This window comes from Lycium barbarum, chromosome 12, assembly GCF_019175385.1.
Source record: "Lycium barbarum isolate Lr01 chromosome 12, ASM1917538v2, whole genome shotgun sequence".
Classification (NCBI taxonomy): domain Eukaryota; kingdom Viridiplantae; phylum Streptophyta; class Magnoliopsida; order Solanales; family Solanaceae; genus Lycium; species Lycium barbarum.
The window spans coordinates 59631058-59703146 of record NC_083348.1 but is presented as its reverse complement, the minus strand read 5'-3'; the positions used below and the strand labels follow the sequence as shown (position 1 = coordinate 59703146).

At 38.1% G+C, this 72089-nt stretch overlaps 2 protein-coding genes and 2 long non-coding RNA genes across 4 annotated transcripts; 1 reads left to right on the top strand and 3 right to left on the bottom strand.

The window, feature by feature from the left end:
• Positions 1–13637: 13637 nt before the first annotated feature.
• Positions 13638–15247, bottom strand: LOC132624293 (uncharacterized). Its single transcript, XM_060339097.1, has 2 exons — positions 14866–15247; positions 13638–13846 (listed from the first exon to the last, which is right to left on the bottom strand). Exons 1-2 carry the CDS (start codon positions 15245–15247, stop codon positions 13638–13640), a joined length of 591 nt encoding a protein of 196 aa, XP_060195080.1.
• Positions 15248–36530: 21283 nt separating this feature from the next.
• Positions 36531–39450, bottom strand: LOC132621196 (uncharacterized). The gene is made up of 3 exons (XR_009575451.1): positions 39093–39450; positions 38135–38185; positions 36531–36774 (listed from the first exon to the last, which is right to left on the bottom strand). It is a non-coding gene; the product is annotated as an uncharacterized LOC132621196 (long non-coding RNA).
• A 12492-nt stretch (positions 39451–51942) lies between these two features.
• On the top strand, positions 51943–53515 carry LOC132623529 (uncharacterized). Its single transcript, XR_009576273.1, has 2 exons — positions 51943–52902; positions 53099–53515. It is a non-coding gene; the product is annotated as an uncharacterized LOC132623529 (long non-coding RNA).
• Positions 53516–66785: 13270 nt separating this feature from the next.
• On the bottom strand, positions 66786–67508 carry LOC132624292 (uncharacterized). The gene has a single exon (XM_060339096.1). It carries the CDS (start codon positions 67506–67508, stop codon positions 66786–66788), a length of 723 nt encoding a protein of 240 aa, XP_060195079.1.
• Between the last annotated feature and the right edge of the window lie 4581 nt (positions 67509–72089).

Below are 72089 nucleotides of genomic sequence, written 5' to 3'. Positions count from 1 at the left end.
ATAGAATGCATTAAAGGACACTTCACCTGCAAAATCAAAAGCATAGTTAGTTAAAAAATCTGTCAGTGTGTTCCCCTCCCTAAATATATGTTGGATTAGCACATTGCCAGTGCTCATTCTCTTCCTGATCTTCTCCACTTCCACAATGGTAGTGTAACACGTCGTACCTTTAAACTAGGCTATGATTCATGATTTGGGACTTAGAATATCAGACGAAAGTGTTGAAAATTGAAAGTGAATTTCGACGGTCAAGGTGCGGGCCGTACTTACAAGTACGAGCCGAACTTTTAAGCCGCACTTGGCATGGAAAAAATGGAGTTTCTGGAAATTGGCCATCAAAGTACGGGCAAAATGTACGAGACGCACTTCCATCCCATACTTCGCAGTGATTTTAATCCAGCTATTGGAATACTTTAAAGTAAGCCCATTCCAATCATTCCAAGTCAAATTCTAACATGTATTCATGTAATCTAAACAAGAAAACCATTGTTCTTAACCTAAGGTTTTCAAGAAAATCCAATTAGAGGGATTCAAGATTTAAGCTTTGAGATTTTTCTTCAAAATTCATATTTTTGTTACAAGTTTTGAGCATACCAGATATGCAGGGCTTCTATCCACGTGTGGGAACATCTTTGTTCTTCCCCATACCACGTTCTTCATGATTATGCAAGAGTTCACCAAAACTAGGGTTCTTAGATAAGTTCATGATAAACCCTAAGTCTATGCACCATGATATACCCATGTACCACGATATACTATGTTAGATTACTAGCTCGTTATTGTATTCCTAATCTTCCATTTTGATTATTGGGAATCTGTTCGTAATCCATGAAGACTGATAAGTAGCATTTCATGGGTTCCTACATGCAAGATATTAAATATTATGCTTACTTCCATGAATATCCTACATGTCTACACGTTTTTATGCAAATAAATTATGTAATCTTTATCCATGTTATAATACAAAATATCCATATTATAATACAATTCATGTTTTTATTTTATTTTATGAAATTCATGGCTTCTCAGCCAACTATATCATGTTCATTTTTTTGGGAGTTGCACAGATTACCGAGAAGGTTTTATGCTTGAAACTACGTATGCCAATATAGGATAAGGATCGCTCTGCCCAGTAGGATGATTCCTTCATATATTCCCATTGCGGGATTTGGATCCATTCATGTCATGTTAATTTCTTGTACCCCGACAAGGTACAAGATGGCTTAGCTGATCCGGCAGAGATCAGACGCCACATACTAACGTGGTGGTTTCATGTCGATTACATTAATGCTCTCCCACATATACTTTTCTCATGTTTTATATATATACATATACATATACATATATATATATATATATATATATATATATATATATATATATATATATATATATATATATATATATATATATATATATATATATATATATATATATATATATATATGTATGTATGTATGTATATATGTATGTATGTATGTATGTATGTATTTAATTTCATGCTCATGATCAAGTTTCAGTTTCAGTTCTGTTATTCCATGTGCCATGCTTATTTCATTTAGTTGCTTTACATACCAGTACATTCAATGTGCTGATGTTGTTATCCTTATTTATTGTCATGTCACATTTATCAAGTTAAGGTATGCTAGGTGCCTTATCCCAGCAAGTATGTTTTACAATTCAGATTCATGATAGAGGTTCCATAGACCAGTCAGTCAGTTATGTCAACACTCAAAGTTGTGTAACCATCTTTGGCTCAATTTATGATATTTCTGCATTCGTGTTTTATACAAGTATTTTATTAAATATATTATGATTTCTCATGTTCTATTAAGGTTCATCATGTTTAATGTTATATTTCGCACATGTATATGCCGCATGTTGATTCACCAATAGTTCACTCGATCACATGCAATCAGGCATCGAGTGTCGTGTTACGCCCAGGCCATGGTTCAGGGCATGACAAAGCTTGGTGTTAGAGCACTAGGTTCAAGTGTCTGAAGGAGTCTATGAAACCGTGTCTAGTAGGGTCACTTTTACATGTGTGAGAGCCCCACACATATAAATAGTTGACCACCAAAACATTCAGGATTGTCACACTTCTTTCATACTCTAGATCGTGCAGTTAGAGCAGTATTTTCAGAAATTCTTCTAACTCATGCGAATTACGTATTTCAAAAATGACTCCGAAAAGAAAGTACAGCAAGAGGAATACAACTCCTAATCAGAGGGCTACCGCTGATGCAGCTCAAGAAGAAACCATTTAGACTCAGACAGCTGCTACAGGCGCAGCAACCCCAACCGCTCCTACAGCTACACCTCTGAATGCTTCAGACATGGATGTTAGAGGAGCTATTCAGTTGCTCACTCATATCGTTGCTAACCAGGCGCAACGACAGGAAATGACTCTTAGCTCAGGTGCTAGTGGTGGGCCAACCAGTTCTAGAACCCAAGAGTTTCTTCGCATGAAGCCTCCAGTGTTCACGGGGTCTAAGAATGTCACGACCCAATTTCACTAAGTCGTGCGGGCACCTACCTTTCCCACCTCGATAGGCGAACTCTTAGCTCAATATTCATAAATAATAGAAAATAGCGGAAGAAGTAAAATAGTGAAAGTCTCACAATTATAATATAAATAAGAAAATGCGGAAGTAAATAAAATTCACCCTAGTATCTGGTCTGGTCATACAAGAGCATCTAACTAAATACTACAAGTCTGAATCCTAAGTATACATCAATAGTCTCAAAAATATGTCTTAGAACGAAAATAAAGACATAGTAGATAGAGGAGTCTTCGGATAGCGAACGTCCATATGCTCACCCTGTAAGACTCGAATCAGCAAATCCTTGAAACAGTCAACCACGAGGAGTAGAAATCGATCTCTCCTAATACTCTGCATTCATAAAAGAATGCAGCAAGTTCAGGTTAGTACAAACAACAATTACTGGTAGGTATCATAGACCGACTAAGTTTAGCTAATATATATCAGGTCAATACAGTAAGATAAATAGGTAATCAATCAAGGTATAAGTCAAACACAAGCTAGAAATTAAGTACACGTCATCACCAAGGTTATAACATCTAAACTCAATTGTGTCAAGTCTCAAATACTCAGTCCGAATCTTTATATCACAAGCATATCACAAGAATATCACAACAGAAGCCAAGTGCAATGCAATGAAATAATTTATGAAATGTATATACAATGCAATGTTGTGTACACATGTACTATAAACAGAAATATCGACGTCTCGGTAGCACAACTTGCCTAGAGACGACCAGTCCACCCTTCACGCCTACCGACCACCCCGTATCACACAGCATAGAATGGTCGCGTAATTAGTACCTCCCAACTATTTCAAAAACAACATAGGCCACATCATCACCCCCTGTCAAATGTCAAGATGAGTGTTTAATGTATGATTCAAGTATGCAGATGACAACAACAAGATCACTTATCTACACTCATTCCGCTCCGGTACATAACCTCGGATCATGGACTCTCAGCTCTCTTTCATGCTCTCCGGCAAAGACCTCGAAAGCTAGACTCTCTCATTTATCATCATCAGGACCATAACCATGCAATATCAATGTATCATGGAAATGAGTATGAATACGATGCAATGCAATATCAACAACCAATTCAATCCCAAATAGTACCACACAGGGCACACAAGTAATATCATGAAAAGGCTACACAATAAGCCATATAGAACACTATCCCCGTATCAAACATCAACAAGATACTACAATATCATGAAAAGGCTACACAAGCCATATAGAACACTATCCGTGTATCAAACATTAACAAGTAAGGTACCATAATATCATGAACAAGATATGTCAATAGTCTTCAATATCTACTATCACCACGTGGTATCAAGTCAACAATAATAGAACAAATCAAGTCACAACACAACAGGGTGGCTAGCCCTAATCACACAATAGGGCCCAACCTAAGACAATATCCAACCCAACTTTATACCCGAGAGGTTACATGCTTTCTCCGACAATATCGTCTAAATATATGTTTCGCTAAATGAAGTCTCACCATAGGATAAACCGTAACCTACCTGGAAGGTCGAACATTAATATCACCAACAATCACACCTTAGCCTTTCCTTTCCTTTGAGCCTCGAGATCAAGAGAGTCTATTCATATTCGAAATCTAGATTAAAAATCACGAATATCTATATGTATATTGCTATAATTTAAATTGGGTCAAAACCAACCTAGAATTTGGGGAAATGAGGCCCACAAGGGCAAAACGGGAAATTTGTGGGTAAATTATCTAATTAAACACTAGGTGATCAAAACCCATCAACTAATTGCTAAATTTAATTAAGGATTCATCCAATTTCGAAATCCAAGAAAAATCCCCAATTTTGGGTATAAACCTTAACTCTTAAATTCAAGAATTCATCACTAATAATGGAAAGTATATAATTAACAACTTTAGATACATCATAATACAGCATAAACACAATCAATTTCATCATTTAAAGCAACTTAGGCAGTCTAACCAATTTTATGAACTTCTTAAGAAAGACCCATTAAACCCTCTTTCATGAAAACCTCCAATTTGCTACTTTAGAAATCGTGGATTAAAGCTTAAACCAAGGGAATGAATCAAAGGAAAATACTTAGATTACGGTTTAGACCTTACCCCATGGAAAAAAATTGAAGAACATCCTTAATTTCTCCCAAAACCAAGCTTTCAAAATGAGAGAAACCCCAAACAACATTAATAGCAAAAATGTCCAACTGTTCCGCCTTGTTTCTGGTGTCAAACGATCCCAAAATTCGCTTTTAATCCCTCCAATGGATTCCTTGTGAGATTTCACTCAAGTTAGGCTTTTGAATCACTCCATTTGACCTTATAATGAATGAGATATGGTGATTTCAATATTTGAAAGAATGCAGATTTTTAAATACGAATTCAGTGCCAATTTCATAATTAATTAGAAAAATCTGTCAACCCAATTCTTAGTAAATTGACCATAATTCCCTCATACGATGTCGAAACTTGACGATTTCAGTTGCTGTGGTTTCCAAATTATGATATGGATATAATGGTTTCGTCGAAATACGAATCAAAGGCCGTTTGCTCAATATGGTACCCTTTATGCTCAAATCGACGTCGAAAACGAAAACAATCACCATATAATCCAAACTTATCCAAAACTCATTGGAATCTAACCAAACTTTGTAGACGTGTCCAAAATTATCATACAAACTTATTGAAACTTTCAAAACATCGACACGGGATCATCTTGACCCGATATTGACCGTGGCCAACTCCAATTCTAACTTAATCAGTTTCTCAACTAATGACCCAAATCACACTCGAACCCTTCGGGAATCAAACCAATGACACCACTAAGTCATAAATCACCCTCCAAACCTAATGGAATTGTCGAAACTCGATTACGACACGTTTACCCAAAAGTCAACTTTGAGTCAAATGATTTTCGCTTTAAGGCCAAATTTTCTATAAGTCATTCCAAAATCCAAAACGATGCCTAGGGAGTTGTGCCACTGGTCCCTGCGGGTCAAAATAGTACTAACAAGGCTCGAGAACTAGTCAACGAGGGAAAAAATGGTAAAAATACAATAACGACCAAACAGGTCGTTACAAAGAAGGAGGAGGATCCGCAGAATTACATTGATGGGCTGCATAAGGTGTTTCGTGTTATGCATTCCACGAAAACAGAGGCAGCAGGGTTTGGATCCTATCAGCTGCAGGATGTGGCTCACATTTGGTATGAGACTTGGGAATAGTCCCCAGCGGAGAATGCACTTCCCGCCACTTGGGATGAATTTGTAGATGCTTTCATTGACCACTTCATGCCAATTGAGGTTAGGGAAGCAAAAGCTATGAAGTTCGAGAGGTTAAGGTAGAATAACATGATTGTTCAGGAATATTATCTCAAATTTGTGTCGTTTTCCAGACATGCTCCCCACATGGTTCCCGATATGAGAGCCATTGTTAGAAGGTTTGTGCTCGGGCTTAAACCGGAATTGCACAGGGATGCTAATATAGCTACTCAAAATGACAAGATAACTATCTCCAAGTTATAAATGCAGGTTAATGAGGAAAAACTGAAGGAAGAAGAAACACTACATAAAAAGAAGGATAGGGAATTTAGCAACAGGGCCAAGTCTTCTAGTAACTTTAATCAGGGTGGAGGCAGATAGTTCTTTAAGAATAGGTCAGCAGTACCTGCTCCAGCTGCAGCCAATGCCCCAGATGCACAGTCTAGGAATGATCAGAAGAAATAGAATTTCAGACCAGCAGATTCCTACTCTCAGTTTAGTGTGGGTTAGCAAGCCTATACTAACCCGGTTTGCAGCAAGTGTGGTAAGAGACACCCCGATGAGTGTCATATGGGTATGGATGTATGCTATAGCTGTGGCCAGAGGGGCCATATTCAGCGAAATTGTCCGTCTGCTATGCAAGGTACTGGAGGTAATGTGGCTCAGTCCATAAATTCAGCAGCTCCTCGTAACAATCAGTCTCAGTAGGGGCGTGGAACAGCAAAGTCCGGCAATACGGGCGATGGTGAGAACCGTTTGTATGCACTGGTAGGTCGTTAAGATGCAGAGGCCCGTTGAGATGTGGTCACAAGTACGCTAACCATCTTCACTTATGATGTTTATGCTCTCATGGATCTCAAGTCTACCCTATCATATGTAACCCCTTTTATTGCTAAGAAATTTGTGATAGAACCTAAAACGTTGCATGAACCCTTTGAAGTATCCACTCCAGTTGAAGAATTAGTTATAGCTAGATGCATTTATAGGGGTTGCCGAGTTATGGTCTATCACCACTATACTATAGCAGACTTAGTAGAACTAGAGATAGTAGACTTTGATGTAATCATAGGCATGGATTGGCTTGAATCATGTAATGCTTTAGTGGGTTGTAGAACCAAAATAGTAAGTTTCAATTTTCCTGACGGACTTATTGAGTGGATGGGTAATTCGGCAGTACTAAGGGGTAGGTTTATCTCTTATCTTAGAGCCAGAAAGATGATTATCAAGGGATGCATTTACCACCTAGTTCGAGTTAAGGATACAGATGCCCAGACTTCAGCTCTTCAATCAGTACCAGTTGTCAGTGAGTTCCCAGAAGTCTTCCCAGATGATCTACTCGAGGTTCTTCCGATAGGAAAATTGAATTTGGAATTGATCTAATTCCCGACTCCAAGCCAATATCTATTCCGCCATATAGAATGGCTCCAGTAGAGTTGAAAGAACTAAAAGTTCAATTGAAAGATCTTCTTGACAAGGGATTTATAGACCAGGTGTCTCGCCTTGGGGCGCACCGGTCTTGTTTGTTCAAAAGAAAGATGGTTCTCTACGCATGTGTATTGACTGCTGCCAGTTGAATAAAGTCACCATTAAGAACAAGTATCCTCTCCCCAGAATCGATGATTTATTTGACCAACTTCAGGGTGCCCAGTGTGATTCCAAAATTGACCTCAAATCAAGCTACCATCAGTTAAAGGTTAAGGAAGTTGATATTTCGAAAAACCCTTTCAGAACCCATTATGGTCATTTTGAATTTCTTGTCATGTCGTTCTGGTTGACGAATACACCAGCAGTTTTCATGGATCTTATGAATAGGGGTTTTAAGCTTTATCAAGATTTATTCATCATTGTATTTATTGATGGTATTTTGGTATATTACCGTAGTGAGGCTGACCTTGCAGAGCATTTCATAATAGTATTGCAGACACTTAAGGATCGAGAGCTTTATGCAAAATTCTCAAGTGCGGTTTTGGCTAAAGTCAGTGGAATTCTTAGGCCATGTTATTTTAGGCGAAGGCGTTAAAGTTGATTTTCAGAATATTGACCCTATTAAGAATTGGCCCACACCCACCTTAGCACCAGATATCAGAAGTTTTTTGGGTCTGGCAGGCTATTACAGATGTTTTGTAAAGGGGTTTTCCTCTATTTCTGCTCCATTGATTAAGTTGACTCAGAAAAAAGTTAAGTTTCAGTGGTCTGATGCATGCGTACAGAGTTTCGAAGAGTTGAAGAAGAGACTGATTTCTGCTCCAGTTTTGACGGTACTAGAAGGAACTGAGGGGTTCGTAGTATGTTGTGATGCTTCAGGAATTGGCCTCGGATGTGTTCTAATGCAGCATGGTAAAGTTGTGGCATATACATCTAGACAGCTTAAGGCTCATGAGAAGAATTATCTGACTCACGATATAGAATTGGCAGCCGTGGTTTTTCCACCTAAGATATGGCGTCACTACTTGTATAGAGTGCATGTGGATATTTTCACCGATCATAAAAGTCTGCAGTATATTTTCAAGCAAAGAGAGTTAAATCTTAGGAAAAGAAGATGGCTCAAATTGCTTAAGGATTATGATGTAGACATCCTTTATCATCCAGGGAAGGCAAGTGTTGTGGCCGATGCTCTTAGTGGGCATTCCATGGGAAGTTTAGTTCACATTGATACAAATAAGAGAGTTATGATCGAGGAAATTCACCATTTGGCCAGTCTTGGATTTAGACTTTTGGACTTCGAGGAGAGCTGTGTGGTTCTTCAGAATAGAGCTCTTTCCTCCTTAGTCGTTGAAGTTAAGGAGAAATAGTATAAGGATCCCTACTTGTTGCAGCTAAAAAGAGGGGATTCAAAAGCATAAGATGATATCTTTTGAACAAGGAGGAGATGATGGTACCTTGAGGTACCGAGGCAGATTATGTGTTCCAGATGTAGATGAGCTGGAAGAGTGAATTATGTCGGAAGCTCACAATTCAAGATATTCCATTCATCCAGGTTCCACTAAGAAGTACCATGATCTTAAAAATACTTATTGGCGGAATTATAAGAAGAATAATGTAGCATATTTTGTGGCTGAGTGTTCGAATTGCCAGCAAATAAAAGCCGAACACTAGAGACCTAGTGGCTTGGCACAAAATATTGATATTCCTGTAAGGAAATGGGAGATGATAAATATGGATTTCATAGAAGGTCTACCTCATTCATCCCGTAGACATGACTCTATTTGGGTGATCATTGAATGACTTACTAAGTTGGCAAACTTTTTGCCAGTCAAGACCACAGATATTTTACTAAGTTGTATATCAATAAAATTGTCAGGTTGCATGGAACCCCAGTGTCTATCATTTCAAATTGTGGTGCTCAGTTCACAGCGAGCTTCTGAAGATATTTTTAGAAAGGATTGGGCACGAAGGTGAATCTCAGTACATCTTTTCATCCTCAAACAGATGGTCAGGTAGAACATACTATTCAGACTCTTGAGGATATGTTGAGGGCATGTGTCCTTGATTTTAAAGATAATTGGGATGACCATTAAGTGTTCTTATAATAACAATTATCATGCTAACCTCATGGGACCGTTCGAAGCTCTTTATGGGCGAAGATGTAGGACACCTTGTTGCTCCCAAACACACACGCAAGTATACGCAGTCGTACAAGTAATATAGACTTTTAAGTCAAGATATCGATCCCACAGAGACTTAGATTCTACTGTTAAACTAATTCAAATTCAAATAAAACAATTTAAGAAAGTGAAAATCAAAGTGTTGGTTGTAACTAAACTAAAACTGAAAAGTAAACAATTTGTGATGGGTGTTTTTGTGACTGAGTGTATTTTGAAAGACTGTAAGATTTATAAGATGAGGGGAAGTTCTAGGGTCATGGCTTTCGACAATCCAGTTGATCTTCTGACAATTCTACCGACCTTACTTCCTGGGTTACTAGTTGACGGGTTAATTATAACTTTATGAGTATCTTCCGAGTTGCTCACACGCCTGTAGATCCTACTATAACGCCTATATCCCTATGGTCGCCAGAGGTAAAAAGAATGCATTTACTTCTCCGTATTCAACTAAGAAACGCTAAAGGGCATATTCCTATCTTCATTAGCGAGACGATTATATCGAACAAGCCCTATTTATTCTTATGACTCATGAAAATTTCCTATCCCTAGCTCAATTCACACGCCACAGATAGTGTTAAACTATTGGCCAGATAATCAAACAATTAAGATCAAGAATAAATAAGTAACCCGAAATATGAAAAGTTAATTGATAGAAATTGTCGCCAAACTAACTATCATGTCTTTCGCCACAACACTAGAATTAAGGAGTTTAGCTACTCATGATTCTCAATGAACAACAAGAATTCATGAATAATCTTGAATTGAAAATATGAAAATAAAATAAAATCTAGAGAGAAAGTAATATGCCGGCTTACTAGTATTGGAATAATCCCAGCACGTCATTAATATCGAACAAAACATATATTTATAGTTTAGGGTTGTTAACCAAATAAAAGGGTCCTAATCCTAACTAAATCGGACAAAACTGGGCATTCCCGCTTGGCCATGCGTCGCGGGTCCAACGCGGGGTCTTCAGTGATTTTCGCCCCAATTTGTGCTAAGCCCACAACGCGGGCGTGACACGAATTGTCAAAGTTCTGCAGCTTGGTTTGTTCGTCATGGACCCGCAACACGGGCCTAACACCTGAGTGTCACTCCATATTGCATCCGTGACGCGAGGCTGGCACAATTGCTCTCAATCTTTCCAGAAATTATCCTAAGTGTCGCAAGCTTCTCTCATTCACCCGTGCACACAAGATCACCTCCAGAATCAACCAAAACTGCTTGGTTCCCGTCGTTTGTCTTCATCGTACCTAGACACATGAAATATTTCGACATAAGCTCAAATACAACGATTTCATCATAGATTAAGCATAAAAGTCATAAGAATGAGATGTAAAATGACACGAAACATAGATATTTGTGCCCAATATCACCACCCCTTACTTAGACTTTGCTCACCCTTGAGCAGCCACAAACCAACACCAAACTACACTTCTCACTTAACTCATTCAAATAGGTCTGCAACGGGATTCAGTTAGTATGGCTATCTCTAAAGAAAGATTTTAAAACCCAAAAAAATAGGCCAAGTTACGAAAGCCATGCCAAAGATTTGAAACCTCATTTTTAGCAACAATGACCATCTTCCTTAAAAGCACTTCATTTGTAAAACCAATTGACCCAACGACACCACTTTAAAGCATGTAAACATGCTTATGATCAAGAAATCAACACTTCACCTCTCTATTGCTAATTATGTGCCCTCACCAAAAGGAAGGAGTCCATATCTCTCAAGATTCACATATGTTTAAATCAATGGACTTGAAATCAATAATTACACTCACTCTCACAAAGAATATCATATGCAAAGTACGACGTTCCATAGGCTTTCCCGTAGTGTAACCACTCCACTAATATAAGTAAGACGAGCCTAGAATCAAGTAGGACTTCGAGGGTTGTAATGTAGGCTAAGAGACGGGTAGGAATTATTTGGATAGTAGTGACTAAACTCCCTAAGCACTTTAATACATATACTCCTATCATTGTTGCACAATTTCTTCAGTAGCCCTTATTCAATACCAACCAACCTTTAAATTTCTCCCAAGTCACCCAATTTTTTTCTTTGTTTAAGCACCACTCTTTTAAAAGTTACACAAGTTAAATGGGAAAAATTTTCGCTACATGTTTTTCATTTTTATTTCTTGTCTTTTTTCAGATTTTTTTTTTTCAATTTCCAACCAACAAGTGAATTAGTTCTTTCCATTCGGTGCTCCCATAGTCTTCCTAGATTACAATTACCAACCACTTCCTCTCTTTCATTCACATCCCCAACTTCCATTATATAAGTAAATGATTAAAGTGCTCATAGAGTCTTTAGATAAAAAATCAAGTTTTATAGAACGAAGGGGTAGAGGCTAATCACTGCTATCAGCGAAAAGGCTAAAGGCTTAAAGAGGTTACCTAGGGTGCTATTTACAAGTTGGTAGGATAACTTTTTAGGCTTTTTAGTGACTAATGAAACAAACGCCTCTATCATTTTCTAGGCTCAACCGAACATCATTTCGCTTCGCGAACACACAGGGCAAGTTCTAGATGTCAATACCAAGCATGGATGCAAATGCAAAACCTTACACACACATAGCACACAATCAATGCAAGAGGGATCCGATTGTCCCTCGAATCAAACAGCAATAGAAATCACAATGCCAAGTGGGTCATAACGAGTCAAACAAAACCAATTTGCAAGTGCTTTCAAGCAAGGTAACACAATATCAAGGCATGCTTTCACAATTTTTTTAAGATCACTCATATACCAATACTTCACCTAACCCGTGCACCTAGAATTTGAATACACCTATCCTAAGGACTAATTTCCCCTTAAGCAGGTTGTCATCAACCCGTCATCAGGAAAAACGCTTTCTATAACTAAGAAATAAAAACAAAAAGAAAACAGAAATCCTAACGGATGACTCATGCCACTACCGAGGGCCTAATAAAAAAAACAAAATCTTTTTTTAAAGTAATCCTAATTAAAAATAAAGACTAAACTAAAATTAGATCCTAAAAAAAAACCCTAAGGCATAAGCATCCTCTATCTCGCGACGTACTCCCACCCCATACTTACTTGCATGCACTGCCCTCAAAGCATATGAAAAGATAAAAATAAAAGTAAGGCGAGAGATACTCCCTGGGTCCCACTAGGTCCTAATCATCCTCATCAAAGTCATCAGCCTCGCCATCCTCAAGCTCAGCTTCAATCTCAATATCTTCTTCATTCTCTTCCTCTGCCATATGCGACTTCACCTCTTCACTAGCGGTGATGTCGGCCTCCTTCAAGTCCATCGAATTCACATCCTCATCAGCCGGCAGTCTGGACTCCTCACCCACAAGAGCCCGAGAGTATGGAGTGTGAGAGACCTCAGCAAATGCACCAGAGAAATTCACATCAAATTTTTCGCCCGCATAAATTGCCATCTTGTATCGTTGGGCTAACGAAGTGCTCTGGCCCGCTCTTTCTTCAGTCGGGGTCAGCTGTTATTTCATACTGAGCTCCGGTGCTTTGACATTCGAAATGTCAAGTATCTCCTCTGGTGCTCCTACGACCCTGTCATGTGGCCTATGCAAGTTCTCATCTAGGGGAAGTATGTATGACCTGAGGGTATTTCTAAAACTCAGTCTCGGAGGTACACTCTTACGAACCTTTTTCATCTCTTGCATCATCAAGTGCCCTATGTTGACGGGTTGTCCCGTCATTAAAAAGAAAACAATGCACACTTTTTTTTTTGCACTTCAGAATAGTGCTCCAACGACAAGATGCTGTAGTTTAAGTGACACAGACACACTCTGGCTTCTTAGAAAAAATTGCTCATCCTTAAGAATTTGTGGCGCCTATACTTGCATGCATAACAGGCCCATGAAGCTCTCAAATCTGGGCCACACAATGTCTCTCGGATGGCCTTGTAGTCAGGCCATCTGCTGAACTTCTCCAATGGCTCAGTGGGATAATCCGAGACCCCAAGATGTGCACACAATGTCGTCGCCGAGATCGGCACCCCCTCTCCCCTCAAGTAAACACTCTTCGGCCATGTACCGTCTTGAGGAAATCGGATGTTAGCATAGAATTCCAATACCAGATCAATGTTTCACGTCCCTGGTGAGTCAAAGACTTTTACCCACCGCATCTCCACAATCTTATTTTAGACATTTCGGAATCTACATTCCAGAGTGGATGGGTTTATGGCCCGCTCGTGCATGTACCCGAGTGTGGGTTTGAATTAAGAATACCAATCCTCAGCATGCCCAAGTAGATCCGGCTGAGGTCTCCCAGGTGGAGGACGAGGAATAGGTGCACTGGGTTGCTTGCCCCCCGAAGTGGATTTCATGAATTTCTTTGTTGTTGAGGGTTTAGCTCTAGCCCTCTTCGTGCCCTGAGAGGTGGAGGTCGCAGCCGACTTTCCTTTACCCTTGGTGTTAGCCATTTTGCCTGTAAAACAAACACTACCAAACAATGAATCCAATTTCAAAGACCAAGGAGTCGTAAAACGACCCCATACTTACTTCAAACTATATTACAAAAAAGGAAAACAAAGAAATTAACTAAATTAGACTAGAATCAAAAGAAAACAAAAATCAATAAGCTAACTAGTTCATGTTTTAGGACTTTGGGTTGGTGGTTCATGATTTTTCTCAACCCAACTCATAATTAGTGAAGCACAATTGATATCCAAGGGTTCGTACAACTATTTGATGTCATATTTCTACTAAAGACTTCACAATTCCACATAAAAATTCATTCGAGCATTTTTATGAACAGCTTGCGGGCATAGAATCATCCCTTTTATTTTTAAGCAACAATGGTGGGGCGGGTCTATCCTTTAAAAAAAAATTGAACCGCCTTATTAGCGTTGAGACCACGTCGCGGGTCCAATGCAGACTATTTAGTTTTTCAACAAAAATCTTTGCAGGCGTCACACCCGCGTCGCCTGTTCAATGCACAAAAAACAGTTGCAGTAAAATGTTGATCAAGTATTGGCCCCGCGTCGCGGGTCCAATGCGCAAAATCTAGTTGCAGGAACTTGAAGTGCAGACGTTAGTCTTGTGTCGCGGGTCCAACTCATACATCACACCTGGATCATTTTTTGATAATTTTGTGGTCTTCCTCCTTCCCTCGTCCTGCAACATGAACAAACGTGACCTATATGTACAAAAACGTTGGGTTGTCTCCCAGCCAGTACAAAAACGTTGTATTTTTCTTTTTCTTTATGCTACTTTTACAAACACAGTGTGCCTCCCAAGAAGTGCTTAATTTAACGCAGCACGACGTAGGCTTTACTCAAGCCTCTTCTAGATCCACTGAGGTCTTCTCTGGATTTATGACCTCTCCAAACTAGTGCTTGATCCTCTACCCATTTAGCAAGAATGTCCACTCTGCATTCAGCGGTTTCAGCTCAACCGCTCCATGTGCGGTTACCCGAACAACTTCAAACGGACCAGACCACTTACTTTTTAACTTCCCTCCTAAAATCTTCAGCCTAGCGTTATACAACAATACTAACTGCCTAGGCTTAAAGTCACGAGGTTGGATGCACTTGTCGTGAATTCTCTTAGTTCGCTCCTTGTACATTTTCGCGTTCTCATAGACATGATAGCGAAATTCCTTCAACTCGTGCAGCTGCAATAGTCTCTTTTCTCTAGTTTGAACCATGTCTAAATTCAGCTTCTTTATCGCCCCATATGCTGTATGCTCGAACTTAACCAGTAGATGACATGCCTTACCAAAGACGAGTTTGTAGGAAGATGTGCCAATCGGAGTTTTGTAGGCTATTCTGTATGCCCACAGAGCATCATCGAGCTTCAGCAACCAATATTTCCTACCCACTCTCATAGGGTCTTCTCCAAAATCCTCTTAGTTTCTTTATTCGATACCATCACTTGACCACTTGTTTGAGGATGATAAGCAGTCGCTATCTTGTGTTTCACTCTATCCTTGAGCAATAATTTACCAAAGAGCCGATTGCAAAAGTGTGTACCTTGATCGCTGATGATGGCTCGAGGGGTTCCAAACCTTGTAAAAATGTTCTTCTTCAGAAATATTACCACCACACTAGCATCATTTACGGGAAGTGCAATAGCACCCACTTCAAGACATAGTCTACAACAACCAGTATGTACCTATTCCCCTTGGACGGTATGAAGGGACCCATGAAGTCGATACCCCACACATCAAATAGTTCGATCTCTAAGATGCCCTTCAAAGGAATTTCATGACGCTTGGAGATATTTTCGATCCTTTGGCAGTTATCACAGGCTCGTACAAATTCATGAGCATCTTTGAGCAAAGTGGGCCAATAGAACCCGGATTGAAGTACCTTCGTAGCTGTTCTGTCACCAGCGTGATGTCCCTCATAGGGTGATGAGTGACACTTCTCAAGAATCGCAGGGACCTCTTTCTCTGGAATACACCTTCTTATCAGCTAATTTGTGCCAACCCTGTAGAGACAGGGCTCATCCCATACATAGAAACGGCTATCATGCAAAATTACCTTCTTCTTCTCGTGATTAGCACCAGGGTGGTAAATCTCACGTACTATAAAGTTCACCGTGTCTGCATACCATGGCACCTCAGCTGATTGAAGAGCAAAAGGTTATTCATCAGGAAAAGTATCCTTAATCACCACTGCTTCATCTACATGTCCCTGATCTTCCAATATCGATAGATAATTTGCTACTTGAATTTCTATGCCCTTCTGGTCAAGAATCTCAATGCCAAACACTTGCACCAGCAACACCCAACGAATAAGCCTCGGGTTTACGTCCTTCTTCATAAACAAATAATGAACTGCAGTGTGATCAGTACATACAATCACCTTAGTGCCCACAAGATATGATCGAAATTTGTTAAAGGCGTATATAACCGCTAATAACTCCTTCTCTGTGACAGTATAGTTCATCTGGGCTACATCAAGTGTGTTGCTGGCATAATAAATAGGATGAAAAATCTTGTCTCTTTTCTGACCAAGGATAGTTCCTACAGCAAAATCACTTGCATCACACACCAAAATAAACGACAGAGACCAATCGGGTGCGATGATAATAGGAGCAGACACTAACCTCTTTTTCAACTCATCAAAAGTCATCAGATAGGCTTCATTAAACACATACTTCACATCTTTCTCTAACAGCTTGTACATTGGATTAGCAACTTTAGAGAAGTCTTTGATGAACTGTCGATAGAAGCCCGCATGTTCAAGAAAACTGCGCGCTCCCCGAACGGAAACGGGTGGTGGAAATTTTCAATTGCTTCAATTTTCACCTTGTCAACTTCTATGCCCTTGCTTGGCACCTTGTGCCCAAGAACAATGGCTTCGCGAACCATGAAATGACATTTTTCCCAGTTAAGTACCAAGTTCGTTTCTTCACAACGAGCTAATACGGCATCAAGATGGTTCAAGCAGTCATCAAAAGAATCCCCAAAAATAGAGAAGTCATCCATAAATATCTCTACATTGTTTTCCACCATATCGGTGAAAATAGCCATCATGCATCACTGGAAAGTACCCGGAGCATTGTACAAACCAAAAGGCATCCTTCGGAATGCAAACGTACCATATGAACATGTGTATGTGGTCTTCTCTTGATCCTCAGGTGCAATCATGATCTGGTTGTATCCTGAATAGCCATCCAGAAAGCAATAATAATCATGCCCAGCAAATCTATCGAGTATCTGATCCATAAAGGCTAAAGAAAAGTGATCTTTTCTGGTGGCGTTGTTCAACTTGCAATAGTCAATGCATATTCTCCAACCAGTAACAGTTCGTTGAGGTACCAATTCATTCTTCTCGTTCTCTACCACAGTCATGCCCCCTTTTTAGGGACACATTGTACAGGACTTACCAATTTGCTGTCAGAGATGGGATAAATAATGCAGCTGTCAAGTCACTTGATTACCTCTTTCTTCACCACCTCCTTCATGATCGGGTTTAGTCGTCTCTGGCACTCAACACTAGGCTTGCTGTTTTCCTCTAATAATATTTTCTGCATGCAAAATGAACTACTAATACCTCGAATATCAGCTATCGACCACCCAAGGGCTCAGATTCGATCTCTTAGCACTCGTAATACACGTTCAACCTGCATATCAGTCAAATAAGCAGAGAGGATTACAGGCAATGTGTCTCCACTACCCAAGAAAGCGTAGCGAAGATGAGGGGGTAATGGCTTCAACTCAAGAACTGGAGCCTCTTCAATAGATGGTTTCGGCTTCTTCCATGACTCTGGACTTTCTAGCTCCTCAAATGATGTGTTTTCTCGTAGAAAAGCACATGAAGTGTAAAGGATGCTAAGACACTCCTTGACTTCTGCATTAATCATCAAGTCTTCCCCAAACACCAAATCTGTCTCCAAAGGATCTTGCAAAGCTAGAAAGTGATCTAACTCTTTATTAGTGAGCTCGGGCTCCGCCACGGTAATCATTTTCAACTCCTCATAATGGGCTGGAAACTGGGTAGCTTTAAACACATCGAAAGTCGCTTCTTGTCCATCAATTGTCATGGACATCTTCCCCTCTCTCACTGGGTTCACAGCATCAAAAGTAGCCAAGAATCCTCTCCCTATGATGAGAGGAACACTCTTATCTGCCTCGTAATCCAGTATCATAAAATCAACCAGTAGAATAAACGGGCCTACCTTCACAAGAACATCCTCAATAATACCATCAGGATAAGCAACAGATCGATCAACCAACTGCAACGTAATAGTTGTTGGCATGGGCTCACCCAAGCCTAACGTTTGGAACACAGAAGTGGGCATCAGATTAATACTAGCACCCAAGTCACACAATGCCAGCCCAACTTCCGTGTTGCCAATAGTAATCGAAATCGTGAAGCTGCCTGGATCTTTCAACTTTGGAGGAATTTTACTCCTCACTCTAGCACTCCTCAATAAGTGCAATAGTCTCAAACTCTGTCCAACGCCTTTTGTTCACAACCACATCTTTGATATACTTAGTATATTTTGGAACTTCTTGCTAAAGCTCCACCAAAGGTATGTTGATGTGTACCTGTTTTAAGAGTTCAAGAAATTTCTTGCATGCCGAATCTGCTTTCTATTTCTGAAGTCGCTGTGGAAAGGGAGGGGGTGGCTGAACCACTTCCTCAACTGGTTGCTCTGCGACTTTCTTCTTGGCTCAGCTCGCTTAGCGGGGATAAGTTCTGCTTCTGCTATGTTTTTCTTTTTCGGAGGCACTTCTTTAAGTTCTTTGTCATTCCTCAAGGTGACTGCCTTGCAATCCTTTGGATTCTCTCAGTATCACTAGGAAGAGCACCCGATTGTCTGACATTCTGCATAAGAGCCATCTGCCCATCTGACGCTCAAGATCGTGAATAGATTTCTACATCTCACTCTGAACTTTCTGATTCTGCTGCTGCGTTACTTGTGTTTGAGCTATGAGCTGCTTCATCATCTCTTCCAAATTACTAGCTGGTTGAGCCTAAGGTTGCTGATAATTGCTTGTCTTGTCGAAGTCCTGCTTCCCAAATGTAGTATTGTAATTATTTCCATAATAGTTCCTCCAATTTCCAATACCACGGTTTTGCTACCCCACAAAATAGACAGACCCTGGATTCAATGGGCAATTGCTATAATCATGAGGCTTATCACAACTTACACATGTTGCCTGCTGAATATGTTGAACTGGTTGGATCTGTTGAGCTTGAGAAAACACCCTCAATATCATATTAGTAAGAGTACTTATATCAGCCCGAATAGCTGCAACATCAACAACTTGAAAAACCCCAGCAACTTTCGGTGGTAACCCCCGACTAGTTTCGTGATACTCATGATGCCTTTCGAATATCATCTCAAGGAGAGCTTCCATCTTTTTATATGTTTTGTTTAAGATCTGCCCTTGGGGTGAAGCATTCAATAAGGCCCTTGATTCATGATTAAGTCCTTCTACAAAATAGTTTCCAATGATCTCCTTTGGTTGCATGTGATGTGGGCAATCTCGCAAATAACCCTTATACCTTTCCCAAGCATGTGGCAGAGCTTCAGAATCTCTCCGAGTGAAGTTAGCAATTCTTCCTTGCAGCTCCTTTGTTTTCTTGGGTAAGAAAAGCCTGTCGATGAACTTTATTCGATAATACCTCCTAAGAAATGATAGAACTTGTAGGCAGATTCGTCAACCATTCCCTCGCTTCACCAATCAAGGAGAACGGAAATAAGGACAGCTTTACATAATCATCGGGAACATCTCTATATTCGAAATTCTCGCTCAACTCCACAAACTGCATCAAGTGCTTATGCGAGTTTTCGCTACACTTACCCATATACTGGCACGTATGCTGCACCATCCGTATTGTTCCTTTTTTCAGATCAACATTTCCAGTAATATTAGGCCTAACTATAGCCTTAGCAATAGTTTCCAGACTAGGTCTAGCATAACTTGACAGAAGAATTCGTTGTTTTTGTGCCCTTGCAGCCGCTGTTGCACCCTGTTCGTCCCCGTTTTTGTTTCTATCCCTTTCTGCCGCTTCGAGAGCAAGTCTTGCTGCTTCATCAGCCATTTTTCTCTTTCTGTGTAAAGTTCTTTCGATTTCGGGATCAAGATCAACTAACGGCTTTCTTGAACCTCTACGCTTGGCATAAACCAAAGAAACCTGAAGTGACACTAGTAGACCAACGAAAAAAAAGTAAAGACTTGAATAGAAAAAATAAAACCAAAATTAGAAAAACATTAAATTATTCGAAGTCCCCGGCAACAGCGTCAAAAACTTGTTGCTCCCAAACGTACACGCAAGTATACACGGTCATACAAGTAATATAGACTTTTAAGTCCAGATATCGATCCCACAGAGACTTAGATTCTACGGTTAAACTAATTCAAATTCGAATAAAACTATTCAAGAAAGTGAAAATTAAAGTGTTTGTTATAACTAATCTAAAACTGAAAAGTAAACAATTTGTGATGGGTGTTTTTGTGACTAAAAATATTTTGACAAAGACTATAAGATTTATCAGATGAGGGAAAGTTCTAAGGTCATGGCTTTCGACAATCCAAATGATCTTCTGACAATTCTACCGATCTTATTTCCTGGGTTACTAGTTGACGAGTTAATTATAACTTTATGAGTATCCTTCGAGTTGCTCACAAGTCTGTAGATGCTACTATAATGCCTATATTCCTATGGTCGCCAGAGGTAACAAGAACGCATTTACTTCTCCGTATTCAACTAAGCAAGGCTAAAGGGTATATTCCTATCCTCATTAGCGAAACGATTATATCGAACAAGCCCTATTTATTCTTATTACTCATGCAAATTCCCTATCCCTAGTTCAATTCACACGCCACAAATAGTGTTAAACTATTGACCAGATAATCAAACAATTAAGATAAAAAATAAATAAGCAACCCAAAATATGAAAATTTAATTGATAGAAATTGTCGCCAAAACAACTAATGTCTTTCGCCACAACCCTAGAATTAAGGAGTTCATCTACTCATGATTCTCAATGAACAACAAAAATTCATGAATAATCTAGGGTTGAAAAGATGAAAATAAAATAAAATCTAGAGAGAAAGTAATATGACAGCTTACAAGTCTTGGAATAATCCCAGCACGTCATTAATAACGAACAAAACATCTATTTATAGTTTAGGGTTGTTAACCAAATAAAAGGGTCCTAATCCTAATTAAAATCGGAAAAAACTGGGCATTCCCGCGTTGGCCACGCATCGCGGGTCCAACGCGGGGTCTTCTGTGATTTTAGCCTCAATTTGTACTGACCTCGCGACGCAGGCGCGACACGAATTGTCAAAGTTCTGCAGCTTGGTTTTTCTGTCATGGACCCGCAACGCGGGGTTGGCACATTTGCTCTCAATTCTTCCAGAAATTCTCCTAAGTGTCGCAAGCTTCTCTCGTTCACTTGTGCACACAAGATCACCTCCATAATCAACCAAAACTGCTCGGTTTCCCATCGTTTGTCTTCATCGTATCTAGACACATGAAATATAGCGACATAAGCTCAAATACGATGATTTCATCATAGATTAAGATATAAAAGTCATAAGAATGGGATGTAAAATGACACGAAACGTAGATATTTGTGCCAAATAACACTTATTGGTTAGTTTGAAGTGGGTGAAGTAGAATTGCTGGGACTAGATTTAGTCTACCAGGCTATGGAGAAAGTCGAGTTAATTTAGGAGCGTTTGAAAACGGCTAAGAGCCTCCAAAAGTCTTACACCGATGTAAGGCAAAGAGACTTAGAGTTCTAAGTTGATGATTGGGTGTTCCTTAAAGTTTCACCTATGAAGGGTGTTATGAGATTTGGCAAGAAGGAAAGCTCAATCCCCGATATATTGGACCTTATAGGATCCTGCGAAGGGTTGGTCAAATAGCTTACGAGTTTGAATTACCACAAGAATTTGCTGCTGTTCATCCAGCATTCCATGTGTCAATGTTGAGGATGTGTGTGAGAGACCTGTCGTTGGTTATTCCTACTGATACTATAACGATTAAGGATGGCTTGACTTATGAAGATATCCCTATAGCCATTCTTGATCGTTAGGTTTGCAAGTTGAGAACTAAGAAAGTAGCCTCACTAAAGGTCCTATGGAGGAGTCAAAAAGTTGAATAGGCTACATGGGAAGCCGAAGAGGACATGAAATCCAGATATCCCCATTTATTTCAAAAGCAAGCTGAGAACGTTCAAGGTAACCATCCATAGTCATGTCATGTCTCATGTACCTAGAGCTCATGTTCCATGTCTCAGTATTCAAGTTTTCATGTAACCATGTCATGTTAATTCAGTCTCCATGTTTCATGTCCTGTTTCCTTCATGTTTATGTATTCAAGCCATGTCCAGCCATATTCCTAACCATGACCCATTATCCGAGGACGAATGATCCCAAGGGGTAGATATTGTAACACCTAGTACTTTTAATATCAGACGAAAGTGTTGAAAATTGAAATTGGATTTCGACGGTCAAGGTGCGGGCCGTACTTCCAAGTACGGGCTGTACTTTTAAGCCGCACTTGGCATGGAAAAAAATGGAGTTTCTGGAAATTGGCCATCAAAGTACGGGCAAAATGTGCAGGCCGTACCTTGAAGTGAGGGATGCACTTCCATCCCGTACTTCGCAGTGATTTTATCCCAGCTACTAGAATTTGCATTTCTAGGTACGGGCCATACTTCAAAGTACGGGACGTACTTCGCGCCCGTACATCTTCCGCTTCAATGAATAGTATAAATTCGATACTTCAATTTTATTTCTCACTTTTCACATTCTCAAGCCCTAGCACGAAGTTCTTCTCTCCCAGCCTTCAAGATACTCTAAGGTAAGCCCATGCCAATCATCCATATCAAATTCTAACATGTATTCATGTAATCTAAATAAGAAAACCATTGTTCTTAACCTGGGGTTTTCAAAAAACCCAATTAAAGGGATTTAAGATTTAAGCTTTGGGATTCTTCTTCAAAATTCAGATTTGTATTATAAGTTTGGAGCATACCAGGTATGTAGGGCTTCTATCCAGGTGCGGGGACATCTTTGTTCTTTCCCACACCACATTTTTCCATGATTATATAAGAGTTCACAAAAAGAGTTCACAAAAACTAGGGTTTTTAGATAAATTCATGATAAACCCTAAATCCATGTACCATGATATACTATGTTAGATTACTAGTTTGTTATTGATAAGATTTAACCTATGAAACTCTAAAAACTTAAAGAACAAGAAAATGGAAAATAGGAATGGGGAAGATTAAGAATGGAAGAAAGGTAGATGAATGGAAGGTAGATGGATAAATACTAGACCCAATTGATAAGAAATCTATAGGCAAACTTAGGTATTTGAAACCCAAACCCTCCTAATGGGATTTCAATCAATTAACCTTAGCAATTTGGAATTCAAGAAATTACCCAATTTTGGAAGACCACAAATGAGCAACTCAATATGATTCCAATGGAAATAAACAATTCACTTTGCAACTAAGAATCACACTTAGAATTATGCAACCAAACAAACAATATTATGATTAATAACCTAACAAACTATTACTCTCAAGTTCTTCAAAATTCAAGCTAAGGATGAAAATAAGACAAGTTTTCTATTTATAGTCTAGGGCTTTACACCAAAGGCCCAAAAGTGGCACTTTGCAAAATTACCCCAAACATGGGTCTTCATTCATCCAATGGTCATAACTTGCAAACGTGGCCTCTAATTCATCAAGGTCATAAATGCAGCCGGGCACTGGTAAGCCCGAAAGATATCGCTAAAAACTCATAGTGGCCATATCTCGTACGAAAGGTTGTCTTCGGAATATCATCCGCCCTGATCTTCAACTGGTGATAGCCGGAATGCAAATGAATCTTCGAAAACACCAAAGCACCCTGAAGTTGGTCAAACAGATCATCAATACGAGGCATAAGGCAATTGTTTCGAATAGTGACCTTATTCAACTGGCAGTAATCAATACACATCCTCATAGTCCCATCTTTCTTCTTCACGAATAACAGTGGAGCACCCAAGGGGAGACGCTCGGTCTAATGAACCCCTTGCTCAATAGATCCTGCAATTGTTCTTAAGCTCCCTCAACTCGGCAGGTGCCATCCTATATAGTGGAATAGAAATGGGACAGTGCCCGGGTCCACGTCGATACAGACATTAATGTCACGATCGGGTGACATACTTGGAAAATCCGACGGAAATACCTCCGCGAACTCGCTCACAATAGGGATAGACTCAAGGGGTGGAGATGGACCAATCATATCACGAACATGCGCCAAATACACTAAATATCCCTTACTTACTAACTTCTTCGCCTGAAGGAAGGAAATGATCTTCTTTAGAGCGGGACTAGGAGTACCCCTCCACTCAAGCCTAGGAATGCCCGGCATGGCTAAAGGGACTATCTTGGCATGACAGTCCAAGATCGCATGATAAGGAGAAAGCCAAGACATACCCAGTATAATATCAAAGTCCACCATATCTAGAATTATCAAATCTACCTACGTGTCGTACCCCATAAAAGTAACCAAAAAAGACCAGTAGACTCGATCAACAGCAATAGAATCTCCGATCGGAGTTAACACATGAATAGGTATATCTATGCTATCACAATGCAAATTCCAACCAACGATATGAATTGCAGATACATACGAATAAGTGGATCCAGGATCAAATATCACAGATGCTGCTCTATGAAGGATAGAAATGGCACCTGAGATCACAGCATCTGAGGCCTCTACCTCGAGCGTACCAGGAAATGAGTAACAATGGGCTCCAATACGCCCAATTTGGGATCCCCTTCTCGCACTCTGCGTACCACCTCTGGCTGGCTGGGACCCACCTCTAGAACCATGGGAATTACCGCGGCCTGATTGAGCATCGCCTCTCTGAGAAGTCCCTCCTCGACCACTGGATAATACAGGAGTCCTCGGCAGCAGATAATCCCGCCCAGGTAGGGGACATCTCTTGGCAAAATGCCGAACCTCTCCATAAGAGAAACAAGTAAGAGGAGTCGAGTGCTGAAAAATGGAAGCTGAAGACCCAGATGAAGCGACCCTGTCCATTGGTCTGGAGAACGAACTCTCAGGAGCTCTTTGCCTAGGTGGCTCACTGGAGGAAGCTGGTAATGCTGAATTTACGGGACGACTGGAATAGGGCTGAGGTGCCCTCGAAAACTAATCCGTTCCCTCGTACCAGAACCCCCAAAACTACCGGTCGGACGTGGCCTCTTGTCACCACCACTTAAAGCACGGGTCTTAGCGCCCTGAACCATAGAAGCATGCTCAATAATGGACTGGAAAGAAGCCCTCATAGACTCCATCTGAAGACAAGGAATCTGTAGAGAGCCCACTAGTCCTCCAACAAAGCACCTGATCCTATTAGCCTCGGTAGGGATCAACGGAGTAGAGTAACAGGACAAATAGAGGAAACGAGTTACATAGGACTCCAAGGACATGCCCTTCTGCTTAAGGTATCAAAACTGCTCTCTATGAGCCTCTCTCAAAGATCGGGACACATAATTCTCAAGGAAGGCCCAGTAGAACTGAGTCCAAGCCAAAGAAGGAGAACCCTCTGGTCTGCACGTCACGAAATACCTCCACCACGTCTTCATCACCGCAAAACTGGTAGGACACATAATTAATGCTGTGGGTCTCCACACTCCCCATACGATGCAGAAACTCATCCATATCAAGAATAAACTCATAGGCATCCTCAGACGAAGTACCAGAGAACCTCGATGGCTCTAACTTCCTGAATCTCCCCATAAGGTCCTGATCAGCTGTTATATCCCGCATTTTTGAACGTCGAATTATTTGTAGGCTGAGGTGGGGCCCATACGTCAAGATTTTTTTTGGAACATGTGACAAGTTATATGAATCACATATGTAAAGTTAAATACAACTCAAGAAGGACCCTTGGGCCAAATCAAAGTGGAAGTCCTCCAAACGAATATTTTTAAGAAAACGTTTTCGAGTGACCTGACTTTGGGGGGCAAAAACGGTATTATAAGTTTGGAATTTGGAAAAATACCAAGAAATAGAAGTTGTAGATAATTGAATTAGGGTTCCCAGGTGACGTCGGTACAAGGATATATGGACGTTTTAAGGTCGAAAGGTCAGTGGGCTAGGCCCAACTCGGGACCAACCGGGTTGGCCCAAAAAAAAATGAAGAGAAAAATCAGGCCCAAGTGAGGAGGTGGCCGGCCATGGTCCTTAATAAAGGTCCCAAGCCCATTTAAATTAGTCATGTGATAAATGTATAAAAGACCATTTAGTCAACACTTATCACTTAGAAGCTTCAAGACAAGTTGACAAAGGAGAAAACAAGAGAAAGAAGAGCAAAAATAAGAAGGCCATACGACTATGACCATGGGATTTTAGCTCCTTAAAATCTTCCTCCAAAAATTATTTTCTTGTGGTATTCCCACTAATTCAAGGGTCCTTTACAACTTGGTGTAGTTATCTTGGAAGAAAGGGCACTTGTTTCATCAAGTTGACAACTTGTTCAAGTAAAGAAGATTGTAGAAAAAGATTTCAGACGAAACGGGAATTGAGTTTGAACGAGCGTAAGAAGTGAAAAAGGTATGTAAAGCTATCCCTTTTATTCTTTTGGCATTTCCTAGATATACTAGGTTGAGATTTGAGCCTCGGGGGTTATTCTGTCCATAGAAATCCGAGTCTGATTTTGGGTACTATTCATTCAGTGCAATTGAACTATAATCCTTATGTTTTGCTGGGAAACTGTTCAAACATCCATAACTTGCACAAATATGATAGAATCGCTTTGAAACTTTCATGGATGACTCCATAGAGTCTAATGTTCGTGATTTATGTCCGCCACCTCGACTTGACCCGAGGTGGGCCCATTACCCCCGAGATTTCCTTCGTTTGTCTGATTTGATCTAATTTCGTATGATATAAAAAAGGAAACTTTTGCCTATGAACCTAAGGTTCCGTTTGATTTGTTCCATAAGTTATTTGAGAGTTCCTTAAATGTGAACGAAACCGACTTTTCAGAAAAAGACTTATGAAGTATATTATCGAAAGTTTGTAAATTTAAAAGGCTTATATCTTTTGTATGCTACTTCCGACAGACTCGATACTTACTTTGGACCTTCTGATCTCAAATATATGTATACGTACTTATTTGTCGAGTCTGGGAATTTAATTATGTATATGCATATGATTTCCTCACTACTCTGCTCGTGCCTGCTATTATGACATCGTTCGCCGGTTCCCGGGCTAGTTTTGTGATCGTGCGCACTATGATATATTCGGCCGTATGCTGTGTTACGGTTCCCGAGACCTCGCCATAGGGCCGGGTACCGTTTATGGAGTTATGCTGTGATATGGCTTATGATATGATTTGATGATGTGATATGTTATGTTCGGAGATGTACGGAGATTTGAAACCTTCTGGAGTTATGCTGTGTGTGGCACCAGTGTCGGAGTGGTGACCACGTTCCTGAGCCTTATGCATGATTTTTACTTGCATGATATATATATATATATATATACATATGCTTCAGCACAGACTCTGATGTATTGATTCGGTAATGTTTCTCTGTACCTTTTTATGTCAGTTATGGTTTGTATTTCTGTACTCTATGCTTTACATACTCAGTACATCTTTCGTACTGACCCCCTTTCTTCGAGGGGCTGCGTTTCATGCCCGCAGGTACAGAGGTTCGTGATCTGCCAGTGTAGGCCACACATTCTGCTACTACAAAGTGCTCCATTTTGACTCGGAGCCCACACTTTGGTATATGCCCTTTTTGTCATACATATGCTTCTGTATATTTGCCTATTGGGGGTACGGCGGGGCCCTGTCCCGTCATTTGATTCTGATATGGTTTGTAGAGGCCTGTAGTCATATATGTGAGTCATGGGTCATGTGTGTGTTTGTTTGGGTATGACCTGCGTCTTAGTGCGGTTCCGTTTGCTATTATGGCCAAAACGGCCCATTTGTCTGTATACGTGTATGTATCTGGCGATGTACATTCCGCCAATATATCAGATTTGGATACGGCCAGAATGGCCTGTATATTTGTATATGAGCATATATTCGGCGATGCATATACCGCCGCTTCTTTTGGTTCTGATATGATATTTTGTACGCGCAATCGCGCAAGATAATATTTGTTTTTAACTCTGTTTAAAATGACGAATATGGAATCTGAGTTAAGTTATAATATGATGATTTGGTTTGTATGTCAGTTTGGGTGTCCAAGATATATGTAGATAGATAGTAGTAAAAAGTGCGGAAGACAGTAAATACCCCCAGGGTCTAGTTTGAATAAGACTTCCAGAATAATACAATCTGGAAATACTAATACATAATATCTATGTCTCTGGAATAAAAGTAAGACATATAATAGGAAAGTCTTCAAGGTCAGCGGACCCCATGCTCACCCTGAAAACTAGAGTGAAAGCGGAAAAGTCGATCAGCCACGGGTCAGAGAAGTAGATCCGACCTGGACTCTGCATTCATAAAAGAATGCAGCAAGTGCAGGTCAGTATGAACAACAGTACTGGAAGGCATCATCGGCCAACTAAGCATAGTTAACACAATTCAGATAATAAAGCATATAAGCAAATAAACCAACCAAGCATGAGACAATATAATTGCAACCGAATATCCGTCATCACATATGTAAGAAATCTAACCCAAATAGGTCAAGTCTGAGTATATCCGATCCAATTCAATCATCACAATCCACTCAAGTCATGATGCAATGCAGTGTAATAATGATATGAATTAGAGGCCATGCCCTGCAAATAAGGTGTTGCATGTACTCTGGATGAAAATATCGACATCTCGGTAGCACAACCCAGCGTGACTCGCGAAGTGTAAGTGCCACCCGTTCCGGATCTTTGCCCAACAGACAGACGGAACCCTGGTTAATTGCTCACAGGCAGAGTCTCACTGCACCACCCTGGGGGACTCGCGGAGTCCATACACTAACAATGATTCTGGAATATCATCGAATCGACCATGCAATAATGATGCCGGAATAGATCATCGGTCATCGTCCATCTCACAATCACTCAAGTAAAAGAGTCTATCAAATATCAGCTTCACACAATCAACGATTCCGGAATTGAACCTCGGACATCGGCCTTCTTACAATCACTCGAGTAAAAGAGCTAATCAAAATATCAGTTTCATATAATCAACGATTCTGGAATGGATCTTCGGACATCAGCCTTTTCACAATCACTCAAGTAAAGAGTTTATCAAAATATCAGTTTCGCTCAATCAACGATACTGAATCATCATCGGGTATCGGCCATGCATCATGAATATAAGAGAATGCGTGCAATGTATATGTAAATCGATCAAGTTCAATATCACAAGTACTATAACGAGGCACTCCAACAACGTATCACATCACAATACCAACAGTGGGTATGCCAACATATATCAATAACTCAAGTACCAACAGTGGATACGCTAACAATATATCCAAGTACAACTACCAACAACGGGTATGTCAATTCTATTCGAATCATGACGACAAAATAGAATTCGACATCTATCAACTACACATGGCATCAAGCCAACACAATGGAACAATCAAGGCACACATAACTGAGTGGCTAGTCCCAACACACATCAAGGCCCAACCTAAGGCAATATTCATCTCAACTTTATGTTCGAAGATTCGCATGCTGTCTCCGACATTATAATCTAAATATGTGATTCACTATACGAAGTCTCACTAAAGGTAAACTATAACCTACCTGGATGGTCGAAACGCAACACCAACAACTCACTCATTTGCCTTGCCCTTCCGCTGAAGCTCAGAACCAAAGTAGTCTAAGCATAATCGAATTCTATATCAGAAATCATGAAGATTGATACTAATCTTGCTACTATTTCAATTAGGTCAATTTTAACCCTAGAAATTGAGGAAACGGGCACACAAGAGCAAAACGGGAATTCGAGGGCAAAATACCAAATTAAGTACTAGGCAATCATAACCCAACCATTAATTTTTTATTTAGCTCAATATTAGCCTAAATTCTGATTTCATGCAAAACCCCCAAATTGGGTATAAACCCTATGTTTTCAATTCCAAAATTCAATGTTAAAAGTGGAAGATCTATGAATAACGAGCCTAGATTAGTCAATATCTAACAAAAACATCACCAATTTATTCATTAATAATCCTAGGAACAATGTTTTCCCAACCCTCTTTCAACTCTTACCACCATGGGTTTATTAAGGGAAAAGGAGGAATCTAACATGATTATGGTTTCAAGGAAGAATGAAGAAATGAGTAGCAATTACTTCCAAGATTTTCTCCAAATATCCTTAAGAGCAGTTTCTTCAACCTCAAATATCAAAATGGGGTAAAATGAGGGTGTAGGACTTTTTACCACTTCATTAATATTATTAACTGCCCGTCACCCACTGTAGCGGTACTGGGACCGCCCCAGCGACTACCTGGCCACTTCAGCGGTCAAGCTTACATGGCTCGGACCGCTTCAGCAGCAGGGCTACCGTCCCAGCGGTGCCGCCGGTGCGGTGCTGATGCCACCAAAACAGGCACCAAATACCAGAAACTTAGCCCAAAATCTCCTTTCTATCCGATTTTTTGACTAATTCCCGAGGCCATTTGCTCGCATACCAGACACATAGTCCCACATAAAAACATGCTACAAACACGCCTGTGGCCTCGAAATTCCCAACGAATGTCTCGTTGACCGAGTCAACCCTTGGTGGCTTAATTCCAATTTCCCATCCCAAGTCTCGAAATGCATCCAAGTGCATTGGGAACCGAACCAAACACACACACAAGTTGAACGACCATCCGGACCTCTCGGAATCGATGGAATTCCTAAAAAGGTTCGCTTGCCCAAACGTCAACTTTGGGTCAATCATTTTTCACTTTAAACCTATATTTTCACAAAAGTTGCCCGAATCCAGTCTAGACACCTCGGGAAGCATGTCAACGGTCCCCTAGGGTCAAAGATGAGCTAATCAATGCTAGAGAACCGATGAAAACACCGAGGAGACTATAACGACCAAATGGGTCGTTACATAAATTGTACGCAATGAATGCTTGTACCAAAAGCTATATAAATTGTACACTTTAACCAACTATTTTTTTATCCCACGTGGACATATGTCATAGTACTGAATATTTATTCTCTTTTCATGTATACACGTATACACTTCAATTTTAATTTTCCGACACATTTATTTCCTCCGTGCACTTTTATTTGTTCACTTTTGATTTTTCATGTTCTTGCTGAATATTTTTCTTTTCCAATATATATAATTGTCCAGAGGGACAAACACAACAATAAAAAATTGTACAAAAAGCTATCTGAGGTTACACTAAATTTGGACTTATTTAAATTGTACTTGGTTTCTTTCCCTTTTTTTTCCAGTTGTGGGTCCATTTCATTTAACAAGTATTACTACTCCCTCCGTCCCAAGATTATCATCCTTTTCTTTTTAGTCTGCCCCAAAAAGATTGACAACTTTCTATATTTAAAAACAATGTAACTTTACGAGATGATTTACAGCCGCACAAATATCTAAAGCTTGTTTTGGACCACACATTTCAAAAGTATTCATTTATTTCTTAAACTCCGTGTCTAGTCAAACTTAGATACTTAAATTAAGACAAAGGGACTATATGCCAAATGAAGGAAATGAAAGGATTGAGACACCGTAGACACGTGGGAACTTAAAAAGTAAACACACAAAAGGTAAAATTAATGTTAAACTTCTGAATTGTACACATATTAGTCCCTGCTTAGAGTACAATTTCATGTGCTTTCTATAATATAGTAATAAAATGAAGTGTAGAACAGTAAAAGTAAAGAAATATGATAACGTAAAAGTGGAATACACGTGTACAGAGAATAGGTGGTAAACCAAGTACCACCTCCGTCCCAAAAAGATTGTCTTAGTTTCACGTTCTTGCTCAATATTTATTCTCTTCTCATGTATAGACGTATGCAGTTCAATTTTAATTCTTCTACACAAATTTATTTCTTCCATGCATTTTTACTTGTTCACTTTTGACTTTTTACGTTCTTTAAGAATTAATAAATCCCACGTCGATATATGTCATAGTACTGAATATTTATTCTCTTCTCATGTATACACGTATGCACTTCAATTTTAATTCTCCGACACATATTTATTTCCTCCGTGCACTTTTACTTGTTCACTTTTGACTTTTTACGTTCTTGCTGAATACTTATTCTCTTCTCATGTGTACACTTCAATTTTAATTCTCCGACACATATTTATTTCCTTTATGCACTTTTATTTGTTCACTTTTGACTTTTCACGTTATTTAATAATTAATAAATGAAGTACTCCCTCCATCCCATATTACTTGGCCACATGAATTGACTTTTCACGTTCTTTAAGAATTAATAAATGAAGTACACCCTTCGTCCAATATTACTTGGCCACATTACTATACTTGACTTTTCACATTCTTTAAGAATTAATAAATGAAGTACTCCCTTCATTCCATATTACTTGGCCACATTACTAAAAATATATGCCTATTTTTCTATTCTATATTTTTCTTCTTCTTATATATAAACGCTCAAGGTGGACGAACATAACAACAATAAGTTATAACAAAAGCAACTGAAATTGTACTCTAAGCAGAGACTAACATGTGTACATTTCAGAAGTTGAACATTAATTCTACCTCTTGTGTGTTTACTTTTTAAGTCCTCACAGGTCCGCAGTGTCTTAATTGTCCTTTCATTTCTTTCATTTGGCATGTACTCCCTCTGTCTCAATTTAAGTGTATACATTTGACTAGACATAGAGTTTAAGAAATAAATATAGACTTTCAAATCTTATGGTTCTAAATTAAATATGTATATAATATAATAAAGTATTCTTTGAATCTTGTAATTATAAACTTGACATATAAGATATTTGAATTGTCAACTTACTAAATGTAAAAAGAGGGACATAACCAAAATAAGACATTTTTATTTTATTTTTTAAGAACAAAAGCTCAAGTGGACGAGCACAGTAACAATAAGTTGTACAAAAAGCAACTGAAACTGAAATTGTACTCTACGCCATGACTAACATGTGTACATTTCAGAAGTTTAACATTAATACTACATTTTGTGTGTTTACTTTTTAAGTCCCCACGTGTCCGCAGTGTCTCAATTGTCCTTTCATTTCCTTCATTTGGCATATACTCCCTCTGTCTCAATTTAGGTGTCTATGTTTAGCTAGATTCGGAGTTTAAGAAATAAAGATAAACTATCTTGTGGTTCTAAATTAAAAATGTGTATAATATAATAAAATATTTTTTAAATTTTGTGATTATAAACTTGACTTATAGAAAATTTGTTCAATGATTAAAGTTGAGATTGGCTAACTGTTTCCTTTTTGGACATGACCTTACTTTTGGTAAAGTAAAAAAATTATTTGAAAAAACTTAGAGGAGACCCCCCATTTAGAGAAAATTAAGAGCCACTTTCTATGGAGGAGACACTAGTCCACTCAGAATTACTTTTATATTTAAGGGTCTTGGAATTCACATATACTAAGATGAAAAAAAAAACATTTTATTTTACTGTTCTAGTTATTTATTAATCTCCAATCCCCCAAAGATTCACCAATCACTACCATCTTTTTCCTTTTACCTTTCCATGACTACACTTACCTTCTGTTAAAAAATGGCTTTGAGGTATATTTTTGTTCAATGTTAAAGTTGGAAGTCTTGCTTTAAGATAACCTACTTGTTCTCGTTAGTGCGTTTCGCAACCGATGGTGTTTCAACTCGTAAATGGGGGTTTGTTTTGTAAAATAGATAACAATATCTTAATTTGAACTTGAAAAAAAGTTAAGTTGAATACTAGTTTGAATGTATATTTTAGTTGCTGTTTAATTCGTCGTGGTCGATTAGGCATATATTTAAATGGTAATTGGAAGAATCTTATTTAAAGTTAAATTTGAATAAGTATTTATCATTTTGAATATAATTTCATGACATGTATTTTGATTTTAATTTATGACTCTTATGATTAAAGTGTTTGATCCGTTCTAAATTTTTATTATTAATGTAAAAATAGGCCGATAATAATAGCAAAATCCCGGATTAAAAAAGGTTACTGAATTCCCCCCATTGCACACATCTTTTTTACTTGTCCTTTTAATTTTCTTTTCCTCACAAGAATAACGAGAGATAATTACTGCAAGTGAGAATGCCCCAAAAGATAAATAGCAAGTAGTGTTATTTAAATTCATTAAACTAACAATTAGGGACAGACATTTTTTACTTTCAAAATCAAATTGCATGGTTGGGAATCTTGCATTAACATTCTTTGTTCCTGCATTGGAATTTGTGTTTTAATAAAAACGGATTTTGACTTTTCACGTTGTTTCTGAATATTTATTATCTTCTCATGTATACACGTATTTAGTTCAATTTTAATTCTCCTACAAAAATTTATTTCCTTCGTGCACTTTTACTTGTTCACTTTTGACTTTTCAAGTTCTTTAAGAATTAATAAATCCCACGTCGATATATGTCATAGTACTGAATATTTATTCTCTTCTTATGTATACACGTATGCACTTCAATTTTAATTCTCCGACACATATTTATTTTGTCCGGACACTTTTACTTTTTCACTTTTCACGTTCTTCCTGAATACTTATTCTCTTCTCATGTATACATCAGGGGTGTACATGGACCGGGTTGGTTTGGTTTTTTTAAACACCAAACCAAACCAATTGCATCGGGTTTTTTAATTTATACACCAAATCAAACCAATAAAATTCGGGTTTTTCAACTTCGGATTTTCTCGGGTTTTTTTTTGGAATAGTCTTGATACAAAATATATAATTTTTACTTCAAATATTTCTTTAGTCCTAGTAAGATACAACTATATAATTAAGGTGTTTCATAAGAAAATAACACAAAATGCGAGAAGAGTGATGACATTGTAATAAAATATTCAACAAAAGATAATAAAATCGGTTAAAATAAATATTGCTAATTAATAAGCCATAAAAAAAATGACCATAATCTAAAAATACTAAGTCATGCTAAAATAAGTACGGCTAATAAGTATTAATTACAATGACAAGAAAAAAAACTTAAGTTATGTACTTTCACTCTCTAAACCAATTATACAAAACTAAAGAATAGATATCCAACATTATTTTCATTCCTAGTGGTAAATTGAATTTCTTTTGTTAGTATTAGTGTTGAGTTGGTTTTGGTGGACTTTATATGAGTTACTAACATCCATAAGATATAAAACTTATTGACATTCAAAATTCTAAGTTCAAGCTTGAATAATATGATAATAGATAAAAAAACTACGAAAAACTTAAGAAATATTTACAAATTACATTACAAATAAATATTTTTATGTATAAAATATTTTAAAAATTGAATACATGTAATGTCGGGTTGGTTTGGTTCGGTTTGACTTTTTTTAGCTAAAACCAAACCAAACCAATTATAATCGGGTTTTTTTTTTCAACACCAAACCAAATCAAACCAAACCACTAATCGAGTTTTTTTCTCAGTTTATCGGTTTAGTGCGGTTTGTCGGTTTACTTTGTACACCCCTATATACATGTATGTACTTCAATTTTAATTTTTCGACACATATTTATTTCTTCCGTGCACTTTTACTTGTTCACTTTTGACTTTTCACGTTATTTAAGAATTAATAAATGAAGTAATCTCTCCGTCCCATATTACTTGACCACATTACTTGACTTTTCACGTTCTTTAAGAATTAATAAGTGAAGTACTCCCTTCGTCCAATATTACTTGGCCACATTACTATACTTGACTTTTCACGTTCTTTAAGAATTAATAAATGAAGTACTCCCTTCGTCCCATATTACTTGGTCACATTAATAAAAATATATGTCTATTTTTCTATTCTATATTTTTCTTCTTCTTATATATAAACGCCCAAGGTGGATGAACACAACAACAATAAGTTGTACCAAAAGCAACTAAAATTGTACTCTAAGCAAGGACTAGCATGTGTACATTTAAGAAGTTGAGCATTAGTTCTACCTCTTGTGTGTTTACTTTTTAAGTCCCCACAGGTCTGCAGTGTCTTAATTGTCCTTTCATTTCCTTCATTTGGCATTGTTACACCCCGTATCTTAGAACTAAGGTTAGATTTGTATCATTAGAGTTTTAGCGGAAAAACTGAAGGTTTGAGCGTTTTACAAAAATGGTTAATAGGCCTACTTCGGGCAGCCATAATTCCTTGATTAGTTAGGAATTTGGGAAAGTACCCTTAATGAAAGTTGTAGTACGTAGAAATACCTTTCTAACGATATAAGGACCAGGCCAATCAGAGATCGGAGCAAGCAGATATGATCGTCTCAAGATGGCTAATAGTAAGACGCTTAAAATTCTATAGAATCGGCTAAGTTTTCAATACGTCTGCCTTCCAGTCTAATTTCGTGAAAATCCATTAATAATTTGAGAAAACTTAAAACGTGAAAGTTGTATGTAACGACCCAACTCCGTAGGCCCCGACTAGTGTCCGTGCTGGACACCCAAACGTACCCAATAACCCAGACTAGCATATCAGCAGAATATTTTTAAATGTAAAAGTCAATTGGCGTTAGTAATCATCATAAATGAACCGACATAGTACATGGGAGCCGATAAGGCTGTCACATATCATATCATCCCAAAACATATACAAAACCCACACAAGTATGTCTACAGACCTCTACAGATTATAACAGAATCATAAGACGGGACAGGGCCCCGTCATACCCCTGAATAGCATACATATATACAATAGCAGCAGAATGTACCAACATATAGGCTCTGGACAAAAGAGCACTCCCGAAATAGCAGAATAGATGTCCTAGGCAGGCGGGTCAGCAAATCTGTCGTCTGTACCTACGCGGCATGAAAACGCAGCCCCCGAAGGAAGGGGGTCAGTACGAAATATGTACTGAGTATGTAAAGCACGGAACGTAGTAAACAAAGTCATAATCGAAGCAGAAGATACAGAAAATGAACTGAATATCCAGATTAGCAAAATGCTGATCATATAGCATAAATAGTATTCGCTGAAAACATATGTCATACCTGGTCCCATTACGGAACAAGATCATAACCGAAACAGAACTTACAGAGAAGTGAGTGTACATTCGAAGTATCAAATGCATATTTTTAAAACATGAGGAGTGTGTACAGAAACATATACCATATCATATCCGACCCCTGCCAAGGGACTCGGCAAACAGAACGTGGCCACCCCCCGACGCTGGTGCCACCACACATAAGGAGCAGAATAGGGGATAACCCCGTAACATAACATATCATATCATATGAGATGGCCATATCAGATCATATCATATCAGAATGTGTGTACATGGCACAGCATACTCCACAACCCATGTACCTATATACCTTCCCCCTCACATCGAGGCACGGCGAACAATACAGTGGAATACGCTTGACAACATATCCTGGCCCGGGCTCAGTGGGGGAAACATTGAGGCATCCACGAATGGAGTAGTGAGGAACTAAATGCAATAAAAATACCATATATTTTCAGAGACTCAATGAGGCATATCGGATGACAAATCAAACCAATGAAATCGGACAGAGTCATAGTAAGTGTATGTCGTATGTCATAATGAGTTACGGAAGAATAATCCTTCAGGGATCATTTTCATATTCCAAAATAGTTTACCAGACTCGAGGGAATCATTAAAACAATTTTCCTTAGTAGTTAAAACGATAGTTAAAACGTTTCATTTTATATTGTTCGAAAATAAGGCAATAGTACACTAAAAGGCAAAGCGGGAATAGTGGGAGACTAAATGAGACACAAAATATCATACCTTTACAGAGATTCAATAAAGTATTTAGAATAAATATCATTGGTAGTTAGAAGAGTAGTTAAGGCGATTTCTTTAGAACAGCTTGAAATTAAGTTATAACACAAAAAGGGTAAAGTCGGAAATAGTGGGCCCACCTCGGGACAACCGAAGCGGTGGGCTCAAATTACGTATATTAAGCTTATGGAGTCACCTACGGAGGTCCTAGGGACATTTCATAACTTTCTAGACAATTTGCGGAAGTTTACACAATTCTTTAACAAAGCATACTTATAGGGTTCAATTCCAGTGAATGAAAAAGGGACAATTTGAAACGCGGATTCCGAAAGACAGAATATTTCCCGAGGCTCGAATCCGATCCTAGTACATCTAGGACATGCCAAAAGAAGAATTGGGATAGCTTTACATACCTTTTATGCTTTTTACGCCTTTCCAAGTTCACTTCCCGTTTCGTCCAAAATCTACAAATGGTCACATTTACCAAATGTTAACCCTAAGACTTTAGGACTGAAATATCAAATCAACACTTTTCTACAGAAATTTGGGCAGCATTTCCCCTATACATATAGCATCCCCGAGAATTCAACTCGGCCAAAACAATCAACAACAACCCAATAACAACACTAACAACAACAACAATAACTACAAGACACAATATGGCACAACTAGTTCCCTTTCTAACATAGTGCGATACTTCCATTTCAACTTCAAATTTCCAAACAAATCTCAAGGGTTTCACATTCATCATTAATCAAGATCATCACAATATAATTTGGAAGCATTTCATATCAATTCCACAAAATATTCACAAGATATACACAATATACAAGCTTTCCACCAAAGTCATAATTCCACCAAAACTTCTAACCTTTAACAAACATTTTCATAACATGTTTCTATCTTCCAACTTCATCAACAATCATCATACTTTACACCTTACGACTTCATTTCCACAATATCATAAAATCATATTAGAATGACATAACCTTTTACATTCCATTTCAATGCCAACTTAAATCATAATACCTTCCTTTACATTATAAGGATCACAACAACACAACCAACATATTAAACAAAATTAATTCATTCCCATTCTAATCTCCATATACCACACGGCCAATACCTATATTTCCAACTTCAACCAAATTCATTCTACTTTCATTCTCAATATGAATTCCATCATACTCACAACTAGAATACAACATAAATTTAACTCACCATACGTATATAACATACATACACACACGGCTACATGCCAACTTACATACCCACTTTGCAAACTTCCATATTTCCATACTTTCTACTCATTTCTACATACTACAACACAAACAAACCTTCAGAACATAATAACATGGAATGAATTCTTACCTTTTTCTCCAATCTTCTTCACTTAACCAAAGTGCGGAAACGATGAAACGGATGAACCATCTTCCAAAATAATCATACCACGTTGTAGAGGGTACTTGAATTGGTAGGAATACTACAAGAAAACAATTTTTGGAACAAGATTTAAGGTACTCAATTTCCATGGGTCTTGGCCGAAATGGCCCTTTGTTTTTGTTCTTCATCTTTTGTGTTTCTTGAAAATTCTAATGGATAAGTGATAATATATGGTCCCTTTCATCTATTTTAACACATGGAAAATTCATTAATTTTTTTGTGGGTTTGGGCCATGGATTTGGCCGGCCACGCTCTTAAACTTGGGCCTCATTTTTTTTTCTTTTCATTTTTCTTGGGCCAAACCGGTTGGTCCCGAGTTGGGCATAGCCCACTGACCTTTCGACCTTAAAACGTCCATATCTCCTTGTACCGACTTCACCTAGGAACCCACGACCTATGGTTGGAAAGCTAATTCAATTATCTATAACTTCTATCTCTTAGTATTTTTCCAAATTCCAAACTTATAATACCGTTTTTGCCCCTTCAAGTCAGGTCACCCGAAAACGTTTTCTTAAAATATTCGTTTGGAGGGCTTCCACTTTGATTTGGCCCAAGGGTCCTTCATGAGTTGTGTTTAACTTTACATATGTGATTCATATAGCTTGTCACATGTTCCAAAAAAACATCTTGACGTGTGGGCCCCACCTCAGCTTACAAATAATCCGACGTTCAAAAATACGGGATATAACATTGTAGCCCTTTGAAATATCTTTCCAAGGGTATATTATGGAACCTGAACAGAGTTATGTACAAGAAGTTATGCCTATTTCACCGAACACTGTATAGAACCGACACATGTCGCTTGTGAGGGCGCGTGCGATGGCTCCGTGTCATGGGACGATCGCACAAAAATACCCTCTCTGAATACTGACCTGCAGGTGGTCGCGCACTGCATGTGCATTGCGGGCCCATCGTGTATAAGGTCGGGTTTCAAGTCAAAAGTCGGGTTTTCGCGTTTTAAGTTATATTTAAGCTTGGGGTTTATTTCCCTAACAGCCCTAGTCACGAAAATCACCCTAAAGTCAGAGGGAACAAGTCCCAAGCCTCAAGAACCCTCCAAGGTAAGTTTTATCATGATTCTAGGTTGAATTCAAGTCCCTAATCCCTTTCTAGCTTGAGTAAACCCTTCTAATTGGAACATTATTGTTGGACGTGGAAACCTTAGAACTCGAATTCAAGAGGATTGGACTTCAAAAAGGTAATGCTTCTACTCTCTAATCATTTATAGTTGTGAATTGATGAGTTATTGGGAGAATAGTAAATGAGTTTGATAAAGAGAATTATATGAACTATGCTAGGGTTTTGGATTGTTGACTTGGAATTGTTGTAATCATGTGGGTGATAAAGAATGATGTTAATTACATCAAATTAAGATTGTAGAATCAACTAGAAGTAATAGAAAGGGAATTAGGTGAAGAAAACATTATTAATGAAGGTTGTGGAGCTTCATGCCCATCAAGTGTCTGATAAAATGCTTAGATGACCAAAGCATGAATATTGTTGCTAATATAGATTCCCTATGACTTGCATTGCTATAGATTAAAGTTGAAGGGATTGACGAACATTGTGATACACTCAAAAGCAGGAAGTCAAGGTATGTGAGGCTAACTATCTACGTTAGGGAATTTGTCGTAATTTGACTCTGAAATATCAAGACGGACAAATTTTTTGGCCAGAGTCTGAACCACCATGGTCAACGGATGCTCAGAAACAATAAATCGAGCTAAACTCCCCATACTCACTACCTTGCGACTTAAGGCATCAGCCACCACATTGGCCTTTTCGGGATGATATAAAATAGAGATATCATAGTCCTTCAGGAGATCCATCTATCGGCGCTGCCTCGAATTAAGATCTCTCTGGGTAAACACATATAGAAGACTATGGTGATCGGTAAAAAACTTCACAATGAACATCGTATAAATAATGCCTCCAAAGCTTCAAAGCGAAGACTACGGCCAACAACTCCAAATCATGGGTAGGGTAATTCTCCTCACAATCATCCATCCACTGGAAGGGAATATCCTTCTGGGTCAATCTGGTCAAGGACGAAGCAATGGCAGCAAAACCCTTCACAAAGCGACGATAATAACTGGCCAAACCCATAAAACTATGAATCTCAATAACAGTAGTGGGCCTCGCCCAACCTCTCACAGCCTCAATCTTCTGTGGATCAATCATAATCCCCTCCTTAGACACCACATGACCCAAAAATGCTACAGGCGCCAACCAGAACTCACACTTAGAAAACTTAGCAAACAGGCTATGTTTCTTCAACAACCCAAGAACAGTACGGAAATGGCTTTCATGCTCCCCTCTACTCTTGGAATACACCAAGATGTCATCAATAAACACAAGTACAAAGGAATCAAGGAACGACCTAAAGATGCCATTCATCAAAGTCATAAATGCAGTTGGGGCATTGGTAAACCATAAGACATCACTAGAAACTCATAGTGGTCATATCTCGTCTGAAATGCTGTCTTCGGAATATCGTCCACCCTGATCTTCAACTGGTGATAGTCGGAACGCAAATCAATCTTCAAAAACACCGAAGCACCCTGAAGCTGGTCAAACAGATCATCAATACGAGGCATAGGACAATTGTTCTGGATAGTGACCTTGTTCAGCAGGAGGTATTCAATACACATCCTCATGGTCCCATCTTCTTCTTCACAATAACACAGGAGCACCTCAAGGGGAGACACTCGGTCTAATGAACCCCTTGCTCAACAGATCCTGTAACTGCTCCTTAAGCTCTCTCAACTCAGCAGGTGCCATCCGATATGGTGGGATGGAAATAGGACGAGTGCTCGGGTCCACGTCGATGTAAAAATCAATGTCGTGATCGGGTGGCATACCCGGCAAATCCGATGGGAATACCTCCGCGAACTCGCTCACAATAGGGATAGACTCAAGGGGTGGAGATGCAACAGTCGTATCACGAACATGAGCTAAATAGACTAGACAGACCTTACTTACTAACTTCTTTTCCCGATGAAGAGAAATGATCTTCTTTGGGGCGGGACTAGGAGTACCTCTCCACTCAAGTCTAGGAATGCCTGGCATGGCTAAGGTAACTGTCTTGGCGTGACAGTCCAAGATCGCATGATAGGGAGAAAGCCAGGACATACCCAATATAATGTCAAAGTCCACCATATCGAGAATCATCAAATCTACCCAATTGTCATACCCCATAAAAGTAACCAAACAAGACCGGTAGAATTGATCAATAATCACAGAATCTCCAACCAGAGTAGACATATGAACAGGTATATTTATGCTATCACAAGGAAAATCCCAACCAATGGCATGAAATGCGGATACATACGAATAAATGGATCCAGAATCAAATAACACAGTAGCATACTTACCCCGAACAGAAATAATACATGCCGACGATGCACCAAGGATCTCTACTAGGGTCTAGCTGCTCCAGCCCCCGCGGCCTTAACTCTAACTGCACAGTCAACAATGACATGGAACGAAGTGCTCTCAGCCTCAAGCTGGACACAGGGTAGCTGGACAAGACCATCCAGCCCACTAATAAACCACCGGATTCTGCCGGCCTCTGTCGGAATCAAGGGGTAGGAGTAATGGGCCAGATAGGAGAAGGATATCGCATATGTAGTAACCGGTATACCCTCCTAACTGGAGATCGAGAAACTGACCTAGACGCTCGTCCCTCCGCGAACGAGGCACGTACCTCTCCAGAAAAATCTCATAGAACTATTCCCAAGTTAGTAGATACGTACACGCTGGTCTGCTAGCAAGGTCGTCTCTCCACCATGCCCTCGTGCCACAGCGGAATCGATGGGTAACATAGAAGACTCCGAGAGTATCCGTAATCCCAGTCGTGTGAAGTAGCTCGTGCGTGATCATGATAAACCCGTAGGAATCCTCGCCTAGCGCGCTAGTGAAAATTGGTGGAGCCAACCTCATGTACATCCTCCAGGTAGGCGTGTCGCGAATCCGCACCATATGTGGGGGAAGAGATAAAAGTCAAATACCAATTTGATCTTTCCAGATACCAAATTGAATAAAGTAGCACGAAGAATGAAAAGAAAGTGAGATTTCCTAAATGTCCTATAGCCTCCCGCAGATGATTACTGAGCTCATCGTGCCGATCTACGAGACTCTACTAGAAACGCTCTTGTATTAAAGACCGGCTAACCTAGGGCTCTGATACCAACTTTGTCACGACCTATTTTGCCTAAGTCGTGCGGGCACTTACCTTCCCAACTCGGTAAGCGAACCCTCAACCCAACAATACATAAATTAATGAAATTAAGTAACGGAATGGAATAAATGTTATATCCCGTAATTTTATACGTCGAGTTATTCGCAAGAGAATCGACTCAAGTTAAAGACGGGATCATTTTCGGGCACGAAACAGAAATCTTTAATTTCCGGTCTCTATTAGAAAATGAATTGCTTATGAATTTTACTTAGTGTAAAAATATTAATGGAAAGTTGGGATTAATTTACCATGATTAGATTATTAAGTGGGAATTAGTGATTAATTAATCTAATTATCAAAAAGTTGGCCCCACGACACGTGGCGAGATTTGGTTGGACTTGAATAAAGATGGACACATGTCATGAAAATTGACACATGTCCACTTTGTAAAGATAATATATAAGTATAAGTGAATGACTAAGTCATCACATATTCCACAAATTAATCTTGCAAATTAGGTTTTAGAGAGAAGGGCTCTCAAGCCTAGAGAGAGAAAGAAGTTCCCGCGCCACTATTCACGGGCGGTGTACTGTTCACGGCGCACTATTCACGGCGGCGCTACTGTTCACGCCGCCACTATTCACGGGTACTGTTCACGGCCAGCCCATTTTTGCCCCCTTCTACACAATTAATTGGAGAGATTTGAAGATTAAGAGGAGGAAAAAGATGGAGCTCATGGTAGCCATGGCTTTCTTGAAGACATTTCATGGTGAAAAATTAGAGCTTGTCTCTAAGGTAAGATTTAATTCTTTTCTACATGTTTTGGAGGTAGTTTAGACTTGTATAGCTTGGTAGATGTGTGTTGAATACAAACGGGTTATGTATGTTGATGTTGAATTATAAATTGAGCCGTGTAAGGGGGATGTTTTGAGTAAGAATGAGGAATTGATTTTAGTAGAATTATGTAGGAATTAAATGGTTAAATTTAAATTTGTGTTGTTTTATGGACATATTGCTATCCTTGCTAAATTGAAAGGATTGAGGGTATGATTATGTTCATATGATTATTGTTGTTGTTATCATGGGTTATGTGATGAGAATGAAGGAAATTAATGGTTAGAAACTTTATAGAGGTCGTGTGGGTGTGTGAAGAGGAGTGTGGCCGTGAGCCATATTAATGAAAGAGAATGGTGAATTAAAATTTATTTAGCTTGTTAGAGGTGTCGTTGTGACATTGATGACATAGATAAAGGGTTAACGAGTTGAGTTGGTGTTGAAATTGGTTGTATGTTGTTATGAGAAATTATGTGATTTTTATATAATTTTTATGCAATTATGAAAGTAAGATGCTAAATGTGAACTATGGTTGTTATTAATGAATTTGGAAGAAAACAACGCGATTTGGTAGTTTCGTTGCAATTGTAGAAGTTTCGAATGGAATATGGAAATGGGCGGAATGGTTCGAATCCTTGGATATTGTTTAAAATGTTATTGAAATATGTTTGGGTAATCTTGAGTTAGTTAATGAATATGGAAAAAAATGTTGATATTAGTTGGATGGTGTGAAGTTAGAATGGAAGAGTTACATTATGTGGAAAGGAAGGGAAAATTTTTGGATTGTTGGAAATGTTGTATGAATTGCTTAGAATGTCTTTAAGTATTGTTGGTATGGATTCGGGTTAGTATTTAAATATATAAGCATCGATGTTGGCTTGAAGGTAAGTCGTCGAGTTGAATTTATGAAAGTTGTTGAATGATGTAAAAGAGAGTTACTATTATTATTTTGCCTTTCAAATTGGTTATCAATGTTACTAGGTTGGTTATTGTGGTTGTTGTTGTTGATTTTGGACGAGTTAAATTCTCGGGTTGGCCTATTTACAGGGGAAATGCTGCCCAAATTTCTGTAGAATTTAGAATTAGTTTGGAATAAATGGCTTAAGTACCTATGGCTAATGTTTGATATTCGTTGGCGTATTCATAGGCCTTGGGGAGCCCGAGGCGTAGGTTGGGATTAACTTTAGTTGGGCAAACTTGGAGTGCGTACGAGGTATGTAAAGCGCAACCCTTCTTTCTTTTGGCATGCCTTAGTTTTTAATAGGCTAGATTATAAGCCTTGAGGAAAATTCTAAGATTCGAAATCCGAGCATGTTATGAGCCTTACAAATATTCCTTGGCACTCTTATGTATGATTTGATGAAATATGAACCGTTATGTCTTTGAAATAATCGCTTTCCGAACTTTGCATAAAAAGGTTTCACTTTAAAGAATTTCGTAATTTGTAAACGCCATATCTTTCACAGAAAGGCTCAGATTGCTTCAATAATTTTTGTAGAAGTTTATATGGCATATAATGAGTATGTTTTCCATAGGCGGGCCCGACTCGGGTAAATACCTGTCCGTGGGCCCCGCGACTTTCCTTTATGTAATTCGGGAACTTTTGAAAGAATTCGTTATGACTATTATTTCGATTTTCAAGTATGATCATTTTACTTATATTTGAGTCTATGATAATGATTTTATGCATATGGTTACTCATGACTCTGCTCGTGCGTTCTGTTATATCTTTCGCCGGTTCCCGGGCCGGTTCTGTTATCGTGCGCACTTTGATATACTCCGGAGTTATGCTGTGTTTATGGTTCACCGAGCTACTCGCAAAAGAGGGTCGGGTTCCACCTATATTTGGTGTTATGCTGTGTATGGCGTTATGTGGTGATGTGATATGTGACGGGGATACGGAGATTTGAAACTTTCTGGTGTTATGCTGTGTTATGGCGCCATCGACGGGTGGGCGACCATATTCTTCTGTACCCTATGCATTACTTACATATTTTTGAAAGTAAGCAAATTTTGATATGTTGGATTTGCACTTATGTTTGGTACTTCCATTTCGTTTATGTCTCAGATTTGCTTTCTGTATATTCTGCTTTGCATACTCAGTACATATTTCGTACTGACCCTCTTTCTTCGGGGGGCTGCGTTTCATGCCCGCAGGTACAGACGCACAGTTTGGTGATCTACCCATTTAGGACACCCTCTTCTGCTGTTTGGAGTGCTCTTCTCATTTCAGAGCACACATTTTGGTATATATTCGTTCGCTATGTATATATGTATTTGTTCAGGGGCACGGCGGGGCCCTGTCCCGCCATATGATTCGGTTTGTCTGTTTAGAGGTCTGTAGACGTATTTGTGGGTGTGTGTGCCTACTTCTGTACGGATGTGTTTGCATGACTCTATTCGTTATAGCAGCCTCGTCGGCGTGCATTTTGTATATGTTGTGGCAGCCTTGTCGGCGTGCATTTGTATATGCGTTTTGGGCCGTTGTGCCATTTGACAGCCTTGTCGGCTTTTGACATATTTGATAGCCTTGCCGGCTTTTTGACATCTATACATATATTTCCGCATACGGTTGCGTTGAGATGTGTTTGAACAGTTTGATATAGTTTGAGACGGCATATAGTAATTATGGCCGTATATGCTATTTGTGTGTGATCAAATATGGATAGGTATGTCAGGGTGCCCAAGTAGGGCGCCAGTCACGGCCTACGGGGTTGGGTCGTGACAATAAATACGTAAGTCTCACGATATATATATATATATATATATATATATATATATATATATATATATATATATATATATATATATATAAGTAGTATAATAGTGCGGAATAATAACAACACCCCCAGGGTCGGGTCTGAATAACGCAAGAGCATTTAAAGGAAAATAATACAATCTGGAATACTAATACATAAAGTATCTATGTCTCTGAATATAATAGGACACAAAGATAGAAAGTCTTCAAGGCAGCGGATGGCCATGCTCACCCTGGAAACTCAAGAGGAAGCTGAGACGACGATCAGCCACGTGTCACGGAAGTGGATCCGATCTGATGCTCTGCATTCATAAAAGAATGCAGCAAGTGCATGTCAATACAAACAACAGTACTAGTAGGCATCATCAGCCGACTAAGCATAGCTAACACAATTCAGATAATAAAGCAGCTAAGCAAATAAACCAACAGTATAAGATAATACAATCAGTTCCCAATATTCTTCATCGCCTATTTAAAGCATCTAATCCCCAAATGTGCCAAATCTGAATATATCCGATCTAATCCAACATCATAATACAACACCAAACATCTCAATAAAGTCATAATGCAATACAATAATGGTATGAATGCAATTCAATGTCATGCAAATGCGGTGTACATATGTACTCCTGACGGAAATATCGACGTCTCAGTAGCATAACCCAGCATGACTCGCGAAGTCTAAGTTCCATCCATCCCAGATCTTTGCCTAACAGAGACGGGACCCGGAATCTTTGCCCACGGATGGTTCTCACCGGCACCACCCTAGGGGACTCGCGAAGTCCATGCACTAACAACGATTCCGGAACTAACATCGGATATCGACCATGCAATAATGATTCCGAAATTGATCATCAGACATCGGCCATCTCACATCACTCAAGTAAAAGAGTTTTATCAAGTATCATCAATATCTCAACAGTGTATCATGGAAATGAGAGCGCGTGCAATGCATGAATCATATCAATAATCATGCTCAATATCACAAGTACCAACAATGGGTACACCAATAATATATCCGAATCACAAATACCGACAGTGGGTATGCCAATAATATAATCAAATCACAAGTACCAACAGTGGGCACACTAATAATATATTCAAGTACAATTAAACAATGGGTATGCCAATAATATAATCGAATCAATAGTACCAACAGTGGGTACGCCAACATTATATCCAAGTACAAATACAAATAACGGGTGAGCCAACTATATCAAAATCAAGATGATAAAACGGAATCCAATATCTACCAACGACTCATGGCATCAAGCCGGCACAATAGAACAATCAAATCACACCTAACGGGGTGGCTAGCCCCAAACACACAACAGGGCCCAACCTAAGGCAATATCCAACCCGACTTCATACCCGAAAGTTCACATGCTGTCTCCGATAATATAATCTAAATATGTGTTTTGCTATACGAACTCTCACTAAGGGTAAGCCATAACCTACTTGGATGGCCGAACCGCAACACCAACAACTCACTCCTTTGTCTTACCTTTCCGTTGAATCTCAGAACCAAAGTAGTCTAAGAATAATCGAAATCTAGATTAGAAATCATGAAGAATGATACTAATATTGCTAATTAGGTCAATTCTAGCCCTAGAAATTGGAGAAATGGGCCCACAAGGGAAAAATAGGAAATTCGGAAGCAAAATGCCAAATTAAGTACTAGATGATCTTAATCCAACCACTAATTGTTGATTTAACTCAAAGATTAGCCTAATTTCTGATTTCAAGCAAAACCCCCAAATTGGGTATAAACCCTAAGTCTTTGATTCCGAAATTCAACACTAGAAGTGGAAGATATATGATTAATAAGCTTAGATTAGTCAAAATCTAACATAAACATCATCAATTTCCTCATACATGAGCCTAAGGAAAAGTTCACCCAAACCCTCTTTCAACTTCCATCACTAAGGGATTATTAAGAGGGAAGGGGAAAATCTAGAATGATTGTGATTAAGGAAGAGTAAAGGAATAGGAAAGATTTACCTCCAAGAATGTCTCCAAAATATCTCCAGGAACTATTCCCCAAGCTCTAATTTTGAAATGGAAAATAATGAGGGTCTAAGGGCTTATTTAAATCACACTTAATGAAAATACTTGGCCCATGTCCGCCATGACGGTGACGGGGCCGTTGCAGTGGCACCGCTACAGCGCCCATAAGGCCACCATAGCGGCATGGAAACAATTACACATGGCCGCCCTAGCGGCCAACACACCGCAGCAGCGGTGCCGCCATATTGGGCACCAGGTACGAGAATCCCTCAGATTTTCTAAGTCCTCAATTGAAATCTCGGGCCATTCCCAAGGCTATCTGCTCACAAACCATCTACACAGACCCATATAAAAATATGCTACGAACGCATTCGTGGCCTCAAAATTTTCAACTGAGGCCTTGTTGACCGAGTCAACCCCCGACGCCATAATTCCAATCTCCAACCCAAGTCCCAAAATGCATCCAAGTGCATTGGGCACCGAACCCCATATACCCACAAGTCATAAGCAACCATTCGGACCTCTCGGAATCGATAGATTTCCAAAAACGGTCCGTCTACCCAGAAGTTAACTTTGGGTCAAAATGCGCTAGTCAATGCTCGAAAAAGGCGAAAATGTCGAAAAGACTATAACGACCAAACGGGTTATTACAGTATTCCTAAATGTCCTATAGCCTCCTGTTTATAAGTCTGGCGCGCTTCATACCCATAGACAAAACTCTACTAGACACGGCTCATAGATATCCCTATGACTGACCTGCTCTGATACCAAGTTTGTCACACCCCATCGCAGAGCATGACGGGCACTGACCCATAGGTTGGATACCGCCTGACGTAACATATACCATGATTATCATATAATATGACTCGAAGGACACCTGTACGAAACAAATTACTTGTTCATTTACAAAATCAAGATAAAATTAATTAAATCTTTCCCATCCTACCCTATCCGTCCCATATTACCTGGCTACTGAATATTTATTCTCCTCTCATGTATACACGTACGCACTTCAATTTTAATTTTCCGACACATTTATTTTCTCCATCCACTTTTACTTATTCACTTTTGATTTTTCACGTTATTTAAGAATTAATAAATGAAGTACTCCCTCCGTCCCATATTACTTGGCCACATGACTAAACTACTTTTTTATCCCATGTGGCCATATGTCATAATACTGAATATTTATTCTCTTCTCATATATACACGTATGCACTTCAATTTTAATTCTCCAACACATATTTATTTCCCCTGTGCACTTTTACTTGTTCACTTTTGACTTTTCACATTCCTTAAGTATTAATAATTGAAGTACTCCCTCTGTCCTATATTACTTGGCCACATTACTAGAAATACATGTCCAAATTACTTGTTCATTTACAAAACTAAGATAAAATTAATTAAATCTTTTTTCATCTTACCCTTAGTAATAAATGATCTTGAAAATAATCAATTTTGATTAGAATGTATTTATTGGAGAGAGCTAGGGATAAGATAGTAAAATACATCTTTTATTTATGATTTCTTAAGGGGCGTGCAAAAGGGAAAGTGGCAAGTAATATGGGACAGGGGGAGTATATATTTTACCATAATATTTATATTTATTGGTGTAAGTCTCAATAGCCTTAAAAAATGATTTGAAAATGAGTAATTACTGTGAAGGGTAAAACTAATAATACGAAGAAAAATTTCTTTCTCTTGATATGTTAACGTGGACAAGTAAAAGTGAACAGAAGGAGTGACTTTTAACCTCGTTTTCCTTCTTTGTCAATACTTTAAACGTGAAGAGAGGACGAGCAACAACAATGCAAATTTGTATCAAAGTTATATAAATTGTACACTTTAACCCACTACTTTTTTATCCCACTTGGACATATGTCATAGTACTGAGTATTTATTCTCTTCGCATGTATACACGTATGCACGTATGCACTTCAATTTTAATTCTCCTACACATATTTATTCCCTCCGTGTATTTTTACTTGTCCACTTTTGACTTTTCTTGTGCTTTAAGAATTAATAAATGAAGTATATATTTTATCATAATATCCATATTTATTGGTGTATAGTTTCAATAGCCTCAGAAAATGACTTGAAAATGAGTAATTAATGTGAAGGGTAAAATAACAAGAAGATTTTTTATTTCTCTTCATATGTTAATGTGGACCAACATCAAATAAAGTACTCGCAAAATTGAGAGAAGGTTTAGCCTTTCAAAATTTAATTTATTTTTTTAAAAAATAAATCAAGAAAGTATTAATTGTTGAATGTGTTAAAATCCTTAAAATTACTTATTCTGAATACGAGGAATTGAAGAAGTATATTTTAGCCGCTGGAACAGCCAAAGTGTTACATTTTCAATCCTATTGACTCACATGAGCTCATGTCGAACGTCAGGCATACAATTATTGAACACTTGATTTTTATATGCTTTTAATAATTAAATTAGAAAACCAGGAGAAAAGAATTCGTGAGTGTTTATCAAGGGGGGAAAAAAACTTACATGCTGCTATGGATGAAAATGACCGTGGTGAATGACACGTTTAAAATGTTTACTATTGTGTGTATTTAATTTCATAACACATGCATCTGATGTTTATACCAACTCAAAGAATTCAAGATATACTAATTGTATACATATCTTTATTACTTTAATATTAATAATAATAAACTGGAGTATACATTATCACTAAAGTTAAACTGTTTGATTTAGTGTAAACATAATAAGAGCAAATATATTTCCAAACAAAGTCCACAGGGCACACAGCAATAAGAATCTTCAAAGCATTTAATTTGTTGAATTTGAATATATAGGGTTAAGACAATTGTAAGTTAACTTAAACCGCATAACGTCCAAAAGATACAACTTACATGTGAACATTTTGTCCACAACTAATCAAATTTGAACAGAAGGGATATATCAGTGGAGTACTATATAATCAATGAGACTGACTTTCTCAAATAAAATGCTCACTTAGAAATACTGCTTGATATAGCTATAAGGCTTATCTATATAGATGCTTTGAACATTGCTCTGAATGCTACCATTTGGTATTTTTCAGAATAGTGGTGTGCTTGAAAGCTCTGCTTTACTTTTCGAGAACATACTTGCCTTTTGATTAATAGTCGTTGAAGGATGTTTCTGGTCATCAAGTAGCATTTTGTATGTTCTGGATGTGGAGTGGAAGTGAGATTATATCTAACTACGTGTTAATTTCTATTGGAATTTTTTTGTGCTTCTACTTTGTCTTTCATATTCTGAAGATTTATAACTTTTGGTTGTTTGCAGATTACAATATTCATGAGAAAAAGTTCAAGTTTTTCAAAATCAAAGGTGTACCCATCATATGTATTTTGAGGTTTCAGGTGGAAGATCATTTTGGATGGTGTATTTAGTTTTTCAAAACTCATGTTTGTGTAATTATAACCAAATTGATGGCATGAAGATATCTTTGCTATAGTTCAGTTATGTTTGCATACTTTATTTAAACACACTAAGCTGACCTACATATCAATGTACAAAAAGAAAGATAATCAGGGTTCCATTTTGTTAACTAGAACAAGAAAAGAGGAAGGTACTTAAGCTTCAGTTATGTTTATTGCGGTAAGATTCTCATCTTTTAACAAATTTTTATTCCTATTTTTATTACACTTAGTATGTATTATTTGTGTTCTTGAATTTCTTTTTTTATTTTAGGGAAAAAGGGTCAATATTTTGTATTTGTGGTTGTTGTCTTGATTAAAATTTTTAGAGTGGAGTTTTTGCTTTTAATTCGTGGAAGCTGAATTAATAGAAGGGCGCCGACCTATGATACAGTGTGATGATTGAATTAAAAGCTCCGGGTGGACCTTCTAAACAAACTTGAAATTCTTAACATTGACTTCATTGTTGAAAGGTACTGATGTTTAGCACATATCTTTTCAAATGGATGTTATGCCAGCAGTTGTCTTACCTGGTATGTTTGCATCCGCACCTTTTATTTTCTGTGGTGAATATTATGACTTATGATAAATGGTTGTCTTGGACGACTGTTCATAAAGAGAGCTATAATATACCGTAAGCGCTAATAAAACTGAGTTTACAGAGTACTTTTGTACCTTTCAAGAAAGGCACTTACTTTTGTTATGTAAAACCTTTCATGTACCAACTAGGCTTGGAAGCCTTGGAGTACCTTAAAAGCAACTGCAGAGGATTATGAAATGGCAACAGAATAAAAAAAGAAGATCAGAAGATGTTATTGCGCTTACACCAAAGCAAATTCAGGCTGTGATTCAGAATTTGGAAAACTGGAGGGACAACAGCCACCAGATAAAATGCTTGTGACTGTTCCTATTTATTATCTATGCAGTCGTTAATCGATAAACCAACAAGGAGAAAATGGTATGAAGGAGAAATTGGGAGTGAGATGCGAGTGAACAAAGCCGACCGGCAATTAGTAGATACAAGATTTAAGTCTAGCTAAAGAAGGTGCTTGAATATGTCAACATTTTTTATGTTTTTGGGTATCTATATCGTCTATGATAGTTGACTGTACTTTTGTTTAATTAAATAGGACGAGACTTGCTTTATTCTTGTGTCGATCCTTGCACATATTATACAAATAAGTTTCCTATATGTACATGTAGAAAACAGTTATCCTTCACACTTTGCTTTGATTATGTATGGAGGTGTGCTGCTATTGGCACAAGAGCAAATTGAAAGAAAGATTAGCTATATACTACTATGATGTTGCTCATTGGGGTTTTTTGACTACGTATATTATTTAGTTAGGAGCTATATTCGTCTTAAGAAAGAACCATCCAGTCTCCCTCCCTGCTATCTGGGGTGCTATGGTCTGTTTCTCTTTTTCGTTCTAACTGAAATTATATTTACTTTTCAAGTTTTGTGTGTCTGTCCTGTAAACTTTACAGCTTTAGGCTGAGAAGATGATAATATTATTGATTTTATTGTTCTACAGGCCGATGAAAATATGGTAGATGTTATTTCTTCATCCCTTGATGTAAGACAAGAAAAACATCCCCCATATGTTCTTTTATGTCCCTTCCATTTACTAAGAACACATGACATCAAGTAAGTTCATCGCATAAAGGTTAATTTGTTAGAACTTAGTTATTGATCTTCCAATGTTGGTTAAACATATAGAAGAGTTTGATTATTATATAAGAGGTTATATGTCTTGCTATTTTTAGGTAGGTCATGGTTTGCAAATCTATACACAGTTTGCTCGACTCAGTCAAACTATAGAGGAAAATAAGCAACTTAGTTTTCATTATCTCACTATGCATCTTCTGGAAATGTACAGACACCTTTTATACGGTAGGGAATCAACTGCTCAAATATTATACTCCCTCCGTCCCAATTTGTTTGACACTTTTCGCTTTTCGAAGGTAAAACATTCTCAACTACTTGAGAGTGACAAATAAAGCTGTTCAAATAAGAAATCAAATGTCTAAAATATATCTTAGCCTAAAGCTTTACTTAGCTTCTTCTCTTTGTTTTCTAACAATATTTGCATTATCATATATTTTGATGGTTTGGAAAAAAAAAAAAAAAAAAGATAACTCATATACTTGATGGTATAAAGAATAAGAAAAAAGTTAGCCTCAATTTCTCCAAGGATGTTGTGGTTTAAACCTAGAGTTAACATTTGTTGTTTATGTAGTAATGAGAAATTTAAGGTGTGAAACTCCTGCAGGGAGCATTATGCTGAACCAAGCAAGCAGTAAAGTAACTTTTGCTGGCATGTCGTCATTGGCTAAGAGGTGTGTTCTAGTTGTATGATACATGGCTTACCAAAGATTACTGGTTTCAGAGGCTCAATAAGATTAGTGGTGCATTGCCATTGTGTATCTATTCCTCTATATTTTACGCTGGGCAGACATCACTATTTAGTTTCTTTGTATGCAATATATTGCGAAACAAAATAGCGTACTGGCTCAATAACACAATTTCCGATAAGGCTGTGTTTTGCTATGACTATAAACAAAGCTGAAGGTCAAACGATAGATTTTGTTGGAATATATTTGTGTGAGCCAATTTTTTCACATGGTCAACTTCATGTTGCTTTATCTCAAGCAAAAGTTCAGAGAATGTAAAAGTATTAATATGTCCGCCCACCGCAGAAGACACAGATGATCATTCTACATACAATGTAGTTTATGAAGAAATCATAAGAAAAGCATTCTCATGATACGTTAAAAAGAAGGAACGTAATAAGTAAGTCCCTCCGGATGCACATTGTGAAATTCCTGATTTATTTTGCTTGACCTATTTTTCGGTATATTTCCTCTTAAAATATAATTGTTTCAGCTTTTCCATATTGGTTTAGTTTATAGTATATTTGGATATGTCTATGACATCCGATAAAATTTGAATGACTGCTTGATTTCTTTCGCCGCACCAAGAACATGTGGTTTCGGCTATATTAGGCAACTAAGATCTAAAGGAAAGATTCAGCCCTACCTTAGGAAAATCAATACCAGATGGCATTGCTAAGATCTTTCATAATTGATCAGTTTCATTCCAAACCTTTTGATAGAGGAGAGCAATAGGCCGGTTTAAAGAGCAAGGTTGAAAATAAATGGAAAGAGGTCAGTTACTTAAATTTTAATTGCTTAATTCTCCATTTCGTTCCAAGTCGTCTATGCTGATTTCATCGTTTCTCAATAGTGAGTTTTCTGCATTTGTTTAAGCCACCCGGTTATTGATGATACCACTTTAGTGAAAAACTATTAGTTTTTTCTATTCTTTTAAATAGTTTCTCATTGCATGTTGGTGATAGTATCAATTTGTACATAACCTAGGTTTGCAAATATATGCCAAATTCAATTTTTTGTGTAGCTAAAACTGATTTTAAAGATCATGAAATCTGGTTATGGCCTAAAGTCTAAAAAGGATAAGGACTACATGAACATGTCAAGGAGCGATAGACCATTTATGTATGTTGTATTAGCATTGGCGATGGTCTTTTGGATATGCTCGGAGCCTAAAAATTTAAGCCAAACATGTCAATCAAGCAGAAGACTTTAAATTTAAGACACATTTTCAAGGTTCTTTGCAAGATTAAGTGCTTTATTATCATGTAGGCAATTTGAAATCTCCTTGCAGTCTATTTAAAAAAGAGAACGAATTTATTTGAGAAAGGTAAAATGAGACATCTAAATTACAGGATCGAGAAACTTGATAAATGGTTCTCTATCATTAGGTTGAGTTACAGATAGGTGGTTTGGAAAATTCAGGCATACCTGCTACAAAGATTGCTCTTGCTTTGGGTGCTTACTTTTGGCAATCGATCAAAATGAGAATTTGGGACCAACACTTATACTATATGAAAGATACTTGAAATTTAAGCCTCGCAACTTCACCTATGTTCTTTTACAGTAACTTACTGAGTTGTTTTCCTTGATCAGTTTAGACGGGTGGTTTAAACTCAAATTCTAAAGGCACCTGCTAGCCTTTTAACAATTCAAAGTGTGAAGTTTTTTTTTTTTTAAGTAAGAAAAAGTCCAATGAGTTAATTCATCTCAAATTTACTACTACGTTTGGTTGACTGAAAATGAACAGAAAATCTCTTATTATCTGCTCTCTATGTGGACTTGATAATTGATGTGTCACTGAAGTCCAGTTCTGGTGATGCATTCTGAAAAGCTCACCGAATCTACTTTTACTTCTTAATCTGTTGGTTGCTAAGTCACATATTTGTTGGGGCTTCCACTGTAACTCGAGTTCAAAAAACTTTGTAATTCTAGAAATGAACTCTTACGATACATCCAAATGAGGAACTGTTAGAAATTTCAGACCTTGAGGAATATTAAATTTTCATAGGGATTCTTTTTTAATAAGCTACTATATATAATAGATCCTGTACTCATAATCTTCCCATCCTTGAAGTCCTGTAAAAAAATTACATTGTGCTCTACAGATTTTTCAGAATCACTCGATGTGAAGAATAAAATGTATGTTTCAAGGAACTTCCAAGTCCACCAATTTTGTACTACCCTTCCTTTACATTATTGTATTATATATTATAATAAATTTCGGATTTCTTCAATGTCTCTTTGTTTACTCTTTTCAGATCACCATGCATTTCCAGATTTCCATTCTTACTTCATCTTTCAATTAGCTTCTGTTATTCTTTTTTTCAATCTCTTTGCATGTTGCTTAATTTGTCACATGTAGCTCCGCTATTTTGAAGGTGTAAAAGTTTGAGATGGATGGAACTTGCTTGCATTAAAGTTAAAAACTAAATTTAATTTTTGAACTCCTCTTTGTTTAATTATAACTTCAGTGATGGTATGTAGAGTACCTTTTGTAGATGTTGTTATGTACAATGCAATGACAAGTAGAATCTTTGAAAGAGTTTTAGTTAAACTGGAAAATCAAATTAACCTTATTTTTCCTTTTGCTGGAATTGCTTTCATAATCCACTGCAAAATACCATTCTTTTGAAAAACAAAGTAGTTTATTCTTTATAGATTCACAATACACACACATCTACCATCGCACAAAGCTGATAAGATTTTGGACTCTTCTTTTTCAGTGCTAACTTTGTTGTTCATACCAATTTAGAATTTTCTGTAAACGCAGTAGCATCCTTCAGTCCCTTTCAACAGCTTTTGTAGATATATCTTCTTGATTTAGAAATTTTATTGGATTTCAAATGTTTGATTTTCGAAGAAATGGATCACTGCTTTGCAGGTTTTCGATAATTATCTTGTGCCCTTGCTTCCTCTGATGAGGATTTAGAATGATTGCTGGCAATGCTACTGAGATTGTATTATTGTACTACCAGCTGTGCTGCTTTTAGGAATAAATTGTAGTCTGTCACCTGAGTGACAAAAGGAAAACACTGATAATTTCTTGAGCATGGAAAGGTTTGAAGTCTGATGTAGGTCATTACTCTTCTTCTGTCTTTTTCAGATTGCAGGGCTATACTTGATTAGAACCTTGCTTATCAACAGTCGAGAATGATGTTGGTTTTTTATATTTACCAGTGGGTGTGCTTGGTTGTATTCGGACTCTCCAGAGTATAGAAAAGGCAACATCACATTGAAACTTGAAAGTAGAGTGAACCTCTTCAGAAGCTACTATTGATGGTGATAGTGTTTTACAATTTTGTAGTCGGTACAAAATGATAACACTTCATTACTAGAAGTATGCTACTTTCTTGGTTAGTGCCTTAGTGGTCCACTTTTTTTTTTTGCAGCTGACTCCTATCCAGCTACACGCTTCTAGCTTTTGCATAGAGTTACGATGGAATTAGTGAATAGCACATACTCCACAAACATCATTATAACTATAGTGAGTTATTGGATACCTTAATCTCTTATTTTCTTTAAGTATACCTCCGCAAGATTTTGTTTTCCTATGATGTAATATTTGATGTTGTCCTTAATCTATTGGATCCGGAAAAATGGATGCAATGGGATAAACTTTTCCTAAAGGCAATGGGTTATATATTTTTTATGGTGTTGTTTTTCTATACAAGTGTAGATGAAGTTATTCACTGCATAGGCAAATCAAAGCTCGATTTTTTTACACCAACTTAATGTTGGGCACGGGCTCGACATATTAGTTTACAAATGATATTATGCTATGGATAGTCATTTGGTGAAGAAAAGAGGAGAACAAATAAGTAGCGGAAAGGAAAACATAAAGCATAAGATTATATGTTAAAGCAAATGCCATAGTTAGCAGAAGATAATTGCATCAGGTACCCTACTTTACAAATGTATATTTAGATCATGTCAAATGAGACTTAAAGTTGTATATCAAGGAAATGGGACTCGTGCCAGATTTGGTGAGGACTATATCAACAGTACTACAGGCAGCGTCTATTTCATTTGCGACAGTTATTACAATGTCAGCTTTGCTCACAATTTCATATCTGCACTCTGCATGCCCAATTAATTTATGGTCAAGAGAAGAAAAGCAAGCCTATATAAGAAACAAAACTATTACAAAAATTATACTGCGACTTTTGTAGGACAAAAAAAAGTTGAACCAAACTAATACAAAAAAAAAAAAAAAAAAAAAACATAAATAGGTTTCACGCACTAATTTAGTGCGTGACAGGAGTCCTTTCACGCACTAAATTAGTGCGTGAATGAGCAAACAAAAAGTCATCCTCTTTTCACCTTTTCAGCCAATGAATTTCAACTCCCATTTATATTTTCTCACATCATTTGTCTTCCATTAGCTGCCCACCTGCCTTCTCTTCTTCTTAAGTTCTCATTGCACTGCATCGCATGGAGTCCAGAATCAAAATACCCCCCAAAAAAATCACTTTGAACCAAAATATCCCAACAAAAAAAAAGTTACAAAACTACCTTTAGCGTAGTAAAATACTGCGTTATAGAAACAGTACCAAAAAAAAAAAAATGGCCAACTTTATTTTTTGCAACACTTAGTATTTTTTTCCATACTTTGACCAACGATTAGTCGTGTGTCAAGACTTCGAAACGTCAATATTTTATATAGAACCTGATATTTTTTTCTGCGTACAATAATGTAGGCCCAATACATCAAGGATACGTAGACGTTCGGATCGTCATTTTAGGGGTTGAAAAGGTGCCCGAAGTAAGTTTTGTTTGAAAAAACTTAGTGTTTTTTCCATACTTTGACCAACGATTAGTCGTGGGTCAAGACTTCGAAACGTCAATATTTTATATAGAACCTGATTTTTTTTTCTGCGTACAATAATGTAGGCCCAATACATCAAGGATACGTAGACGTTCGGATCGTCATTTTAGGGGTTGAAAAGGTGCCTGAAGTAAGTTTTGTTTGAAAAAACTTAGTGTTTTTTCCATACTTTGACCAATGATTAGTCGTGTGTCAAGACTCCGAAACGTCAATATTTTATATAGAACCTGATATTTTTTTCTGCGTACAATAATGTAGGCTCAATACATTAAGGATACGTAGACGTTCGGATCGTCATTTTAGGGGTTGAAAAGGTGCCCGAAGTAAGTTTTGTTTGAAAAAACTTAGTGTTTTTTCCATACTTTGACCAACGATTAGTCGTGTGTCAAGACTCCGAAACGTCAATATTTTATATAGAACCTGATATTTTTTCTGCGTACAATAATGTAGGCCCAATACATCAAGGATACGTAGACGTTCGGATCGTCATTTTAGGGGTTGAAAAGATGCCCGAAGTAAGTTTTGTTTGAAAAAACTTAGTGTTTTTTCCATACTTTGACCAACGATTAGTCGTGTGTCATGTCTCCGAAACGTCAATATTTTATATAGAACCTGATATTTTTTTCTACGTACAATAATGTAGGCCGAATACATCAATTATACGTAGACGTTCGGATAGTAGTTTTAGGGGTTGAAAAGGTACCCGAAGTAAGTTTTGTTTGGAAACTTTAGGGTGTTTTATTTTTTAAGATTTTGATTTAAGCGTGTTATTTTTTAATCAAGACATAACTTTATTTTGAATATAAATATAATTCTAAAAAATATAGGGAGAAAAACTAGTTGTAAAGTCGTCAAACTTTAGATGGTCATAACTTAGGGAGAAAATGTTTTTGCTTCTATAACGCAGTAAAATACAGCGCTAAAGCAGTTAACGGCTCCGTCTCCGTGAACTACTTTAGCGCAGTAAATTACTGCGCTAAAGGTCGTTTTGTAACTTTTTTTTTGTTGGATATTTTGGTTCAAAGTGATTTTTTTGGGGCATTTTGATTCCGGACTCCATGTGATGCAGTGCAATGAGAACTTAAGAAGAAGAGAAGGCAGGTGGGCAGCTAATGGAAGACAAATGATGTGAGAAAATATAAATGGGAGTTGAAATTCATTGGGTGAAAAGGTGAAAAGAGGATGACTTTTTGTTTGCTCATTCACGCACTAATTAGTGCGTGAAAGGCCAAGCTGTTATTTTTGCAGTTTGGTCCTTTCACGCACTAAATTAGTGCGTGAAACCTATTTATGTTTTTTTTTTTTGTATTAGTTTGGTTCAACTTTTTTTTTTGTCCTACAAAAGTCGCGGATTCATGCCAGGATAAACACTCACAAACCTAAGGTCATAACCAGTGGCGGAGCCACACTATGCCGAGGGTGTTCATCCGAACCCCCTCGGTAGAAAAAAATACTGTTTTTACAAGGTTAAAATTATTTTTTATGTATATATAGTAGATGTTGAACCCCCTTAGGCTTCTTCGTATGTTTAATTTTTTATATTTTGAACCCCCTCGGCGAAAATCCTGGCTCCGCCACTGGTCATAACTATACAACATGCAAGCTAAGTAGCTAATTATTGCTACCAGACTGATTGCAATGACACAACCAAAGTGAACAGTGCAAAGGAAGTAAATCAATATATTTTGAAGTGCTATATGCTATAGCATTTAGCTCAATCGAAACTTTGAAGCGCTTTATCTAACCATCTTTCTGTTTCCTCAGAACAAACATATGGTGCCAGAAAAGAGGCATTGAAAACCCCACATAATGATATATACTATTGAGGCAGCCCAGTATGTTAGGCAGCTAATTTTTTCTTCCAATTGATTTGAAACAGTAAAGATATATAGCACCCTATAATTGAAAAAAAATGGATATTGGATAAACTATAGTTCACAGAGTTTTCTATACATGGGTATAGTGTAGTTCTTTTCTTTATAATGTTTGCAGAAAAACATGAATGTGTTCTGCCAACAAGCTGTCACGACCCATTTCGGGACCGTGGGGCCACCTACCTTTCCCACCTTGGTAGGCGAACCTCCTCATTCATTGACACATCAATTAAGCAACCAATCATTTTAAGCGTTAGATAATTAGCAGTACAGCGGAACTCCATAATATATTCATTAACTCAAATGTTTATATGATTACAACAATACATGATTACAGACTCGATACAATTTCCCCTGACCTGGTTTAGACGTACAAGAGCGACTACGTAATTCCAGAATTTCACTACGTTCTAAGACTCAACCTCCATCCCGGAATGAAGTGCGAGGAGGTCTTCCAGATAGGCACCGCGTGTTTCTACTTATGCTTCGATCAATCACATGAAACAATCTACACCCCAAAAAGAGTGTACCAAGTTTAACATCAGTACAAACCATGCGTACTGAGTAAGTATCATAGGTCGACAATAGTTAGTAACACATATCAGTAAAGAATTCACAGACAAACATGATAACAACTCTACCAATTCATATGTCTATCTACCACACAATGTACAACACTCTTTAATCATTAACTTCACTCCAATAATCACCAGTTAGACTCATAACAATCTCGCAACTCTCATATCATTAAATCATTCGTTTTAGCCTAGTGTACAACTCATCACTAGGACACCCATTATCCTACAACACATAGAGACTGAACATATAGCTAATATTCCAGACGATCTATGGCTACTTCATCAAGTGCAAACAATGAATCCAGACCCAAACACCTGTCATTACCTAAGTAAAGCATCTAATTCCCAAAGGTGCGAAGTATGCATAAGTCACGCCCGAATCCAACATCAAAAGTATAACCCCAAAACATCTCAGAATCAATCCATAATGCAATGCCATGCAAATGAGGTGTATACATGTACTACGGACAGAAATATCGACGCCTCGGTAGCACAACCCAACGTGACTCGCGAAGTCTAAGCGCCACCCATCCCGGATCTTTGCCCAACAGATAGAGGGGATCCTGAATCTTTGCCCACGGGGGGATTCTCACAGGCACCACCCTGGGGGACCCGCGGAGTCCATGCACTAACAATGATTCCGGGATATCATCGGAATCGGCCATGCAATAATGATACCGGAATAGATCATCGGACATCGGCCATCTCACAATCACTTAAGTAAAAGAGTTTATCAAAATACCAGTTTTGCTCAATCAACGATACTGGTTAATCACTGGGTATCGACCATGCATTATGAATGAGTGAGAATGTATGCAATGCGTGCATCAACATCAACAACCAGGTTCAATATCACAAGTACCAACAATGGGGTACGCCAACAATGTATCACACCACAATACCAATAGTGGGTATGCCAACAATATATCAATATCACAATACCAATCATGGGTATGCCAACAATATGTCAATATCATAATATCAATTGTGGGTATGCCAACAATATATCAATATCATAATATCAATTGTGGGTATGCCAATAATATATCAATATCACAATACCAATAGTGGGTATGACAACAATATATCAAAATCAAGATGAATAATAGGATCTAGTATCGGACAACAACTCATGGCTTCAAGCCAATACAATAGAACAGTCAAGCACAACACAACGGGGTGGCTAGCCCCTACACATAACAGATCAATCAGTTGATATACGTCATTACCACTTCCTTACATCATCCTATTAGCTTAGGACAAGGATCTCACCCTACACTTGAAGTCATTTGTCAATTCTAATTTAGAACCCAATCACAACCGTGGGTATATTTTATTCTCTCGTTTAGCGGTTAGATTCACCATAAATAACATAACTCAAGTAATCACATATTATAGGAAGTTTTCGTCATTAGACACAAGATAGGTTCCGTCCGCTATTCCCAAGTCACGTAAATCCACCGATAATCAAGCCACATCAACACCTAAAGAATCTACAGGTCACAAGCTCAAACAAACAAGTCACACAACAATACCAACCTAGAATTCTATCCCAAATCTCTGATTCCCTGCATATGCATTCTCCGTTCCTTTTACACAACGATACGGGAAACTAACCGGAGTCTACAGAAGTGAAGCCATAACCTACCTCATGGCTGAGCGGGTGCCACGAACATCCATTGATCCTTCAATTTATTCACCATCTCGTAATCCACACGAAAATTTTGGTGACAACCATGAGGCCCAAGAATAGAAATGCCCATTATAACCTTCATAAGAGACTTTGGATCTACGAAGGAAGGTTTTTGGATCTCAACCCATTTCTAGATTCCATCTATGACAAGGCTAGGTGATTTTCCAATCTCAAGCTTATTTGAGAAAGTACCATTTCCAAATCCATGGAAGAACTTATTTTTAAGGTGAAGGAATGTAGAGATCTAGGTTATTAATTTGTTCTAGATGAAGAACATGGAAGATTTGTTTAGAGGGGACTATGTGGAAATGTTGTTAACCTTTCATCTCTCTAACTCTAAGTCATTTGAACACCCACTTGATGCTTCTCTAGGTAACAAGAATTAAATGGTTAGGAGTAATTTTATTAAATGGAAGGTGAATTTGAAGGCATCACAAGGGTCTATCAAGACTAGAGGTTTGGTTTTTCTGTTTTTCTCCTGAACTAGGCGGCTAGAAATTAGGGTACTGAAAAATTGGGACAATTCTCGAAATGATTTCTTAAATAGGGAATTTTTACTGCGCGCACCGCTTCAACGGTTGACGAATCTCTTCGGCGGCAGCGCTGCAGTGCTTACAGGGCTGCTATAGTGGAATAATGCTACCCCGACCTACCGCTTTAGTGGGGCCACTGCCGCTGGAGGGCCACCACTGTAGCGCTCAGGTGGGCGCTGGGGCGGTATGGCTGGGTCTTTGACTCGAATTTCGATGCTTGATTCTCTCCCGTGCAATGGGTACCACCAGGTTAGATGTCCGTCGAAAATATTTTACCAGAGGGAAGGGTCCAGGAGGACACGTTTAGGGTTATTTCGGAAAGTTTTACAGTAACAACGGAACGGGTCGTTACAATTTCTCTAAGATAAATTCTGTTGTAGGGAGAACCTCTATGACAACTCACCTTTATAAGATCCAACTTTCTTTTAAGCAAGTTCCTGGGCCTCAGAGGTTGTTCTATATCATTTGTACCATTCATGGCTCTTCAACCTGCCGCTAAGTATCATTATGTATCAAACAACAGGAGTACTATCAGATGGAGATGCACAAAATAACTTTGATTCTCTGTAGTCATATTAGTTTCAATGTAATGTCAGAACACTGCTTTGCTCTAGTCCTATTCAATTCACCAAAAATAGTCAACTATCATAAGATAACATACCAAATGTATATAGGTTATGTTTGGTATTATAGTAAATAAAGAGCACGCCCTAATCCAACATTTATGAGCACAAGCAATAGCCCCCTGCTTAGCAGTTAGCCTTCATCATTCCTAAAAACCAGCGTAATGGTCATATTACCTTCACGAAAGCGTGATCTTTAGTGAGGGATATGCACAAAGAAAATCTGGAACCATCACATAGTGAGTTAAGTATGCAATAGGTTTAATATTGGAAAGCCATAATAAAAATCAGTACTGCCAATACCTTAACTGCTCGACAAACAAAAGAACGATCAGCGTGATCTTCTCCAGCAATACCAAATGTACACATATATCAGTGAATCACTTGAAGCCTGCAATTCAGGTCATTTCCGAAGCAATTCTGGTTATAGAGAGTGTTAGTATGACTAATATGACCACCTATGTCACCCTCAAATTAATCTCAGCATCATCTCTAAAAGCATGTAAAAAAGTACATATGTGAAAATTAACAATAGATATGTAGTGCAAAAACAAACCAGCTCAAGTTTAGGCAATGTAGCTTTCTTTAGAAAAGGTAGTAAGTTGTCCTGCAAGCTTCCCCTGATCCCAAATGATAAAAGAAGTTATCGTTTAATCGATATTTATCTCTGATTTTCAGCAAAGTGACTGCAAAAAAATAATCTAATAAGTCCTGTAAAAAGAAATTTCAAATAGAAAGAATTACACAAATTAAAATAAATCCAGAAACACAGAAAAAAACAGTATACAGAAATAGAAAAGAAGAGAATTTAAACCTAGATTAATTATGGAAGAACTTAAACAATGCCATCTGCTAAAGAGATTAAGCAAGTCTATATGCATCACTGCAACCAAAAAGGTTTAAAATTAATTCTTCAAAATTGATGTTCTAAATAGACTATAAACTAAACAAATATAGAAGAACTAAAAGAGCTATATTTTAAGAGGAAATATACCAAAAAAATAGATCAAGAAAATTAATTCAGGAATTTCGCAATGTGTATCCGGAAAGGACTTACTTACTACGTTTCTTCTTTATAAGGTATCATGAGAATGATTTTCTTATGACTTCTCCATAAACCACATTGTATGTAGAATGATCATATGTGTCTTCTACGGTAGGTGGACGTATTAATACTTTATATTTTCTGAACTTTTTGCTCGTGATAAAGCAACATAAAGTTGACCATGTGAAAAAACTGGTTCACGCAAATAAATTCCAACAAAATCTAATGTTTGACCTTGAGCTTTGTTTAGATTCATAGCAAAACACAACCTTATTGGGAATTGTGTTCTTTTGAAGGGAACTGGTAACATCTCATCTTGTGATGCTAGTAATGGTATCTTTGGGATGAATACATGTTTATTTTTTAAATCACCACTGGCAATAGTAGCACTGATAACATGTGTCTTAAAATCATGACATATTAATCGTGTACCATTACACAGACCTTCAGAAGGATTTAAGTTTCTCAATAACATAACTGGACAATTTTTTTTTTCAAAGGTAATTTATAGGGTGGTAAGCTAGCAGGATGTAAGGTATGTAAAAAACCTTCAAATTGACATTGATCATTTGGTTCTATAGTTTCATTAATAGTTGTACACACTTTAGCATCATCAGGAAATCGATGACTAAGCATGTCATTTATTTCATCAACAAAATCATTTTTTGTAGTCAAAATAAAGCGGGAAGTTATGGAAGATGGGTTAGAAAAGAATGTGTGTAAATCAGGATAAGTAACATTAAATAAAAGATTCAAAGATTCTGTTTCATTAGTAAAAGGAATGATAAAATTTTGTGGAATTTCAATTTTGTTGCAGTTATTAATTTTTTCTTGTCCATTTCCAATTCTTATTAAATATTCACAAAATGCTGGATCTTTTTTTGCACGCATGTTTTTAGATAAACATAATTTTTCCAAATGATTCCAAATATGAGAGTATAATAAACTTTCGCCGAAAAAATCTCTTTTTTTCCACTACGAATAACTGGAAGTGTTTGTCTAAAGTCTCCCCCAAAAACAACTACTTTCCCACCAAAGAGTACATTTGTACTCATGAGATCTTTTAAGAGTTTATCAAAAGCTTCTATCATTTTGTTTTTTGCCATTGAGACTTCATCCCAAACAATTAAATTTGAATCTCGAATCAGACCTGCTAATGAACTTTGTTTACTAATGTTGCATGTAAAATTCTCATCAATGACAATAGGAATTTTGAAATGTGAATGAGTTGTTGATCCCCTTGGAAGAATTGAAGCTGCGACACCAGAACTTGCAGTTGCTAAAGCTATAAACCCTTTCTTTCTTACAACAGCCAACAAAGCTCGATATAAGAAAGTTTTTCTAGTTCCACCTGAACCGTCAATAAAAAATGCCCCTGGTTTATTAGAATAGAATCTATCAAGAACTATGTGATATGCCCTTTTTTGTTCAGTATTTAATTTCCTTTCTAGTAGCACATCTTCTTCACTCACTGTTATATTTCTTTCGAAATAAACATCTTTTGCCTCATTGGTTGCTCCAGAAGATGTAATATTTTGAGAGATAAATTTGAATTCGTTTATGTTACGTCCCATTGAAAGTAGAAATTCATTGATATGATTCGAAACTAAACATTGAATATCTTTTTTTCCTACATTTGGAATTGTTTTGGAATCTTCAGACATAGAGTCTTTAAATTTTTCCCAAAGTTCTTTTGAATTAGCGGGATTACACTAAACTAACAATGTTGCAAATAAGCGACTTAAAATATGTAACGACCCGTTTGGTCGTTATAGCCCCTTCGGAATTTTTGCCCGTTTTTGAGCATTGATTAGCTCACTTTTGACCCGAGAGGACCATTGACACGCTTCTCGAGGTGTCTATACCGGATTCGGCAACTTTGGTGAAAATGGGCATAAAGCAAAAAGGGTTGACTCAAAGTTGAATTTTGGGTAAATGGACCTTTTTCAGAAATCCGCTGATTCCGAGAAGTCCGGATGGTCATTTAGAACTTGTGTGCATATTTGGTCCGGTTCCTAAGGCATTCGGATGCATTTCGGGACTTGGGATGGAAAAATGAAATTAAGGCATCAGGGGTTGACTCGATCAACGAGGCCCCCATTGGAAAATTCGAGACCACGAGCGCGTTCGCAGCGTATTTTTGTGTGGGTCTGTATGTTTGGTTTGAGAGCAGATAGCCTCGAGAATAAACCGAGATTTCGATTGAAGACATAGAAAAATAGGGGATTCTAATGTCTGGTGCCCGCAATGGCGGCACCGCTGTTGTGGTGTGTTGGCCGCTGGGGCGGCCATGTATATTGTTGGTCATGCTACTGTGGAGGTCTCCCAGCCGCCGTAGCGGCATCTCTACCGCCGTGGCCGTGACGGGCAGTTATATTTCATTAAACGTGTTTTAAATAAGTCTTAGACCCTCATTATTTCCCATCTCTATATTTGAGCTTGAAAAAACTGTTCTTGGAGATAATTTGGAGAAATTCTTGGAGGTAAACCTTGCCTAATCCTTTACTATTCCTTAATCACAATAATCTTAGATTTCCCCCTTCCCCTTAACAGTCTCTTAGAGATGCAATTTGAAGGAGGGTTTTAGTGAACTTTCCCTTAGGCTCATATATGAGAAAACTGATGATGTTTATGATAGATTTTGACTAATCTAAGCCTATTAATCATATATCTTTCACGCGTTGAATTTTGGAATCAAAGACTTAGGGTTTATACCCAATTTGAGGGTTTTTCTAGAAATTAGAATTTAGGCTAATCCTTGAGCTAAATCAACAATTAGTGGTTGGGTTATGATTATCTAGTACTTAGTTTGGTATTTTTCCCCTGAATTTCCCGTTTTGCCTTTGTGGGTCTGTTTTCTCAATTTCTAGGGTTAAAATTGACCTAATTGAAATAGTAGCAAGATTAGTATCAATCTTCATGATTTCTAATATAGAATTCAATTATGCGTAGACTACTTTGGTTCTGAGCTTCAGCGGAAGGGCAAGGCAAAGGAGTGAGTTATTGGTGTTGCGGTTCAGCAATCTAGGTAGGTTATGGTTTACCTTTCGTGAGACTTTGTATAGTGAATCACATATTTAGGCTATAATGTCGGAGACTGTATGTGAACCTTCGGGTATGAAGTTGGGATAGATATTGCCTTAGGTTGGGCCCTGATGTGTGTTGGGACTAGCCACCCCGTTATGTGTGCTTTGATTGTTCAATTGTGTTGGCTTGATGCCATGTGTAGTTGGTAAATATCGAATTCTGTTTTGTTGTCTTGATTTGGATAGAATTGACATACCCGTTGTTGGTATTAGTACTTGGATATATTGTTGGCGTACCCACTATTGGTACTTGACTTATTGATGTATGTTGACATACCCATTGTTGGTATTGTGATGTGATACTTTGTTGGCGTGCCCTGTTGTGGTACTTGTGATATTGAACTTGATCGATTTACATATGCATTGCACGCTTTCTCTCATATTCATGATGCATGGCCGATACCTAGTGATCATCCGGTATCGTTGATTGAGCGAAACTGATATTTTAATAAACTCTTTTACTCGAGTGATTGTGAGAAGGCCGATGTCCGAGGTTCAAATCCGCAATAGTTGATTGTGTGAAACTAATATTTGACAGAATCTTTTACTTGAGTGACTATGAAATGGTTGATGCCCGATGAGCTATTCCGGCATCATTGTTGCGTGGCTGATTCCGATGATATCCTGGAATCGTGTTAGTGCATGGACTCCGCGGGTCCCCCAAGGTGGTGCCAATGAGACTCCCCCTGTGAGAAATTAGCCAGGGTCCCGTCTGTCTATTAGGCAAAGATCCTAGATGGGTGGCACTTAGACTTCGCGAGTCACGCTGGGTTGCGCTATCGAGACGTCGATATTTCCGTATAGAGTACATGTGTACACCTCATTTGCATGGCATGACATCGCATTCATACAATTATTGCACTGTATTGCATCATGACTTGATTGAGATATTTGGTGATTGGATTGTGATGATTGAATTGGATCGGATATACTCAGACTTGACCTATTCGGGTTTAGATGCTCGCATAGGTGATGTCGGATACTCGATTGCGATTATACTGTCTCATGCTTAGTTGGTTTATTTGCTTATCTGCTTTATTATCTGAATTGTGTTAACTATTCTTAGTCGGCCAATGATGCCTGCCAGTACTATTGTTTGTACTGACCAGCACTTGCTACATTCTTTTATGAATGCAGAGTACCAGGTCAGATCCACTTTTGTGATCCATGGCTGATCGACATTTTAGCTTTTCTCGAGTTTTCAAGGTGAGCATGGCGTTCACTGACCTTGAAGACTTTTCTATCATATGTCTTATTTTTACTTCAGAGACATAGACATTTATGTATTAGCATTCCAAACTGTATTATTCTCCTTAGATGCTCTTGTATTTTTCAGACTAGACCCTAGAGATGTTTATTGTCTTCTGCACTTTCCACTACTTATATATAGACATATCGTGAGACTTACGTATTTGTTCTATTTCGCTGTTTAAATTCATCCTTCGTGTATTTATTCATCGATGGGTTGAGGGTTTGCTTACTAAGGTGGAAAGATAAGTGCCCGCACGGCCTAAGCTAAATGGGTCATAACAAAATTAGTATCAGAGCCCTAGGTTACCCAGTCTTTAATGCAAGAGCGTGTCTAGTAGAGTCTCGTGGATCGGTACGATGAGCTCTGTACTTATCTGCGGAAGGCTATAGGGAATTTAGAAAATCTCACCTTCTTTCTTTCCGTCGTGCTACTTTATTCAAATTGGTATCTAGAAAAGTCAGATACTAATCTGACTCTCATCTCTTTTCTCACAGATGGTGAGGGATCGAGATACTGTGGCCCAAGGTCAGGTGCCAGAGCCTGCAGCTACGGCTGGCACCCAAGGGCGCACTACAGCCAGAGGACGCGGTAGAGCGAGAGGCTGCAGGGCTTCCCCAGCCAAGGGTAAATCTCCTATGATGAGTCAGCGACGAGAGAGGTCTCCATCTGCCGAGCCCGAGTATCAACCAGGTAGAGACCAGGCCGTAGAGGATGGTGTGGTGTCACGACCCATTCTACTAAGTCGTGTGGGCACCTACCTTTGCCACCTCAGTAGGCGAACCCTTAGTTCAACATTCACAAATAATAGAAAATAGCGGAAGAAGGTAAAACAACGTAAGTCTCACTATATTATATAGCATAACAAGCGCAGAAGTAAATGAAATCTACCCAGTATCTGGTCTGGTCATACAAGAGCATCTAAGTTCAAATACTAAAGTCTGAATAATAATACATAAGTAGTCTCAAATCATGTCTGAGAATGAAAGGCAAGACATAAGTAATAGGAGAGTCTTCGAGGTCAGCGGACGCCATGCTCACCCTGAAAAACTCTAGTGGAAGCTGAAGAGTCGATCAGCTACGAGTCAGAGAAGTAGATCCGACCTGATACTCTGCATTCATAAAAGAATGCAAAAGTGTAGGTCAGTCCAAACAACAGTACTGGTAGGCATCATAGGCCGACTAAGCATAGTTAACATAATTCAGAAGATAAAACAAATAAGCAATTAAACCAACTAAGCATGAGACAATATAATAGCAACCAAGTATCCGTCATCACCTATGTAAGCATCTAAACCCAATATGATAAGTCTGAGCATATCTGATCCAAACCAATCTCTACGATAGAATCGTCACAATACGATCATCACAACAGAATCATCACAATCCAATCATCACAACATCTCGATCAAGTCATAATGCAATACAATGCAATAATGGTATGAATGTGATGCCATGCCATGCACATGAGGTGTACACATGTACTCCGGACGAAAATATCGACGTCTCGGTAGCACAACCCAGCGTGATTCGCGAAGTCTAAGTGCTACCCGTCCTAGATCTTTGCCCAACAGATAGACGGGACCCTGGCTAATTGCTCATAGAGGGAGTCTCACCGGCACCACCCTGGGAGACCTGCAAAATCCATGCACTAACAACGATTTCGGGATAACATTAGAATCAGCCATGCAATAACAAAGCCCGAATATAACCATCAGACATCAGCCTCCTCACAATCACTCAAAAGAGTCTATCAAATATCAGTTTCACAAATCAACGATTTCGGAATTGAACCTCGGACATCGGCCTTCTCACAATCA

Bases quoted from the DNA above. Each gene is read 5' to 3' on its own strand.
- LOC132624293 (XM_060339097.1), bottom strand. From the start codon at position 15,247: ATGAGAGTGGGTAGGAAATATTGGTTGCTGAAGCTCGATGATGCTCTG. The intron at 13,847-14,865 runs GTAAGTGGTCTG...TTTGTTTTACAG, and splicing joins TTTAGGAGGGAAGTTAAAAA to GCAAAATGGCTAACACCAAG.
- LOC132624292 (XM_060339096.1), bottom strand. From the start codon at position 67,508: ATGGGACGTAACATAAACGAATTCAAATTTATCTCTCAAAATATTACA.